This window comes from Haliotis asinina, chromosome 3 (assembly GCF_037392515.1).
Source record: "Haliotis asinina isolate JCU_RB_2024 chromosome 3, JCU_Hal_asi_v2, whole genome shotgun sequence".
NCBI lineage: Eukaryota > Metazoa > Mollusca > Gastropoda > Lepetellida > Haliotidae > Haliotis > Haliotis asinina.
In genome coordinates, this window is record NC_090282.1 from 78,944,316 (window position 1) to 78,996,662 (window position 52,347).

General features: G+C 39.7%; 2 protein-coding genes across 2 annotated transcripts; one reads left to right on the plus strand and one right to left on the minus strand.

Annotated features, from left to right (window-relative positions):
- Positions 1-378: 378 nt before the first annotated feature.
- Positions 379-8,709, plus strand: LOC137278528 (MFS-type transporter SLC18B1-like). The gene is made up of 13 exons (XM_067810913.1): positions 379-625; positions 1,019-1,114; positions 1,245-1,318; positions 1,681-1,828; positions 2,635-2,703; positions 2,802-2,892; positions 3,384-3,517; positions 5,284-5,382; positions 6,473-6,564; positions 7,293-7,388; positions 7,536-7,610; positions 8,046-8,139; positions 8,343-8,709. The coding sequence occupies exons 1-13, from the start codon at positions 392-394 to the stop codon at positions 8,463-8,465; spliced, it is 1,425 nt and encodes a 474-aa protein (XP_067667014.1). The 5' UTR covers positions 379-391; the 3' UTR covers positions 8,466-8,709.
- A 10,581-nt stretch (positions 8,710-19,290) lies between these two features.
- On the minus strand, positions 19,291-38,412 carry LOC137279065 (MFS-type transporter SLC18B1-like). Its single transcript, XM_067811543.1, has 14 exons — positions 38,378-38,412; positions 33,804-33,962; positions 32,078-32,173; positions 31,671-31,744; positions 29,945-30,092; positions 28,902-28,970; positions 28,453-28,549; positions 27,749-27,885; positions 27,127-27,225; positions 26,675-26,769; positions 24,118-24,213; positions 20,625-20,699; positions 20,344-20,437; positions 19,291-19,452 (listed from the first exon to the last, which is right to left on the minus strand). The coding sequence occupies exons 2-14, from the start codon at positions 33,942-33,944 to the stop codon at positions 19,291-19,293; spliced, it is 1,383 nt and encodes a 460-aa protein (XP_067667644.1). The 5' UTR covers positions 33,945-33,962; positions 38,378-38,412.
- Positions 38,413-52,347: the final 13,935 nt, after the last annotated feature.

A 52,347-nucleotide genomic window follows, 5' to 3' on the forward strand; every position in this document is an offset into this window, starting at 1 on the left:
TCCTTATTAGGAATGAGCATGTTTGGTGAAAGGGTTGTTACAAATGGTCTCCAAGGTAGTTTGGGAAATATAATGAAACAGGGTGACTAAACTGAATGAAAAAAAAACGTATTAATTAACAGAAACCACATTAGCTCAGACATGCCAAGCAACAGTACTGATGAAACAGCAACATGCACAATCTGTTACACAGTTTACAATGTGCGTGACATGTTTATTTAGTGAAACCTGTCGTGTAGTTCCATATGCAACATTTGACTATTCATTCTCTGTTATTTATGAAGTAACTTTTTCCTTGGATATATATCCAAAATAAGATAATCAGGAAATATTTATGCATGACGTGTCATTTATTCCCCATAAACTGGATATCATTTTAGAACTTTCATAGATGTTGCACCTTGTCATTTATTCGCTGCTGGCAAAAGCGTGGCACGCCGTAGGTTTGGTCAGTAACTGCTGTTTATTTATTTCTCTGGAGTACCTAGCAATGGCAATGGAAGATAAACCTGGACTAACCAGTAGCAAAACGGCAAAGAAAAAGCTTCTTTTGGTAGTGATTGCTACGTCGAATTTCTGTGTCCTGTGCTGTGTGTCCCTTATTGCCCCGTTCTACGCAATAGAGGTATGTCCGATGGTACTGCTTTTATGTCCTCTGTTTTAAATTGTAAAATAATTCGCTATTCAACAGCAGTAACCGAAAAATCCTAACGACAAAACTTAACTCAACATATGAAACTGGGACATTGGGTATATCCAGAAAATATAATAAATGTTAGAGGAAAATATGTCCACGGTGGTACCGCTTTTATGTCAACTGTTTTAAATTGTAAAACACTGCACTACTCAACATAAATAACTTAAGAACCATAACGACAATACTTACCTCAACAGATGAAACTGGGACATCAAAATGCCTAGTACTTCATGTTAGTGACAAAAAGACTTTGACTGGACGTCTGTGACTTACTGACCTGGAGCAGATACAAGTTACATTCTGTACATCTTCTTTTCCCAGGCAGCCAAAAAGGACGTGGGTGAAACTGTCACGGGGATAATCTATGGCAGCTCTGAATTTGTCATTTTTCTGACTTCGCCTATTATTGGATACCTGGTAGGTTATAGATTACACGACGTCATGCACAATACTCTAAATTATTGTAATATTTCTGTATTCGGAAACATCGTCATCGTTCGCTTGTACTGCTATTTTGTTGAATGAATATTTTCATTGTTTTCTTCAGCTGTCCAAGTTCAGTCCACGCTCCTTCTACATTGCTGGTCTCTGGATGTTTGGTGTTTGTGAAGTACTGTTCGGGTAAAATTGGTACAATATTATGCTGGGTGTCAATTTAGTTGTTGTTGATTATCATACGGTTTATAATGTGATCAGTGGAAAGCTTCCAAAGCGGGGAAACCGTCATATCTCACGGAGAGATTCAAAATTAAATGGGCCCTCTTGCTGGTAGGACGACTGATGAGGTGTTCACTTGGATTCAGTAAACAAATGTCATGCAATCATGTAATATCAATGCATGAATGTCAGGTATATCGGGGGTAAATCTCAGTCAACAGAAATGGACACTGTTGACTCTGCGTCTATAAGTTAAAAATGGAATGGAAATAATTCTTTAAATAAGTACATGTACGTTAACCCATGAACAATTTTGCATTTTGCAGATGGATGAACCGGCTTCCTGCAGGTCCCTTGTTTGTGGTTCCTTGTCTAGTTCTCAGAACAGTAGAAGCCTTGGGAACAGCAGCAGTTCTGACATCGAGTTTTGCAATTGTTGGACAAACGTTTCAGGAAACTGTCGTCTCTGTATATGTAAGTTGCTGTTCCACCGAGAAGCCACACACTGGTTAATCCATTTTTGTCATCCGATACCCAACTAGCCATCAATCTCGGATACATTTATGTCTAAGACGCTCAAAATGACCTTTTTTATTTTGATTGCCCCACATACATACGTTTCTCTTTTGATACAACAGACACGCCATTCACACCAATGTGAACGCCACGTGGATAAGCTGTGTCTATCATATGTCCGTTTTGATTTCGGAGTTTGGATGAACTTGTGTTTATCTTATGTTATTATCATATTTTGTTTTTGAAGACAGGATGAGGTTATTTGCGAGAATGTCACCACTGATAATCGATTCACTCCTAAAGCGGTGCCTAAATGTATAAAAGCTTAAATTATAAACAGTATACCAAAACATTTCACCACCGTAAGCAGGCATATGAAAGAAGATGGTTCACTGTTATGCATATTGTTGTTTTGAGTTTTATTTTGAATCTGTAAAGGGTGGCATTATAACTGCTATTCCATAAGGTTTATTTTTCTGCTATACATTTGATATGTCAGCATCAGATTTATCGGAATCTGTTTCCTGACACGTTAACGGGAACATTATCAAATAGTCCAAAATGATTGTATAATACAAATAAATATTTAAGTTCACGAGGTTTGTGTATTACTGATACTCTGTGTAGGAGGATCATTCACGTCCGCAGGATTTATTAGGCATTTTCTTTTTTCTTAAAAAAGTCTATCTTATCTTTTGCGCTTGTTCTTGACTATATACCAGTTCAGCTACGTTTTGAACTTTTGCCTGTCTTAATCTCCTCAGGGAATACTGGAGACGGTGATTAGCCTGGGGTTTATGGCTGGACCGGCAATTGGAGGAGGACTCTATCAGGTATCAGTTTGGAGATAAATCGACAAACCCTTTCTGTGAATAAGACTGCATTTTTCAGCAAAGAAAGAAAGTCTTAGTAATGCGCTTTCATCTTACAGTTAGGAGGTTATGGAGTTCCCTTCTGGGCCCTTGGAACATGTACAGTTCTCTTTGGATGTGTCTCCTACGCACTTCTCCCTACTCTGGACCGTATGTAACACAAATACATTGTGCAAGAAATATGTGTTGCTAAAGGTATTATTCCGGTTCAATTTCGGGGAAACAATGCAATAAAATTAATTAACATACACACGAAACATGTGAAACGTTAAAAATCTATCTTGCTTTTTTTCAGTGATAATGACATAGATCATACTACCGTGAAAAATATAAATCTTTCGTTCACCGCTGTGTAATGTAACTTTTATTCTTCTATCTTTTCCCATAGAAACGTTTTAGACTTGTAGCGTCATGCTGTGTGCACTAATGTGTATCATATACAAAATTAATCATAATACTTGCTGCAAGTAAGCGAGAAAATTATCCCACTGACAAAAACATACTTGTGTAACTGTGTGTGGTCATGACACTGTCATATGCTTGGGCTGCTCCCATAGCTACACCAAGAGCATCATTATTTTCAAACGTATATCTGTTCCCATTTGACTTGATCATTGACTTATACGTCCCTGTATTTGCAGACATGCAGTCAACGAAGAACTCAAGTTTACCGCTTCTACGTTCCCCCGAAGTTTGGTTTGGTATATGCAGTATATCTGTGGCTCTCTTTGCCACTGTTCTCATGCATCCCGTGTATGCGAAGCACCTTGGGCAGGTAAACGTAAAGGTCACATGCAATGCAAAACACATCTTTGCAGATTCTGATACCTTTCAGGATGGGGTTACAGAAACAAGTCAAAAATGAAAATTCAACTTGAAAGTTGAAAATTACTGCGATGAAAAAAACAATGTCCGCGAAGTCGCAGTTCAAACGATTCACTATATGTCCCCCAGCGCTTGGGGGGAAGGGTGGTTTCACAGGTTTATTCGGCTTCGACATTTGCGCAACAGGTTCATCACAGCATCCTCCACAACATCGGTAGTGCCTGGACGCAGTGCCATTTCTGATCAGACTGTGAGAAACCGCTTACATGAGGCTGCTGATCTTAACCCTATCGAACATTTGTGGAGCGGATTGGGTCGTCGTGTGCGACAGCGTGACCCTCAGCAACAGACGTTACCTGCTCTGGTTGTGGCCTTGGGGGAAGAGTGCCAACTCATTCCCAGGCACTTCATCCGGAATCACTACGAAAATAAGCTGGTTTCCGGAACACTGAAACTGAGAAGAAACCAACTTTTCCAGTTGGTATTCGGGGAGTTTCCTGTAGTTTCATCGTGGTTTCCATGCAACTGAAACTGCACCATGTCAGCATGGTTTCCAGTAACCCACTCCTCCAAGCGGGATCCAGTTGGTTTCCGTGTTTTTAATTTACTGTAGGTCTCCATGAAAACTGAAACTGAATTTTGCACCATTTCCACCTGGTTTCCAGTGCGATTCATTACCAAACCCTCCAAGCAGGATCCATCTGGTTTCCATGTATAGGTTTATTGAAGGTTTCAGCCTGGTTTCCATGTATAAGTTTATTGAAGGTTTCAGTCTGGTTTCCATGTATAAGTTTATTGAAGGTTTCAGCCTGGTTTCCATGTATAAGTTTATTGAAGGTTTCAGTCTGGTTTCCATGTATAGGTTTATTGAAGGTTTCAGCCTGGTTTCCATGTTGTAGTTTCCAACTTAGTTTCCAATCTAATTTCCAACTAAGTTTCCATGAACTGTCTCACATATAGCAAATCAGATATTTTATACAAATGCATAGTGGTAAAAAGCTTAAGGATGACAAATAACAGAATAAAACACAAATTCATAAAAGTTTATATATATTCAAGAATCTGTTTATAAACAAATAATGTTTGAAACATTCAAATTAGTAATTGGAATAAAAACATGGGAATAAATAGCAGTGAGTATGCAATGTGTCTTAAACACATCAATGTAGATCAGCCCATATCACTTGACTTCCCACTTCGAGAAATGTTAGCTCATTCCCCAAGAGAGGAAGAACTTTCTGCTTCTTCTCCTCCGGCCAGTCAATCGTTTCACAGCCTTCCTGCTTTCCAGCTATTGAAATTTAGAAAACAAACTATCACTATAAACAAGCATTCGTCAGCAATACCCATGGCAAGAGAAAAGAAAACTGTTCAGTATGGCTTGAGGTGAAATAAACTGAACCCCCCCCGTCCAACAAGCGATAAGCGAGGAGCTCAGGGAGCATTTGACCTCAAAAGTGACAAATGTTTCAATCACAGAACAGCTTATTGATATTTGATAGAGTGCAGAGACACAACAAAATTCTCCTTTGAAAGCCATAATGTATTTATTATTTTTGAAGCTTTGTCATGAGTTGTAATATTTTTCCTCGATGTTATAGTACATTTTCTGTGGACACTGATGAAGTACATGTATACTGATTTTCATTTTAAAGCATTCGTTGAAGTCCGATGTTGATCAGTTTACGCAACAAATTACTGCTCATTTGTTTTCAGTTCAACCTTACCCAGAGTGAGATTGGCTTTGCTTTTGTGGCATGCCCGAGTGCCTTTTCAGTCGCGTCAGTGACCTGGGGATACCTTCTGGAAAATTGTGTGGGTAACTATAGACCATCGCACTGTATATCCATAGTCATATACAAATTCGTTAGAATACCATGAGAAACAGCTAACGTTCTCTTCTGAGGTCCAACCGTTTACTGCAAGGATTTTATAAGAAGCTTTAGTTCCCAGGTTTAGTCGCTTATATTTGTAACTATGAAGGGCAGACATTTCGCGTCATTTGTGTAACAACAATCAATATACTTCAGTCATTTCATGAAATTTCGCTTAATACCTTAATTTGCAGAAGTGGATCGCAATTTCAACATCACTTATTGTCATTTACAGTTAAAGCTTTTGTAGCAGCGACTGTTGCACTTCAGCATGGCTTTGCAGCATTTACACCTGTTTGTTTGAACGCTTAATGTGTCCACAGCCGCCACACCCCACCACCCCCTGTCCACCACACACAGATGAAGTGAAATGTCATGAAATGTAATTTGATTGTTAACAAAATGACGTGACATCCTGACCTTTTCAGTTAGTTCATGAAATGATTGGAATTTTAAGTCATTTCACAGTCTGACTGTAACATATGTATGTATATTATTTATAAACTCTAAAATGTGTTCAGCAGAATCATGGCGAGAGACTTAAAACTAATATGTATTTATGAAAAGGCATCTCTATGTCGACTTGGATTACTAGATTCGGACCTATTTTATCACCCATTTGTCGATCGAAGACTTGGCCACGCGGCCGCGTTGGCCCACGTCATCGTATCTGATTTGCGTAGATAGATGATCATGCTGTTGATGACTGGATTGTCTGATTTTGACCCCAACATTTACAGACCGCCGCCGTATACCTGGAATATCGCTGGGTGCGGTGTTACACAGCCAACAAACCACAAACCTTTAAGATTCAAGATTGAACACAAAATACAGTCTCTTAACAGTCGTACATGAACCACTTTCAGACCGCAGACATATTCAGAAATTTGGTTAACGTTTGAAGTCTTTCTAAATTCTGTTTCTGTTGTAACTGGAATAATTTCATAACTGACATTAAACTGGCTTATGTGTTGAACAGGTTAGCTGGCATCTTCAATATTAACTACAGAATAATGTTATTCCCCTTTCAGGCATCTGCCGTTCCAGTGTTAGTTGCTGGTATGACTTGTGGAGCAATTGTCTATTTGTTTCTTGGACCAGCTCCCTTCATCTGTGTATCAAAGTAGGTTGCTTGAATGTACTAGTATGTGATCGAAAGCCGACATTCTGATGTCTAGGTGTGCGCATGGGAGTTACGATCACTAAGGTTGGGCAAGGGGACCCAGAACGTGTAAGTTAAAATTGCATCAATGGCATTTGAACGGTCATAGTAGTCTCTTAAGATGACCCCCATCGCCAGAGTTAAGTAGCTGGGGCAATTCCTGCAGTATCATATGAATAATATTTATATTGCACGAGGCATCTCGATCAGTGGGCGTCGAAGGCGTTTGCACGTTGATAGCCTGAACAAATTTGGTTAACCCTAACGTGGAACAGTTTTGGGTGGAATTGAAATATTGTCAGTGAGCTGAAGGCCGACCTCACTGTGTAGATACATTGAGCACGATTTAATTTTTCTCTGTTTCACTAACAAGCGTATTTCTGCAATGATGCTTGCCTTCTTTCGCATGAACACTTGAGTGTTTGGAAGGCCAGAGTCATTCAGTCAGGAGTGCACCTCATGGTTATTGGTTCGGGTTACAGGTGGACTCCAGCAACCTCATGCTGTCAGTCACTAGATTGCTTGGTTCAGATATGTGTGCGCGTGTATGTGTGTGTGGTCTGATGTAATCCGCTCTGGGAATATTGATAGAGGAGTATACTGAATAGTGGCTGAAGTGGTTGATTTTCTAAAAGTGATAAAAACCAAAAGAATTGTGTGGATTGATATGAACTTGTCTACTTGCACAGCACATTGTGGTTAAGCGTACTGACTGTAGGGCTGGTTGGATTCTGTTCGGCTCCAATCGTTGTCGGTTCCATCAAATACATCTTCGAACAAGCAAGGTGAGACACAGCAATACCAGATAAATGAATATCATGATTTTATTTTATGGTTTCCTGAATCATTGTGTCACTGATTTTATACCAAACTTTAACATATCAAGAAGATTTATTTTTACCTCACTTTAAAAGACATTTTTCACGTTTTAGCCGACTAGGATACAGTGAAAGCAATGCCACTCTCGGTATGATTTCGGGCACCATTCATGCCGCTAACTACCTAGGGTACGTAAAATATATTTTGTTCTGGGAAAATCAAAAATGGTTTAAATTGCGATTACAATTAAACTGAATGACGTGCACGATCTTGACATATGTAAATGAAGAAGTGTAATCCTAAATATTTCCATTTTATAAATGACACTGAGTATTCATAGATCTTGACTAATATTGTGAGTACTAATGTATAAGATAGTACACCTGTTAGACCATGAAAAACTGGGTGATGCTTCCGCCATCCTTGAAGCAGTATTGATCGAAGTTTCATTACAGTAAGGAATGCTAATTTTGGGATTCTACAATGCAACTACAGAAGTTTGCTCTTTGATGGAATACACGCACATATTCAGATCCATTTCCCGTAATGTTAATATAAATACGAAAATTGTTTCAGGTGCTGTCCCTGTTTGTACTCTTTGACCAATCGTTTCTCCTTTGCAGAACTTTTATTGGGCCTCTAGTCGGCGGTGTTCTAACGGAACACTTCGGGTTCGCTTGGGCAATGACATCTTGTGTTCCTGTACTCATGCTTCCGGTACGGATGTCGACATGAGCCTTGGCTCATCGATATATTTAAGTTGAACCATTTCATAGTTTTGGAACGTAAGGACAAACGTGACTCTAAAACCAAGAAAATACATGAACGAGTCAGAAATGTCTAGGTTAATAATAAACTTTGAGGGCAGATTCACATGGTTTACAATTTACTGGTATCCTCATATTCACTCATTCTTTCAGTTGCTCTTGTTTGGACCATTGCTGATCTTCAGAAGTAGGAATCTGCCCACACAACCAGCTCCATCTAACAAGAATTACACAACAATAGAAGGTCTAAACACAGCGAACAGTGACATCCGATGATAACATCATGCCTGCGGTCCATAACTAGCCGTGGTGTCCGGAGTCCATATCTAACCGAGATGCACCATTTTCGTCCACTGAGAAGCCAACACAAGTGTCCGTATTGTTCCATTGTTACATTACACCTCTGTATTGTTTCATAATAAGTCATTGATTCAGTTATTTGATCATATTTGAAGATCTTTGTTAAACGATTGATTTTTTGACAATTTCAATTATGAAATAAAAATATCCTCAAGTTTGATGTTGGTTCGGTTGTTAACTAACCAGTTTGCATTATATAAGTAGGGAATGATATTGACAGGATTTACCAAATACGTTTTAATTTAATTGAATCTGAATGCATTGATTCCGATATACAGTATGTGCCGAATTTTAATGGCAAGGGACCCACATTTGGTTTTCATATGTGGCTAAACCTTCACGTGAGTAATGACATAATACAGGTCATGTGGCATCTTTCAGCATTTAACTGTTGAGAGCTATATTTGAAGGAATGTGCGACAATGGAGTCAGTTGAGTACCGAGAAGTGATCAAGTTTTTATACTTGAAAGGTCGCACACTAAGAGAAACCTTTGATGAAATGGAAGCGACTTCTGGGAGGATGCCCCATCGTACGATGTAGTCAAACACTGGCATAGCCAGTTTAAATTTGTTCAGAAATCTTTGGAGACTGCTCCCATTCCTGGTTGACCTCCCTCAGCCCTAAATGAAGACCCTGTCCATCACGTGGAGACTGCCAGTTTGGAAGATCACCGCTTCACTGTTTGCCATCTAGGCCATGATGATAGTTGCGTAAAACGATGGGAGAAGTGTGTAACGCCATGATGATAGTTGCGTAAAACGATGGGAGAAGTGTGTAACGCCATGATGATAGTTGCGTAAAACGATGGGAGAAGTGTGTAACGCCATGATGATAGTTGCGTAAAACGATGGGAGAAGTGTGTAACGTTTAGTGGTTGATATTCATAATGAGTATGTCAAGTTGTGTTCCCTTAAATCCACTACAAGTGGAGCAGGGGAAATCTTTAATGAACGCTCCTCGTACGATTAAATTTTTGTAACTGCCCATTGCGTGCATTGGGCAGGCCATACTCCCAAAGCGTGCACCTATTGCATGAAATGGGTAATATTTGAGTATGAAAGTAAATCTCCAAATATTCTCAATGTAGCCAGCCAGCTAGCTCATTTCACTCAATGCGCAACACATTGCTCTGCGCAATGCATGCAATTGAAATTAGTATTGCTTATATGACTTGTCTTTAATAACGTAAATTATAATATCTAATGAACAGACTGTAATATTAGGCAGAGTGAGAGTAAATTGAAGGCGTGGAACATGGAATGCAAGCCCTACAATGGTCTGCACGATACCCAGGGTAGCCACACACGATACTGACTTTGATGTATCCTAATCGTACCAGTTTTGGTGATTTTGTTTTGACCATATATGTCAAGTTTGAACTCAGTCCTCTGATTTGGTTGTTTACTAGAACGAATTCAAGTGTGTGCTTTACGAAACCTTTACCGGTGTTGTTTCTTTTGAGGTTCAGTATATATTGAAATGTTATTAGTCTGGGACTATTTTAAACTGTAACGGTTGTCACAGTGGCCAAAATAGCCAAGACAAGAATGGTGTACTTTTGGGGAAAAGGCAAGACGCAGATTACAGACTGTTTGGGCGGTTGAGCTGGGACGATTATGTAGGTAGGTAGGTATGGATGGATGGATGGATGCATGCATGCATGAACCCTGTTAGCCTCTCATTCATATTTGCATATTTATTGAAGATAAGTGTATACATTTTTTTAATTAGATGTGTTTTCATTAACTCAACATCTATCGCATGCCAATGAAATTTTGGGAACAGTATCGTATACATGACAGCACCTGTTCAATGACATTAATGTGACATTTCATTGAAACATGTGTCTGATTATTATGACAAAAGTCCATTTGTGCTGACTACGAGGCTATTCCATCCATGATTGGCGTTAAATATCAATATTTTAGGGTAAAAGGAAAAGGAGCCCTCATATGCTTTTCAAATATGTATTTGTAGGTTACTTACCTTGATTTTGCCTGTCTTGATTAAAACAAACTCGCAAAACTGCGCAGCATATATTTAACTTACTATCTGGATGAATTAATTAAAGTGAAAATCTAAAAGCGAACATAATAAAAGACTGATTCATTCTGCAGTGCGGATACCTTTGGCCGTTAATTTGTTTCGGACAAAAGAAACTACACCCCTGACCCATCTCCTCATTGACCACGCGTTAAGTACCGGGTTACAACTGGTCTCTAGTAACCCATGCTTGTCGCAAGAGGTGACTAAGGGCATCGGGTGGTCGGGCTCATACTTGGTTGATACATGCCAACGTATCCCAGTTGCTTCAAGCGATGATCATGATGTTGATCACCGGATTGTCTGGTCCCGATTCGAATATTTACGGTTCAACCAACCAACAATCTCTTTGTGTCTGACGTTGAAGCTGACATTGAGGTATTGCCGTCCATTCCCGAAAGAAGACTTGTTCCACTGCATAACAAGTAAATGGGTTGTCTGGCGTCTTCTGTAAGCCATAATGTTCCAAACATGAGACCTGCTAGCGACTTGTGACGTACGAAATCACGCCAACGGCACTGGAACAATGTATTCTAGCATTATCGTCCGTTAAGACTGGTCTCAAAGTCCGAGAATGGTCATCGAAATAATATACAACAAACCTGTTCAGTGGCAGTGGTGAACTGTTGTTCATTCTCATTTTGTGTGATCGTCACAAGGTCGGGTTAGCAGTAACGTGAACGACACCGTGCGCGCGAAGTTACTTGTTTTAAGATATTCTGTTGTACTGGGCAGTGTTCGCTTATCAACAACGAAAGCAAGTTATCGAGCTGTAAGCACAGTTTAATACACATGAGCATTAATTAAGCACCACCCATTTTCATGCTATAAGATTGTGTTTAACACAACATACTGGTCATTTATGATATGGAAACCAAACACATGGTTATAAATTCGTTAACTAAACCATCTAAAGTGTCAATCCGTCAACTACCAACACCGCGGCTACTTTCGGCTGTAATTCAAGGTCTGTGGTCCATCGTAAGCCAACAGTAAAGGCGACATCAGTATTTAGTGTATCCTCCCCTCGCACGGATAATTGCTGCAACCACCCTCCTCCTGCTGGGAATCAAAGGCCGAATGCGCATCATTGGAATCCTCTGCAATTCCTCATGAGGAGCCTGGGCTAATCCCTGTAGATTTTGAACAGGTGGATCCCATACTTGAACTTGACGTTCCAGATGGTCGCATAAATGCTCAATTGGGTTGAGATCAGGGCTTCTCGCAGGCCAAGGTAATCTGTCAACTGCGTTGCTTTGCAAGTATCCAGTACTTCCTGTTGGTATCTCTGACCATTGAGTGTCCCTTGAACGATGATAAGATTCAGCTTACGGTCATGGGAGATACACCTCCACACCATTACAGAGCCATCGCCAAAGAGTTCAGCTGCATGAATCATCCGCTGTGAATAAGCCTCATTACTGATCCAAACTCGTCAACGGCCATGAAGAAGAAAGCGACTGTCATCGGACCAATGGATCCTGCGCCAGGTCCTCAAATTTTGGTTTTGCCGATTATTAAAACCACGCCAAACGTTGAGCCTTGTGTCTAACAGTGAGTAAGAGACGTTTGATTAGACGTCGTGCACGGCGTCAAGCCGACCTAAGCCTCCTTCAGATGGTGCTGGTTGAGAGACGAACACCCACTCTCCATTGTACTCTGACATCTTTGGCATTGGTCAAGGGCCTGCGTCTCACTAGGCGAACTAGGGCACGGTCATCATAGGGAGTGGTCTCTCTCGGCCTTCCTGATCGTGGACGATCCTTGACGCAACCAGTGGTCGCATGTTTCCTTACAAGGCAACTAATGACAGTGTGATTGATATTTAGTCTGAACTCAATGCTTTTCATCAATATAATAACAAATCCGTACCCACTATGAAACATTTCTAGCGGCCAAGCCTCGGCCACTGTTATTAGCTCTGTCAGATATCCAGTTGAATGAGCTAGTACAATAACCAGTCCAGAACTTTGTTACCAAGTTGTGCAAAAGGACAGAAACTAGTCAGCACGAAACGAAAGTGAACACTGTGTAATCAATGTTTTGATTTGTCTGACTACACATGACGTGCTCTCAGCATCTACGGAAATATTTTGGAGACTAAAACAACAAATCATGAAACCCGTTCCACATTCACTAATCGACAATTGTACGATTGCGATTGTATCATAATCTTGCGGTTAATGAATCACAACCAAATAGTGCGACTCGTGAAAACGTGAGTCTTTGATGTCCTGGGATCCGTCACAAAGACATGGAAAATCATTTGTACATGAACTGTGTGGTCAAAAGCAAAGGATCACACAAGCAAATTTCACCCTGAGCGCGTAGTTGCACAGTGGAGATGCACCCCTCCACCGGGACGATTTTAAAAGCGTCTATCAAGCGTCTGTCACTCTATGAGCGTGGGCTATTAGATCACACTGTAAAGTGGTTCAAATGCTGTGATTGCTCAGGCACAAACAACTCCCATTCCGGTAATGACTCAGTTGAGAGTCACACAATGGTTAGTATGTGTGTGTTCTGGATTTTGAAAAGTCTTCACTATTCCCATGTCACTGTTAATTATATCAGGAAAAGTTTTCTATATTATGTTTAAATGGGATGATTGCTTTCTTTGTTGTTTAACGCTGCACTCAGCAATATTCCAGCAATATGGCGACCGTCTGAAAATAATCGGGTCTGCACCAGACAATCCACTGATCAACAGAACGACCATTGATGTACACAGGTTGGGATACTATGGCATGTGTCAACCAAGTCAGCGAGCCTGACAACCAGACATGGTTTGCTCTAACCAAATTGTAACCCGGAACTATACAGGTGTTAAATAGGCGATAGTCCAGTCGGTCCACCATGCACAATTTTGCTTTGGGATCTCTTGTAATAAATTTGGGTCTAGGAAATGATTTTTCTTGTTTACTTGTTGATTAAAGTCGTACGCACGAACTTTCAAAGGGATGCGATTATCGTTATACAGATCATGGGGCGGGGGAAATACTACAGTACATGTGCACTACAATCGAAATGATTAAGCAATGCTGACAAACATGCAGGCTGCTGGGACTATGAACCTTGCTGACATGTTATGGCTGGGTTTAGCAACATATCTCAGTTAAAGGTAAGTATGTGAGTGAGATTCATTTTGGTAAATTACCTCGATTCCGGCTGAATGAAAGAAAGTTCACATACAAAATGTTTCAAATGACCACCCGTTAAGAGCTATGCGTACGTTTTGCCATGTTTGCTTTATTATAATTAACACAGGTGGGAGAATGTTGTCCTTATACTGACATTTTAAGTTCCGAAAAGTCCTTTCACCAACGACAGGCTGTGGTTCATTGCATACATTTGGAAGTTCTGAAATGGTGATTTCTTCTTTTTTCTCACAAATCAATTTATGTATATTTGCCATTGCTATGAAAACACCGAGATTCGAGAGTAGACAAAAGAACAGTTGACGTTCTCATCAAGGGAAACGCTACTTACATGTATGTAATATTTCCAGCCAAGATATATTGTTACTTGACACTGATTTTATTATTACAACAGTGAACGAGTTAGTTTAGGTTTACGCCGCACTCAGCAATATTTCACCTATATGGTGACGGTTTGTAAATGATCAAGTCTAGACCAGACAATCCAGTGATCACAGCATTAGCATCGATCTGCGCAACAGCTATCTGTCACCATATGACTTAGTTCTAGTTCGTAGTATTTCAAGGAGAGACTGGTCAGAGCTTGTGCAGATTTCACGTCCAGGTATCGACGAATCATGCCGATGTTAAGCAGATGGAAATAAGATTATTATTATTATTTGAAATAACATGGGGTTCCATGCTGGGGGAAGAGTCCAAGGTTGCACCAAGATTGCGAACATGTGGGCGCGCTGTTACTGCAGATTCACCGATGCACAACTGTGGAAGCAGAATCTTTTTTTGAGTGAGTGAGTGAGTGAGTTAATATTTAACGTCACATCGGCGATATCTCAGCCAAATCGTGACGAGAACATTTAATGCTGAAATGAAGTATATATATCTATTATAAAACCTGTCAACGAAGGACAGTAAAACAACTAGAATATCACAGATGAGAACTAGTAACTATACCTAAAACAATTTATCTATAGAGGACAATGCAAGATAAAAATGGGCTATAGATTGCTAACAACTGAAAGTAGATCACCATACTAGGGACCATGGGGACTTACGGTACCTTTGCTACCTGCATGGACCCTAGTTGGATTTACATCATCCCCTCAGCCATCAGCAATTTGGGAAATCTAGCCATGCAAATAAAACGACACTTATGCTACGATTAAAAACGTGAAAGTTTGAATTTACTTTGAATGTTTGTGGACTTACGTACCCTCTCAGGGGGACAATAGTTTTACAGTACTTCAACCCCCTTTGAGGATACAGCCACTAACAAGCACAGTTACCAATTTAAACTTCCAATAATAAAATATTTATCTATTTACAATTCTGTCAATAAATCTAATTCTTTTAAAAATGCAATGATTAAATGAGAGCTTGTGTTATTAAAATGATCCTTCAGAGTTCGTGAATGAAAATACTGATCCCTTGTGATGGAATACTCAACACAGTCAAGCAGGATATGCTTGACTGTGATTCTTCCATCACAAGGGATAGAAAACGGAGGATCCTCACCTTTAAGCAAATATTTATGTGTATATCTTGTGTGGCCAATACGACATCGTCGCATGATGACCTCCTCAAATCTGGACTGACAACCCAAGTAGGTGTAGCCAATATACGGTTTTATTTCGTGTAATTTATTGATACCTACTTGAGTGTCCCACTTTTTCTGCATCAGATCACGGATATACGTTCTAATGCAAGCTTTGTAATCTGAATATGGAAGAAGAAGTGGTGTCACAGATTTGTTGAGTGCTGCCTTGACAGCAAGATCAGCCATCACATTCCCAGAAATACCTACGTGACTGGGTAACCAACAAAAGACGATGTCGTATTGGCCAGTAGCAAGAGTATTATACAGTTCAATAATTTCAATTAAAAGTGGATGTTTACAAGAAATATTTTTAATAGCCTGAAGGCAAGAAAGAGAGTCGGAATATATTATATACTGTTTACGTTTCGGGTGTCTTTGAATATATTTGAGAGCTTTTAATATGGCGTTAGCTTCTGCTGTAAAAATAGAACTATTATCTGGTAATCTAGAAGATATTGTTCTGGATGGAATGACAGTAACGCAAGCAACTGCACCACCGTCCTTGGACCAATCTGTAAATAAGGATTTGTAATTGTTATATGTATGTTTCAATTGATTATATTCTTGTTTATACTGTAATTCATTCGTTTCTGATTTTTTAAATGTGGTTAATGTTAGGTCAACATGTGGTCTAACCAACTGCCAAGGGGGAGAGGAAAGAAGACGGAAAGGAGCTATATTGTCCAGCTCAATACCAACAGCAGCAATAAACGGCTTTATTCTGAGCCCAAGAGGTGGAACAAGAGAAGACCTTTTGCTATACAAATCCTCATAAAGAGGATTGAAGACACAGTTATATGCAGGGTTAGATTCGTTAGAGTATAGTTTTGTGATATATTGTAAAGATAATTTAATACGGCGTTGTGCAAGAGATGGTTCATCGGCCTCAACGTAAAGACTGTCAATGGGTGAAGTTCTGAAGGATCCAAGGCAAAGTTTTAGACCTTGGTGATGGACAGGATCAAGAAGTTTAAGATTGCTTTTGCAGGCTCCACCATAGACGATGGAGCCATAATCAAGTTTAGAACGAACGAGTGATCGCTATAGATGGAGAAGGGTAGCTTGATCCCCTCCCCATTTTGAATTTGAAACCACTTTCAACAAGTCAAGTGCTTTCAGGCATTTAGTTCTAAGAGATTTAATATGTGGTAAAAAGTTAAATGTGAATCAAAGATTAGACCCAAGAATTTGGCTTGCTTCACAACTTTAATGGGCGACAGTTCAGTGTCTTTATGGGGTTTGTATTTACGACAAAAATGTATGCAGTTAAGTCTTTGAAGGAGTAAGCATTAACTCCGAAACGTTGTGTTCTCATATAAAGAAGTTGATATCCATAAAATCTTCATCCTGTATGCAGTTAGTTTTCGATTTAGAAAATTTAAAGCCGTTTTCAAGACACCATTTATTTATTTTGTTTAAACACAACTGCAATTGCCGTTCAATGGTATGCATATTTTTACCACGACAAGAAATATTAAAATCATCCACAAATAACGATCCATCAATTGAATCGTTTAAAACTTTTGATAAACTGTTGATCTTGATGCTAAAGAGAGTGACAGATAAAATACTGCCTTGTGGAACACCCTGATCCTGATTGTAATGATCAGACAGGGTAGAACCCACACGGACCTGGAATTGTCTGTCATTTAAAAAGTTTGCAATAAATTGAGGCAAACGGCCTCGCAAACCAAAGTCATGTAAATCCCTCAAAATACCATGTTTCCAGGTTGTGTCATATGCTTTTTCAAGATAAAAAAAGATAGACACAGCATGTTGTTTATTAATTAGTGCGTTTTTCACAAATGATTCCAGTCGCACTAAGTGATCGACAGTACTTCTGTTTTTACGGAAACCACACTGTATATCTGTGATAAGATTATTTGTTTCCAACTACCAAACAAGTCGATTATTTACCATGCGTTCCATGGTCTTGCAAACACAGCTAGTTAGTGAAATAGGTCGATAATTGGACGGATCCGTATGATCACGTCCAGGTTTAGGTATTGGTACTACTATGGCGTCACGCCATGATGGAGGAAAGTTACCCGATGTCCAAATATCATCAAAATTATTGAGAAGAGTTTCTAGGCAGGATTCCGGTAATGTATGTTATCAGCTCCAGTAGCAGTGTCATGAGCGTGATCAAGAGCAGTATGGAGTTCATGAATAGAAAACGTTTCATTATAATCTTCCCCATTATCAGAATTGAAATTAATAGTTTTCTTTTCTTGTTGTTTTTGATATTGCTGGAACTTTGGAACATAATTTGAAGAGGAAGAGTGTTTAGCAAGGGTTTCACCTAGTTTATTAGCAATATCTGATTTATCAGTAAGCAATTGATCTCCATGTTTAAGATGATGGACAGTAGATTTAGTACCTTTACCTTTGATTTTCTGGCCCATGTTCCATACCTTGGACATGGGTGTCCGAGAATTTATTTTGGACACATAATTTTGCCAAGATTGGCGTTTGTTTTGTTTAAAAGTACGCCGTGCTTTAGCATTTAAAAGTCTAAATTTATTTAAATTATGCACCATAGGATGGCGACGGAAATAATGTTCTGCTTTTTTCCTTGCCTTCCTAGCTTGTTTGCACTCATCGTTGAACCATGGTTTTCTTATGTGTGGAACTACAGAGGAATTTGGTATACGCTCATCAGCTATGGAATTCAGTTCATCGGAAAAAGATTTAATAGCATCAGGAACGTCAATAAAACGGTCGGGTTTAACTTTTTCAGCACACAGTGTTTCATATAAAGCCCAGTTAGCCTTTTTAAAATTCCGTCTTGATGATGGAGGAACATCAGATGGAGTCTTTTTTTGAAGCTGAAGAAGATGGAACACAATGAGTTCAGTTTTATCATCATTTAACTTGAGATAATTTGATAACATCCATCTCTTGATGCAATCAGCAAATTTTTTTCTACTTTTGAAAAGGAGAACTTGGCTGAAGATGCGTTAGATGGCTTGAAGGATAGATGGACTTGGGTATCATCGTCATAGAGATGCATACTTAAGTTGTAGGACCTCACAATATCACCAAGGGGAGATGTGTAACATGTGAAAAGTAGGGGGCCTAGGACGGAGCCCTGAGGCACTCCATGACTGAATGACAACTGCCTGCTTCCGGTCACTCACGTAGGAGACAAACTACCTTAAAGATCTTTGGCACTAAATTTGTTTTCAAGGGTAGAGAGTAGCACAGAATTGTCAACAGTGTGAAAAGCTGCAGATAACTCCAGCAATACAAGAATGACCGCTCCATTGGTGTCTATGCGTCTTAAGATGTCGTTCTGAACCTTCAACAACGCAGTTTCCGTGCTGTGGAAGGATCGATAGGCAGATTGGCGCTCCTCATAGAAGTTATTTCTGGTTATATGGTCTCTGAATTGGGAAGCAACCATGCGCTCAAATAGCTTAGAGATGAATGTCAAATTCGATATTGGTCTGTATTTTTTTAACAATTCATGATCGCGATTCTTCCTCATTGTGAGGGGAGTGATAATTGCTGTCTTAAGTTGATCAGGCATTACACCTTGGCTTAGGGAGCTGTTGATGATATACGTCCAGACAGGAAGAAGAGATTGAATGGTTTGTTTCAAGAGCCACGTTGGCAATGGCTCAAGCAAACATGATTTCGCTTGACATTTGGAGACACGTTTAGAGACTTCATGTTGTGTCACAGATCTGAACGATGACAAAGAGAGGGAGTTCGTGGTTACAGGAATTTGCGCAGAGTCATGTGATCTTTGAAAGTTTGACGTATGATGACGTATGACGTATGAAGAAACCGGAAAACGATTAGCCAGTTCAACAACAGATGTGTGAGATGGGAGAACAAGAGAGTTCCGTTTAAACAACACTTCCTACTGTCCATTACCTGATTTAATGGCATCTATATAGAACTTTGATTTTGCTCTCAATCAGTGACGCTAATGCATTTCATTGTTCGCTGTGCATCTGTATGTGGATGGTCAGTTTGTTCTGTAGGACGTTCCAGCTTCCGCCTCGGTCTCTTTGCAGCACGGATGCTACCCTTATACCATGGAGACTCAGGATGGGCTGTGATGGTACAGGTTTTGACAGGTGCATATGGTCCGCTAGCTGTCGGAGCAATGAATCATACATATCCACAGCGTCAGAAACAGACATGGCTTGGTAACTGACACATGCTGTTGATATATCTTCACCGAGAGACTTCATGTCAACTTTTTTTCCCATTCCCGATATGTGACAACATTCCTCGGTCTCCTTTTGACTCTGATTTTTACAGTAAAGATAACACATATGTGGTCAGACTTGACTGAGTGATCAACGGTCATGTGCTTTACGTCCACCTCCTTCTCACGGAAGATCACCAGATCCAGAATATGACCCCTAGAATCGGTTGGTTCACTGATAACTTGTATGAGACCATGAGTATCCAGGATATAGAGGAGCTGTTTCGCTTTGTTATCTTCGGGATTGTCAGTGTGAAAATTGAAAACCCCACACAGTAGAAGTTTTCGACTAACTGTGTTCAATGTATCCAAACGTGCCGAGAAATCATCTAAGAACGTTTCCAGAATTTGGTGGCCTATAAAGCACTATAACATTTACACAATGATTTTCAGTTACGAACTGAATCGGCGATAACTCGAATGAATCAAAGTGTCTGACATCAGTCAGACAGCACAATATTAATCTACCATCGTACACAACACCGACGCCGCCGTAATAGATACAAGGAGATGGGCAGTTGTGTCCTGTGTCCAGCAGTATCTTCAGATATCATTTCCATCACTTGTGTAATCCAAATACCTTCATAATAAGACTCATCATTTTAATACGAAATATTCGTGCTTGTTCACATTCTTGGATGTGGTCCTGTTGCACACTCCGACCAGTAGGTACATCCCAAACGACAGTAACTGGCAAACAGAAGAAAGTAAGTGTCACATGAAAATCAAATATAGCATCAAATCTGTTTTGTCCTTAAAGCTTCATGATATTTACCATGATCACAGCTGGAATGGAACTTATAGTCATCGCCCATGGAAATCCGAAATGTTCAACCAGCGCTCCTCCCACTATCGGTCCGATGAAGTTTCTGTGAAACAAATAATTATTTAATCAGCTAAAAGAGTCTCTAGAATTGGTTTGTTTTGTTTTCTAAATTTTTTTTGCAATTCTATATGTTTCCTCATATTTTGTCGGTCTAAAAGACGTCCGTCTCCTTTTTCTCTTAAAATGAAGCCTGTGGTAGATCAAGTGTTATCCACAGATGAAATACTCACCCTGAAGACACTGCACACTGAACAATAGCTGATAGAGGTCCAATCAAACCTCCATCATCCATAAATCCCATATTTCTGCAAAGGAATACGTATGAAGTAGTTAAAGGAAGCATGCATGTAGCATAGCATTGTAGAAACATGAAGAAGTTCAGATGGGTCTGACGAAAGTTGGCACTGCGTGGCCCTTGCGCATCACTTCAGGCCGTCCTCTAAATATGCATGGTTAACACACTTTGAAAACACTGGAATGTATTTAACTCACAGTTGCAAGTAAACAATATTTGAACCTTAAGTAACACGTCTATTAGTAACGACAAAGGAGTATTGCAGACCCCTAACAGTCTGCATGGTTGTGTTAATGCCAACATGCATTGTCAACATAGAGGTGAAAAGTCGATAAATGTGAAAACATCTGGCTGAAAAACCTGTGCTCCATATGAAAATGATTTTCTGCGAAATTGTCAAAATCGAAAGGAGGTAATACGGCCAAGATGCGTTACTTAAGGTTCAACTACTGTTTAGTTCCAACTGAGAGTTAAGCACACTCCACTGTTTTCAAAGTGACCAGCCATATTAGAAGGACGGCCTGTGTGTGTGTGTGTGTGAGAGAGAGAGAAAGAGAGAGAGAGAGAGAGAGAATAATTTCATTTTTCATCTTCATACTAGTATTCATAACAGCTGCATGTATATTTTTGTCAAATCCCTTGTGAAAGAGTGACCACAGTGCGGAGAGTTTCTGTAATTTGTGAGTCCATTTTAGAAGGTTTTTGGCGATAGTTTAAGAGCAATTATTTCATGTAATTTTATTGGTACAACGTTCAAAGTCCACGGTCTGTTGACAAAGACGTCGCGTAAATAGCAACTGTCTATATTGCTAAGTTTGTATTTACTTGAGTCCACAGAATGGTGTCAAAGTCAGTTACTTGGAATTTCCACCACTGGCAGCCATTTCGGCTTAGCACCGTCTCACCACTGACTGGATAAGTCGACGAAGTCGCAATTGTGGACTTTTTTCACCTCCCTCCCTTCAGTGCGATGACCAGTCGTGGAAGTGTTTGGGGTGTGTTTTGACGCTCACGCACACGTCGATCAAGTTCATCCCACAGGTGTTCTATCGAGTTTAAATCTGGTGATCGGCATGGCCACACCAAGACACTGACGATGTCAATAAGTTTTGAGCCTTGCATAGAAAAACCCAAAATATCGGCATGAACCATATTTATTTTTCAACACAGTCCCATTGTGAGTCAAGACACTTGTCCCATCTTTCCTGCCAGGCGCTGATGCCATCTCTGTAGAAGGCGCCATTTTGGTCCTCAAACAAAGCCTCAGTAGCAGCAATAAGCTCATTATCATCCTGAAATTTACGACCACACAAGTGTTTCTTGAGATTTGGGAACAGATGGTCATCACTTGGTGCCAGGTCTGGAGAGAAGGGGGGATGCGGCAAGATTTCGTACCCGCATTCCTGGACAGCAGCGGCTGGAGTGTTGTCTTGATGTAGAAGAATACCACGTCTGATCTTGCCCCAGCGCTTCTCCTTGATAGACTGTCGCACTTGCCTCAACAAGTTAGCGTAATATTCCCCATTCATTGTTCTTCCTTTTGGTAAGTAATCTATGTGGATGACGCCTTTGCTATCCCAGAAGACTGTCGCAATTACCTTCTGCACTGTCCTGGAGGCTTTGAACTTTTTGGTCCTGGGAGAAGTGACATGTTTCCATTCCATGGATTCTTGTTTGCTCTCAGGATCATAGTGGTGGATTCAGGTTTCATCACAGGTTACTAACCTAAAGTGAAAATCTTCCGGATTCTTGTTGTATCTGGTTAGCATGGAGTTGCCTATGGTGACCCTTGTTTGCTTCATTTCATCTGTAAGCATACTTGGCACCCATCTTGCGCACACCTTAGACATGACGAGATGTTCATGAAGAATTGTCTCGATGGATCCGTGTGAAATGCCTGTGGTCTCCTCTAACTCAGGGAGTGTGATTCAACGATTTTCCAGCAGACGTCTATGCACTCTGTCAATGTTTTCCTGACCAGTGTTTGTTGTTGGGCGACCTGGACGGGGGTCATCTTCAAGACTCTCTCTACCATGCTTAAAATTATTGACCCATCGTTTGATGGTGGCAGATGAAGGGGACGACTTCCCATAAACTGCTGAAAGCCTTTCTTCAATGTTCTTCGCCGGGTTTCCTTCAAGAACTACAAACTTAATTACTGCTCTATACTCAATTTTATTCATTTTCACTGCCGTGAGGGGGGTCTCTTTTTGTCAATGTGAGCTGTTCAATAACGTCTGAGAGTAGGATACCAAAACTTATATATCACATCAGCTACACCCGAAGGTTCAATGTCGTACCATAGGCTGTGACACCTGGGTATGAAAAATGCTCAAGACTCAAAACTTATTGACATCCCCTCGTACAACTGGATAGGTAGCGGGCCGTGATATGTGTTGTATGTGAAGTAGCGTTGTCAAGCTGGAGCAATTCACTCTATCGGTCTGTAATCGGAACCATGTAACGTGCAATTAATTTGCTGATGTTCCGATGTGCTTGCAAATTCCACGTAACAACCATTAAATTACATCTCTGTGTGCTGGACATCCCACTAGACACCATGGCACTGTCTACACCAAATCTGACGACATGTCGAGTTCAAATTAGGAACAAAACGTTCTTTTCTCCGACGGTAAACACACTGTCTCCCATCTAGCCGGTGAAGGAGAAATCACTCATTCGTGGTCGAATCCCCATTTTACGCAATCGATCATGGACACTTTGGTCCGAGATTCTTCTCAAACCAGGAATGCGTCGGCACGACGATGGCTCAGGAAGGATGTAACGGTCCTGGACTTGGATGGTAACTCTTGGGTGGAATTGGTCTGTAGGAAAGATCTCAAAAGCGAGATATGGTGCTCTGAGAAGCGTTGAAATGTCGGGCAACTGCAGATTTCTATTCCGTAGATACAGGGTCACATATGGCGACATTTTCTATTGGCGGCATTTGGTCTTGGCATGATGACTTCCTCTTTTCCAGGGAAAACGAATGACGTTGTTTGGGTTTTTTTTGTATATATGCATTTTGCTATATGTGTTTTCTTGGTGACATTTTCGCAAATATTTCATCAGACGGTTTTAAAACAGCGAGGAAAGCAAAACATAATCATCTTTTGGCAGTGAAGCTGTTTTCAGTCACACAACGATGTAGTTTTGGAAGACAAGAGTATACTTGTGTTGTTATTGCCGTAGCTAGTATTCCAGTATTCTACAAATCCCCAATGTCGTTCGTTTTTCCCTTTTTCTTTTCCTTGTATTTCTGAGACGTGGTACAATTAGTAAAGTGCCTTATGACAATATCAAAACAAACCTGTGTTTCGTTGGGGCCTTTACGAAAGGTATATGGATGGAACAACCAGTCGTTTCTCAAAAAAGTTGATTACCACATGAAACGTTTTATTCATGTTATAGCATCCACAGAAACTCACCTGGCCTCCTCAAATATATACTTCATGGAACCGACAAGGATCGGGGCTATGGACAATCCTATGAAGAAAGTTACCAGTATTGTCAGCCACAACATGCTGGAAAGGACAAAAGAAATAGAATACAAATTGATAATTGTGTAACTGTGTGACGATAGCTAATTACATAGCATATGGGCCACAACAGGTACATTATCCAAGTTTGTTTATCCCAAAAGCTAATGGCTTGGCACGTTATAGCTGTCTGACCTTGTGCGTGTTTCACTGAAAGTTAAGCAACGTTGGTCACGAACCGTCTTGGATTGGTCACCCGTTGACTCCTGAGCGTTTCAAAGACTTCTGCCCTTCCCCACTATGAAGCAAACGTGACACATATGGTCTGACCTTAGGCACGTTTTTTACAGATTGCCTCGGCTCAGCCAACTAAAAATGGGTATTCGATGGGATAAATCATGTGACTATTAACCTTCTACCGCCTCACAGGCAACTTGGGTTATCCGTAGCAACAATGTCCATTCCACCATCCGGTCACGTGATTACGGGGTTCCGACAGTGCGACATCGTGGCGTAGACGAGACGACACGCTTTTCTTGACGGAGAGAGCGTTTTGGAGTTTTCTCCTCCTCAACATTTTATTCAACGTAAATTTTATCTATATATGTTGTCAGGATCCTGCGGCGATCCTACAGTGTGATGATTTGTGTTTGCAAACTGCGGAGTATTTTCACCTCGTGCAGGGACAACTACGTGTTTTGTCAGCTATTATTTCGGATGTTCCTGTGAACACCGTGACTGTCCCTGCGGAGGACAAATCTAAGGGGAAGGGAAACAGTAAAGTCGAACATTCCAGCTCGAAACCTTCCACTAGTCATGGAGATAATCGGGATCTTACTAACCCATGGCAAATGTCACTTATGCTGACATTTAAAGAAAATGTCCGATGAATTTTCTCAGCTTCAAATCAGTTGAACAAAAAAATGATAGTCAGCATGACGAGGAAGGGTGTCTCCCGAAATATGAGTATGGGAATGAATAACTTGTTCACAAATACCTCGTGGCTTAGACGGGGTTATGTTCTCTGATCCATTTGAGAAAATGAATCCTGAATCACAGGATGTTACCAATTCATTCCCGAGAGGCATTCAGAACCTGTTGACCCTAAATTGACTGATATTATTACGGATGTGTTTAGATTGAAAACTCGATTGCGACAAGGTGAATGAAGAACGCATAAAATCGTACCGAAGGCCAGAGAATTATGACATGCTGAATGTTCCCGAACTTAACAAGATTATATGGAGTAAATCTTAGGTCATGCGAGGAATGCCAATAAAGCGCTTTAGCAAATAGGTACATGTGCAGTCATACGTCCAACACCAGCGTGTCGAGAGACAGAAATCCTATTTCGCAACAAGTCGGAACTGGATAAACAAACTTTCAGTGACATCCGGAAGTGAATGCGCTATTCACCTGGTATGCTCGCTGCAGCTAATGGCGACTTCTTAGTGTTAAGACGCAAAGAAGATTTACGAGGTGAGCAAGGCATGTCTTCAGAACTATGTTTTCAATCATCGGAATCTAAGGATGGGCATTCACTGAAAAGGTGTTGGGCAGTAATTGCCCAATTGACATTTCATATTAACATTTTGTGTAAGTATCACATTTTGGCGATTGTGAGTGGGAAGTGACTGGTCCTGAGCAGCAAAACCGAAGCCCACAATTTCACTGCTAAGGCGTGCCAGCTTCAAACAGGAAAAGAAGTCAGTTGGATTGATATTCCGATCCACACACTGCATGTACACACGATGCAGTAGATTCTCAGAAAGCCTCTCCCGACAATACAATACCATAAAATTTTATCACAAAGAATCTCCACATTTGTCAAACCTCGACCTCTCGAAGTGATGGTATATATAACAATTTAAAGAGGAATAGGGGTGGTGAGGTCTGTTATGGAAAATGATCTCACTAACCAGGGAGTCATGACCGTGGATGGTTTGTTCAGTCCAATATCTACTCTAAAGGAATAGGAAAAGAATGTGACAGGCAAAGTATTACCTTTGATCTTCTTTCGAGGATTTAGCTCCGAACTCGAGAGTTTCTTTAAGTGGGTTTTAATCTCGGCCCGAAGTTAAGCTTACTTGAATGTGTCTCGAATTTGCATTCCAAGATTAGTGTTGGTATGATCATCTATAAGACGCTCAAAAGCTCCTCCCACTTGACACTTGACCGAGCGATCATTGATTGCCTTTCACGTTTCAAATTCATGTGAACGAGACGAGTAAGGGGTGCTGGAAATCTATGCAGAGTGGGTCTGAGATGGTAACTCTCCCCTTCTGAGCATAAAATTCAAAGGGCTTAACTAAAACGCATAGGACTAAAGAAGTGCCCATGGAATATTGTCATTATCATCTTCATCAGATGATTCTGTGGAGAGATCTATAACGATTTAAATATGCATCCAGGATTAATTCATCGTCAGACCAGTGTGAATCAGTGCAGAACCTATTCTTGTAACTAGAGGAAGTGACCTCGTAAAAGATCCAATTCAATAACTTACGTGGGAACAAAACTCAAAAATGGCGCTGGTCCAATCAAAATAAAGCTGATCGACAGAGAGCACAGCCCAGCGCATATTGATGGGGCGGCAGGTACCTATAATAAGGAAGAATCCGGACTTCATTAAAAGGAAACTTACACATTTGCCGTGCAATGTGCACTGTGACAATAAGCTTTGATAGATAACGGTATGATTATTGTTATGTACACGGTGCAGAATTGCTATTGTACTGTTCCTGGGATTTCCAGTGGGAGAATAATTAAGGGAATAATATTCTTTAAAGTGTTACAAACCACTTAGACGTGTACTTGCAAACTTTGCCAGTCAAATATCAGTTGCTTTTGAAAACATAGCATATACTTAAAATTATTGTAGTTCTATATGACACATAATGGACAAGGCAAACATCTACTAGAGGGCTATCTATAAAACATATTTATCTATTCCATTACTTTGTGATCAAAGAGATATCCGCAAACAAGCGTGGAAATTGTGTATGCTCCTGGAAGGACCATGAAGACAAGTCCAATGGTACCCTGGTTAAGGTTAAACTGAAACAAAAGATTGTCACCCATGTCACGCAGAGAAGGTTGGTATTGTTTGAATGTATAATAGAATGGTGTCCTAACAAGCATTTCCTACTACACCCTTTAATGTGTATATACTCTCATATCGCCGGATTCTTCAGGAATGGCATTATGAAAGGACATTTACCTAACGTTATGTCAAGCAATATTTCAGAATTTCAACTCTCGAGTATTTCACAACTTTTAGCTATGATCGAGCATCTTCTTTGCACAAAGACCTTTAGAGAGTTGTATGTGTGGCATCGTGTGATGACATATTTCATCTATGACCTAAGTTAAGGTCTTTATAAGTCTAAATGACGGACATATGATGCAAACTACCCAACATCACATGAGTGACGAAAATGATATCTGACGCATATACCTACGTTTATCTAAAATCATTTTCCTAACGATATAGCAGGAATGGTGTAATGGACAAACACTGTTTGATTTCAATATTCCATGATTATGGAAAATGGTGTTTGTCGCATTTTATCATACGTACCTGCAGCAGGTGTGCAGCATAGAAAGGGACGAAGCAGCCGATGGCAAATTTAGAAGCGAAATTCGAGAAGAATGCAAACCACACTGAGACACTCCGTAAAAGCTTATGGCATGATGGACTTTCCACAGAAGGAGCAACTGCAACACGTTATTGAAACGAAAATGTCCTGGAAGACATGTTGTTGTTGCCGATCGTATTCAAGCAGATAAACAGCAAACTTCTATTGTTGAGACACATTTTCCTGTGATTTTCTTGTGGTCGTTTTCCATTATTATGCACTGTGTTCTGGTTTAGTTTCATAGATGTAAAAGACGAACAATGACAATGTTGTGAATTGATCGCTGATGATAAGTGATGGGTACTGATTTCACATTTGTACTATTTTACAATATTTTCCTTCAAATGCAGTGAGTGTACTGAAGTAATGATGACAATGACCACAAAACATATGTTCATCCATGTGTCAAATGCCCTTCATCTATGTTCAACCTTCTTCGACATGTGTACACTTAAATACGTTCAATACGTTTCCTTATTTCAGGTTTGCTTATCTTTTCTTGAACAGGTTATAGCATAACTGCTGGTTATGGGGATTATACAAGAGTCCTTCTGTTGCGTCACCGCCATGTGTTTGCAATCACGTTCGGATCTTCACATGTTAGGAGATAATGAACCTTGAAAGGAAATAATGCCACGATACTCACACTCTTGTTCTTGGCGAGGAAGCAGGAGACATGAGGCACATCCACATACAAACGTACAGCTCCCAAGCACCCAGAAGGGGAGCCCATACCCGCCTAACTGAGGTAAGAAACATGGATGGCTTGACAGCAATACAACATTAATATTTATGGGTACATAAATAAGAAAGAGTTAACTCTTTAACATGCAAAAAATACCAGAGACGCATCCAGAGGGGCAAAGCACCGCCTTCCGCCTCCTCCAAAATCCTAGGTCCACCTCTGACACACGGTGAACTACTATGAATCACGCGAATGGTCCATCCAAATGTGTCCGTTGTATTTGATTGCTTGCAATATACAGCATATTAAAACTTCATTAACTCTTTAAGTATGCACTTTCTGTTGCCCATTCTAACATACTCAAACACGGAATATATGTAAAACTGGTATGACAAAATTGACTATTATACCTGATATAGAATACCTCCTATTGCTGGTCCGAACATTAATGCTGTTCCTGAAGCTGTCTTCAACATGCCCTGAAACACACGCAAAGACGTCTACGTAAAATGCAGGAACTTCAGTGTGGCTCACGGAATATGCGCTATTATCCTTATTTGGACACCAGAAAATGTCAGGTGAATCAACAAAGATATTGCAACATGTTTAAAGGTTTAATTTACTAAACTGCTATACGCATTATCAACTTGGGAGGAGGAAAGATGAACTGATACGTGATGAAATTTTGTTTTGTGATGTCTGCAAGTGTAAGTATTTAAAACAAACTGAAACGGACACGGACATTTTATGGTAAGGAGTCCTTTTGGTGTGGTTTCTGGATAGACATATACTCTTCAAAACTGACAGTCACTTTAAATGCGGTTGTGGAGTTTACTTTCTGAGTGTGTATAACTGATTCAAACATGACATCATTGTTCAATAACAGTAAAACCATCGCTTCACAAATTTCCAAAACGTGATTATCGAGTAGGTGTTTGGTAAGCCCACAAAAGGGTTATTAAAACCACTCGGTTAGAGTAAAGTGTCCGTATCTGATTTGATCAACATTAGCATCGGTAACAGCTTGGCAGCGGTGATCCACAGAAGAAAGGATATTCCGAATGCTGCTGTCATGAGGAATGTTTTCAAATTGATACCTTTTCTGAAATGCAGTTTTTATAGTGTCTGAGGTGGCGTAAGCGTAAGCGTTGATACAGAGTATTCCATAGCTGTTTAATGGGCTGTTTAAACCATAGCATAGTTAGGTTTGAGCCAAATATGTTCTTAAAATTAAATTTTTCCCGCTTTTCAAATTTATTTATTTAGTCATTTTGAAAAGTATATGTTACATTATGGTCTGGATGTCAGATACTGAATATCACAACTGATTCATTACAAATATTTACGTTGTTTTCCTAACACAAACCGATATGACTAATGACGTTTAAGGCAGGAACCACAGTTTGACCAGATCTGGTGATGTTCAAAACCATAGGAACTACGTTTCACGTACAAATACTGTTGCGATTCTTTCTGGGAAAAACAGCCCAGCAATTGTAAAGCTCGCGTTCAAAACGGATGACGTTCCTATTGCCTCGAGACTCCTCACGCTAAAACAAGCGACAATATATGGTGTCCCCGATGGTACCAGGTCTAAGCATCTGAAAAGAAAAAAAAAAAGAATACCATGCACCCTTTACAATTTTCAGTCGATATAAAACAGGCAGTAATTACCAAATGAGGAAATGGTGACTGTTTAGCGAAGAATGACGTTAAAATGATGTCCAATATATCTCTCTTTTTCAAAATACCTGAAGCCATAATATTATAAGCCTCGAAGAGTAAGAAAATTAATGTCGTTGCTAGCAGACACTTAACCATTGTTGCTGCAAAATCTGGCATTGTACATCTATTTCGTTAGGAGTTGAGAGACAAAAAACTTGTTTTGAAAAAAAACGAATTTATGAATGCCTACAAACTGCTCATGTAAACTTGAAATGTACAAAAGGCCTGTGGCCATTTTAAGTACTGAATAAAGATTCGCTTACTTTACTGAAAATAGTAGAGGATATTCCTGTTTGGTATGACGTGAAAACCACGTTGCATGATTACAAATGGATTTAGGATTTTAGATTATTCGTATCACGAAGTGTCAGGAAACGCCATTTTCGTATAAGCCTTTATCACCACATGCAGAAGAAGGTTGGTTTTAATTTACCTAAAAACGTGTCAGTGTGTTTGTGTTTCAGAAATGAAGCGAACCAAATTTTGATAACACATGGAAATCAAACAGTTGTCAACATGCGACATCTGTCACGTAAGAAACGACTGCGATAAATGACGTGATGTCCGAACGAGCACTCTGACCAATCACGGCAGACAGTATGTTATAATACGTATAGCCCGTGAATTGATCTTCAGCAACCCATAATTGTCGTAAGAGGTGACTAACGGGATCTGGTGGTCAGACTCGCTGACTTGGTTGACGCGTTATCGCATCCCAATTTCATAGATTGATGTTCATGTTTGTCGTCATTGGACTGTCTAGCCAAGACTGGAGTATTTCCATACCCCTGCCATATAGCTGGTACAGTGCTGAGTAAACTCACAGCTCACTATAATAAATAACACAACTGAGACATGTTCCTGGCATGGTTTTACCCGTGAAGATCCGGGGTAGAACTGGCCTTCAGAAACCCATGCTTGCCATAAAAGGCAACTCTGCTTGTCGTAACAGGCGACCGCATCGGGTGATCAGGCTCGCTGACTTGGTTGACACATCGGTTCTCACTTGCGCAGATCGATGCTCATGGTGTTGGTCACTGGATTGTCTGGTCCAGGCTCGATTATTTACAGACCGCCATATAGCTGGAATATTGTTGAGTGCGGAGTAAAACTAAACTCACTCACTCACTTCTGGTATAGTTTTGTGAGTGCAAAAACGTCTTTATAATCAGTGTATTGAGAGGTAATATAGTCAACTATAATCAACTAATACAGTCAACTAAATTCATTCTTCTGGTATGCAATCTGCTCCTTTCTCGCCGATTAAGATTAATCCTTTATGAGGGTAACATTATGGAATTCTTATTGATGTGAATTCATAAAGACAGCAGTGATGGTATGCTATGCACACTGATTGTAACATAATATACTCGAAATAACCTGGTATAGATGATTACGTTACTCTTACTATCCCATTGTGAACAATCTCATCAAATTCGTAAGAAACACGTTACCCGAAAATGACATCACAGCCGCCAAACAGACATAGTCCGACGATATAGAAAGTCCGTGGATTGTACTTGGATAACTGAAAATAAAGTTTTAGTATTGTGACAAAACTAGTCCATCCCGTTATTTCGAATTAGATTGAGAGAGAGTGAGTGGCGGCAATCAATCCTGGTTGATGATCTGAATAGAATGTAAATCACCGGATTATCGGTGCAGATCGCCGGCAAAGAGTTGGACAACCTTTTAATGCAAAAGTGCTGAAGACACAAATCTTAATCTGTTATAATGTTATGTTCTCCATTACATTGCACATGTTCCATTGATCGGGTTTAAAAGTTCATAATTCATACAATTAAACAGTCAAGAATTGCAGGACGCTGATGTATTGAAAAAATATAGTGTAAGCACATACCAGATATCCAAATATTGGAGATGTAGCGAGAGTGATGAACTCTGATGAACTGTAAATGATGCCAACGAGAGTCAGACTTACACCCTTTTTACCTGCCTGAAACAATCATGAAGTGCATATCAAGCGAGACAGATGGTTGTAATAGTTTGTTGTCTTCAAATGTGCACGGTCATCCACACAAACTGATTCACACTGGCAGTTTTCTGAAGTCCAGATTGTACTGACCACATTGAAGACCACTTACCAGATATGCCTTCTCTCTGACCCCTTTAATCGTGTTAGTGTACAAGGTCTTCGTCCCAAACTTCCAGCCCAAGGTACCACATAGTGTTGACTACATAGGTTTAAACTTGCATCATTTCTGAGCTTCAATGAATGAGTTTTGGTTCTAATCCGATTTTAGTATAATATATTCCAGCAATAACATGGGATCGAACCCGGTATTTTGCGTGACGAGCTAACGATTTAACCTACGCGGATTCTGTGGGCTCTTGCGTTATGGACGCTTCCCTCATTTTCTTTCTCATTTTGACATTCCAGCTAACGTTTCAGTTTGAAACTGCATGCGAATGTATTCATTCCGCTAGATGAATAAAATGAACGAAATGAATTTCAGGTGACATATAAAAGATGCTTTGGAAATGGAAACTGGATCCTCAGTTACATATATATTGTCTTGGGGGGAAAATATTTTCAGCCATTTCATAACTGTGACAATAATCATTCATTATTAGATACATTTTTTAATAATCTTAAGCAAGACGTTTTTGTTTAAAACTCAAGCGTTGTAAAGAAAGTATAAACCTTCGGTCTCATTTAACCTAGTCGCACAATTGCCTAAAAATCTGAGTAAATATTTTTGCCATGTGACTTACACCTATGAACAAAGCAGGTGACTTCAATGTTAATGAGAAACGATAACATCTATTTTCTGAATTTAATTATAGTTTACGATATACTTGTACTTTATTGACTGAACCTTTATTTACCAGATGTTTCTGGGAGATTGGGAAATGTATGTTAGAACTGTATAAATTTTGTTCACGTATCTGATGTACTTAGCGGATTAACATATGCCGTAGTTTGTAGCAGGGTACAAGTAAACTAGTGGGCAGAAGAAAATGATCACTGTTGTTTGAACTTTTGGAAAAGTTGCTCGAGTTTGTGAAATCCTTTTAGGCCGAAAATGTGGGCCCACACACTGCGTAATCATGCTCCCAAACGCAGTGTGGTGGCTGTGTAGAATCACGTATATTTGATTTGCGAAAAATGGCAAAACGTCCATCTCGGAGATTTTGCAAAATGCGGCTAACAGCGCATGAGAGATAGAGCGGTGTGTGTGTGTGTGTATGTGTGTGTGTGTGTGTGTGTGTGTGTGTGTGTGTGTGTGTGTAGGGGTGGGGGTGGGGGGTGGAGAGGTGGTGCATAGGTCAGCAGCGAGTGATTTTTTCAGACGAAAGTCTATTCACAATGTTCCATAATGATTCTATGTTTTGCTTTGATTTTATCGATCATTAATAAGAGTGTTCTCTTTCTTTTGCCCACTAGTTTATATCTTAGTAAGATACATAAGAACATGGTTGTGTCGAAGTTGAAGGAAATACTTTGTGTTAGCCGAACTTATCTGCACAAATGCAGAGTGAAAAGACATACGTCCGGACCAGCCTTTACTTCGCGAAAACCGAAACTTCGACACAACGTTATTTGACTGTATATCATCGGTTACCTCGACTGTGTAAAAAGGTGCAATAAGTGATATGCAGCACATGGCGCAGAAGTTCGACATGACAACGACAGCCAGTGCAAGTTTCTTCCTCGTGCTGCCCATCGCCTTTGGCGAGTCTTCGGTTTTCACTGAATCTGTCATGGTGACATACACTCAATTCTGAAAGAAATGATGTGTTTCTTCTTTCAGAAAAGGTAATATGCTGTATCTATATCACAGCAAACGTTACCCCTTTCGTGTGAGTAAAGTTGATGTTCCTCTAAACAACTGGTAGTAGCTTCCTGAGTTTAACGGATGGGTTTATATCGTCGGATACGTATACAGAATCAGTTAATGCCTTCCCCAGGATTGTCATTCCGAACATTAGTATTAAATCAAGCAAATGTATTCACCGTTTACTTATGTGGGATTACAGTACAATTGTTAAGCATCGTTACTGAATAACATTTAAAAACTGCGAACGTGGCGTACAGCAGGAAAGGTTAGCCGTCTGAACGAAAGGTTAGTAAAGCGACTGTTTTTCATTCCAAGGCTTATCGTCATGTTTCTGACAAATCTAACCACGACAGGATGAACGACCATTCCATACAGAGAGTCAGTTCACACACAGTGTATTTTTGGTTATTACGTACCATTCCATCTGTTACCAATACCAAAACAGTTCCATTTCAGGAACCAAACAGTCCAGTAATTAACATCATGAGCATCGACTTGCGCCCCCTACAACAAGCATAGTCGCCTTTTGAGGCAAGCATGAGTGGCTGAAGATCTATTCTACCCCGGACCTTCACGGTTCTCCCGATTGTTGCATCGGAGTGCGTGAGTGAGTGAGTGAGGTAAAATTTAACGTCACATCGGCCATATTGCAGTCATAATGTGACGAGAAATGCTGTAGATGCACAAAACAATACAAGTAATTAATAGTTCAGCGGATAATGGCATGATTTGTATGCAATTGTGCATTTTCATGTTACAAGTGAACATTTAGTTAAAATACTAAGAAACTAATATTCTAACATGTTTCAGACAGGGAGGCACTCAAAAATATGATTAATTATTTTTGTATTAAGCTAAAAAAAATATTGTGACAGATTGAGCCACTGTTATTTGTTGTGTGGAAAGTACTAGAAATGAGGTTAAATGAGAGTGATCTCCCCTTTGTTGTGACTGTGCTAGTTATGTCATCAGTCAAGGTTACAATGAGGTAATCAGTCAAATAGACCTATTTAACTGGAAAATGTTATTCTGATGTTACACACATGGCAGGAAGAATGTTCACTGCTTGTGAGGAGACATGGATGGTGAGTATAACTCCTTTTATTGTGTTAGCTGTGTGCAAGGGGCATCTGGGGATTTCATCACAAGTTATTAATGTCCCATACAGGGACATTAATACTTGATAAGACAAATAATATATGTCTCCTTCACTGGTGTATACTTTCACAATTGTCTAAAACAAAAATTGTCCATGATACATTGTACAGATTACTTAGCATTTTTTAAAATAATGGTATCACAGGCTGTGTAGAATTAATTTGTAATAATACTTTCCTCTCACTGATTTTATGTTTTTAGATGGAGGGGGACTTCTGTTGAAACTATTTGTTGAATTACAGTTTTGATGGCACGTCACTACCAGTTAACTAAAAGTCATATGCAGTTTATTTTCTAAAGACAAAATGGTTTATAAACAAAATAATGTCACTGATATTTTGAACCTCTCAGCTTTAGATTTCAAAATCATCTGGGTGTACAAGTTTGATGTCCATGATAATTACTAATATCAATATAAATACAGCAGGTTCACAGGTTATTCATATTTCTCAAAATATCAATCACAAGAATTATCCTATGACAATGACAGTTACAAATAGACAGATCATAGTATTATGTCCTGAAAATAATTTTATTTTTGTCTGCTCTCCAGAAGATAATAGTTTTGTTTTTTTCCATCTCCCATGGATGATAACTAGTCAAACACAGTCCACAGATGCAGCTTAGATGGACTGGAGTTTGCCAGAAATGCAAAAAGGATGCTGTTATCTGCCCAGTCAGGAAATGGTTAATGACTTGGAACATACTCCACAATCGCAAGTGCAAGCCTTTTCTGAACATGGACAGCTGACAAATGATATAAATTTGAGTTGTTTTGGGGATGTTCAGACCTGATAAATCTCAGTCATATTCAACCAAACACAACTGAAGAGTTCAAGAAAGGGAAGTCCTTTTCTTGAGCATGGACATGATCTTCTTCTAATATCAACATGGGACACTGCTGCATCAGCTATTGTAGAAACTTTGGATAATATTGAACACCTTGGGAATGATCGACTTTGTCAAGGAAAGATTCATCAGAACCTATCAAGAAGAACAAACTGTCACTTTTGTCATCACCTCAAACAAACTTGACAGTCATCCTCAAAGAAACAAATCAGAGTAAAGAATGACTGTAGTCATACATACAATGTCAAACTAGAGAAGGCAATTTAGATGGATTTTTCAAGCATGTCAATCAAATTCATATTGATATGCTTTGACCATCTGTTAAATCACAGCTTCTTCAGTGTCTGGAAGATGTTTTCTGTCTTACCATGAATAGACCAGACGTTGGGCTAACAATACTAGATGGATCAACAGGTGTGATTATGATGGAACATTGAGAATATAAGATATTTTCATCGTTCAGTGAGGGAGTGTTTACCAAGTATCTAGAAAACCAACTGGAAAACACAAACACAACAAGACTTGATATTTTCTGGGATATGTACAAGACGGCGTGTAAGAATAGGCGAGTCCATGGACAGAGAAAGCGAGTTGAAACTCATTTCTTCAATATTCACAATATTGATGTATCTTAGAACAAGTGACGATGTGAATCTGAACAAAGCAAGAAAGTTTACAGAGAAGACAACAGTTTATCAGGGAGGACATATATGGGAACAGTCAACTATCGCAATGCATCCAACATGTGGGAGTCCTCATGGTCAACAATACCAGACGTGTCAAAGACCTGTCAACAACTGTTGAAGGATGTTGTGATAGATGCTAGTGTCTTAAAGCTGCCCTAAAGTGCACTGTCTTTATGGTGGAGACTGTCCAGTAATTTGGTCATGTTACTCTGAGTAGGTAAGCGAGGAAATCCCCAGACAAGTATTGTTTATGGGAATCTTGATTAGGTTTAAGATGATTCCCAATATCACGGCAAATGGTCGGTAATTAAGGTTTTCAGTATTCCGACATATGTTAAATGGTACAAGCAACATACATGTGTTTGCCAAGTTTGATGCACATTACATGAAAATTGTGGAAAGTCTCTGACGGTGGAATTTTGAGTGGACATCGGTGGCCATCTTGAAAATGAATATTCAAAGCGTCTCTTTTTCTATCTCATTTTCATAGTATAAGCATCATATCAGCCATGCAGGTTCTATGAACATTGTGGAATCTAAGTCTCTAACGGTGTAATTTTGAGTGGAAATTGGCGGCCATCTTGAAAAATGGTGGCCATCTTGAATATTCAATGCCTCGCTTTTTGTATCTCATTTTGATAGTATAAGCAACATATCTGCCAATTTTCATGCATGTTGTATGAAAATTGTGGAATTAACATGGAATCTAAGTCTCTAACGGTGTAATATTGAGTGGAAATTGGCGGCCATCTTGAAAAATGGCGGCCATCTTGAATTTTCAGTGCCTCTCTATCTGTATTACATTTTTATCGTATAAGCAGCATACCTGCCGATTTTCATGCTTGTAACACGTAAATGCATAATTATACCACTATCCGCTGGACTATAAAGAACCAGTCATCGGCGGACTGTAAAATAACTAGAGTATCGCAAAAAGAGTTAAAACTAGCTAGAATGTATATATGAAAGCAGAAAACTAATGTTAGACAATACCACGTAAAAAATGTTCACAAACAACTGAAGGTAGATCACCATACTAGGGGCCATGGGGGTTGTATTAGAGGAATGACTACAAGCAGGTTGTACCCGATCACCGACTGCATGTGTGAACTGTAGAACACATTCATTTTGGCATGTTTTTTCTGAGGGTGTTTGTATTCTGATGATGTTATCAATGTTATCAGATTAATCAATTTAACAGTCCCTAAAGGTTATGTATTCTCTGAATGTTTACCTTTCAGTAACATGCCGGCAAAAATGGCTATCGAGACTGATAAAGATATTACACTAACAATACGTCTTGCTTATTTTTGCCAAGAGTATATATATATAAGCAAATAGAGTTACCTTCAATACAAATGCTGTGATACTCCGCAGTGAGAATGAGAAACGCAACAGTGAGGGAGGAAGCGAACAGTTATCGCCGTCAGTTTTATTTCAGTTGTATTGCTACGAGACAAGTCCTTTAAAACAAATATACTGAGGGGAAAAAGTAAGGGATCATATGGAAGGGCAAGTGTTCCTTTATTTTTTCCAAGGCTTTTCTCAAGCTTGTATTGCATAGCTTGTGAATAAACTTGGTAAAAAGTAAGGGAACATTTGCGCATTCATGTGATCCCTCATGTTTTGCCTTAGTATATAACAGATATGTATTGTTATACTTACATATTTATATATATTCACTCACTGTACATTGTTCCTGTAGATTTGGTAGTTTACACTATGAACAGCTTCAAGCTGGAAAAATCCATAAAATACAGACACTGGTGCTAGAATGTCCTCTGGCCTGGAATACGTTGCACAGACGAATGCCAGTAGCATGTACCAACGCTATAGGCATCCCTATTCAGTGCTAACTAGTTAATTTACATGTAAAGAGATCGGTGATGCGATTGACGCTATTTATTGTTTATTACTAAATAACATGACATCTGCTACAAATAATTGAAATAATGCGGCATTGTGGAACAGAAAACCCATTGCCATATTATTTGGAATGCTTAGATATTACAATACCATTTTATGTGATAATATGAATTGTCATTGGAATTATTCTCCCACTTTCAGAACAACAGGATTTGAAGCAGTGTTCAGTCTTGCAGGGGAAAACATTTGTGGATCGTAAGTTCGTAAAAACACAGTTTGTCAAACATGGTCAATGAGATGTATATTAATTATTTCGGTAAGACTATCAGTTACTCACGGCTAATTGCACAAAATGGAGTTCGTTTTTTAAGCGTGATGCAACCCACGCCACAACCGCCATCCAGCGCAGAATCGGTGTGACGGCGTGACGTTTATGCCAACGTCACCAGATACGACCTCGCATTCCAAGAAAGTATCCAGAGATTCAAGACTCACCTGAGGGCCGAACTCGTCACCAACGACGATTGAGGCATTGTCGTACTTGTGAATACCGCTGACGCCTGTGGGCAATATATAAGGTCCGACAGAATGCGAGAATCGAGGATGTAGACTAGCGCCCCATGGACGATTTCAGAAACTCGTACACCGGTAGCCTGATCGAAGTGTTCTGATTCGCCATAGTACGACCGATTTCGTAGAGCGTGTTATCGGATGAATCGATCCTGTGTGAGTGAGTGAGTGAGTGAGTGAGTGAGTGAGTGAGTGAGTTTAGTTTTTCTTAGCAATATTTCAACAATATCACGTCGGGGGACGCAGGAAAGACGCTTCACACACACAGTGCCCATTTGGGGAATCGAACCCTGGTCTTCGGCGCGACGAGCGAATGTTTTAACCCCTAGGCTATCCCATCAACCCTATATTTCTGACGGTGAGTGGAGTATAGACTGATGGCCAACATCTGAAGTTTATTCGTACTTGATTTACACATATTTATTTCCAATGAAACGAACCAGATTGGTAAACAAGCATGAGATTATATAAATACCGCTCCAGGTTTCTTCGTACTTGTTCCGTACTGAACTTGGACAGACTTGGAAACTTTGAACGCACCAGGAAACAAATGATGCGTGGTAAACCAGCCAGTCAGCTTTGAAGTTCAGTGTTTCATCAGATACAAACGTTCATGCATGGTTCGTCTGCCTCAACCGAGTGACATGAGCTTCAGATCACAGTGTCTGATAGTTACAATGCTTACAATGTTAATTATTGCATGAGCCAGTAGGTAGTGAGTCGGTTGAGGGTTTTCACACATGGTTGGGCTGTTCCCCTAACGTATATACGAGTATGTTCGATTCAATGAAAAGCCATTTTTACAATTTTCAGCGGTTTTTATATCCAGAATGTAACGAAACACATGTCACCACAACAGTGTGGTGTTTCGTGAAATCCCCAATCATGGTAAACTGAGACCCAGATGTGCTGGTGTGAAACCAGGTAATGGTAAACTAAATCAAACAAAAATCATGTGCAAATACAAGCCTAGTGATTGGTCTATGGAAGTACAATGTATATGTATAAAATAACAAAACATTTTAACAGCAACCTTGTTGTTTCAGTATAGGCACTCACAGCGCTAGCGCTTGTGGAAAAGTTCGTTAACGGTGTTCGCTTTGCTGGCGAACAAAGATGTAGTGCTTGTTACGTGCAGTGGAACTGCACTGTTCTGCAGCGTTTGATCTACCATCCATCTGAACTTTGTTTAACATATTGTTATAAAAGGCAAGCACATGTCTGTGGGTTGCAAACAAACTACATCAATTTTTCTCGGATGACTGGATCTGACGGAAAGTGGTGCAAACTCTTGTCAGTTTCAAGTCCTGCTTTGTACTTGAACCACAGGCAAACTGTAGTGCAAATGGGTTGCGAAGCATAGAGAAAACGACCTGTTTCTTACATACAAGCGAAGCGAGCAGAGGTTGGCAACGAAGCAACGAACTTTTCTTGCTCCAGTTCGAAAAATAATTTTCATATCAAAATATAATATCACCACCATCAAACGTATTCACCCATTTCTTCAATGGGTTGTGCATTCAAATGTTAAACAATTGAACAATTACTCACGTGGAATATTTGTATTCGACATTTAAAGCGTGGTATAATCAGACCGTATTTATAAAACATATTTCACGAGAGTAATTATTAAACATGGGGTAGGAAATGTGTGAGCACACCCAAGTGAGGATATAGGAATGTACCTTTGATGGTGGCGAAATTTTACGCTTTTCGATCCGAAGCGAGGAAAGTACGTTGTCAACCTTTGCTCGCTTCGCTCGCATATATGAAGACTTGTCATATTCTCTATGCTGCGCAATCCCATTTGCGCTACAGTTTGCCTGTGCTTGAACGAATGGCAGTTTCCAGTCACGCAGTAGTTCACCATCTCTACTGAGATATTTTTGATTGGATTGAACGCAATTTCAGAGAACATGTATTTACAAAACCCAGCATCTCTATATACATTCTTTATGGACAACAACGTCTTCTAGTGTATATGATTTTTTTACAACGGTATATGAATCCATACTGAAACGACGTATCAAATACAATAAAAGTTGTTATCCATAAACAATCTTTCTTTCTTGTGACTCGCCATACTTCTAATAAAACGCCCATCAAACAGATCATCTTTCTGTAGACACATTAAGCCCTCAGCGCATCAGCAAATGAGCCAGCCAATCGGAAGCCGTCATTACACTTGAATGCACACCCACCCGCTATGACTGAGTTCGGTCTCCTGAGTGCTTCGTTTTGAGGGAAGTGAGCACAAGTACAAAATATTGCACTTTTGAATCGCGATTGTACGCTTATAATTTTGTTTATTTGGTTTTTTTACAAGCAGCAACGTACGCTATATATCATGAATAAGTGATAATTGTGTTTTAATTATGTTTGATTTTTTGGGGTTGCATGTGACCTTGAATGATTTCCCCTACTTGTGGTCCATTGGCTGATTTGTAACATATATAATTACACTACATCATTCAGTCTTATAGTCTTGGTTGGTGTCACTGTAACGGTCCTTTCGTTTAAGCCTTTGGTTCATTACACTCATGAGAAAAAGACGGCTGGAGATCTTGGTGTTTAAAGCGGGTTCGATCCATTCCAACGGTACACTGCATTGGCGGATGCAGAAGAAGTTTACACCCCTTATAGTGAACACTGAAGAAGTTTGATTACACTCTCACCTTTGATTTTTTAAGAAAACACGTTACTTTCAACCCGAACTGCCTGGTCCTCATGCCACGGCTTACAGAAAATCAGCGTTTCCGCATCTATACTTGACGCTGAAATCTCCCCAAATAAGGAGATCAGACATCTCTCTCTCTCTCTCTCTCTCTCTCTCTCTCTCTCTCACACACACACACACACACACACACACACACACAAACACACATGGGAGAGAATAAGTTACAATTTATAGCCACGTCGGCAGAGAGAGAGGGAGCGATCTTAACGTTAAGACGTTATCTGTTGAGGTAACAATTTACTGTGCTGTGCGTTTCAGAGAGAAGCCAAAGTTACACCTGTCGGAAAATGAATCAATGCAAAGGCTGTACTGTGGAAGTACAAATGAGACAGACAGTACGAATTTATAGGTTAACCAGAACAATTCGGGTGTCTACAGCGAGAAAGACAGGGATGGTAATATTCATCCCCAAGCAGCATTACTTCATCCTGCTCAGACAGTGTTCCCAGAGTATTCCATCCTTGATATCTCCAGGGTCTACGTTCCGATAAGCCCCCACTATACCCTGGCCACATCTACGGCTCAGCCCCATAAATTCATTAACTCCCTTGGCTGGCTTTTTATCCAATCAGGGGTCTACGGTGGGAAGTTGAACGAACCAGTGACAACTCACTTTCGCTTTCCAAATTATCTAACCGATTATTCACGGCAACACAAACTATGCAGAGGTTCTCTGAAAGAATTAGAAGTTCTTGCATATATTTTTTTAAAGTTTCGGACCTATAAATTAGTCTGTAACATTTCCCCAAAATCTGAATCGCAGTGCACCTTCGCAGTTTCGACCGCAACCTTTGTTAACAGTGGCAAGCTCAGTTATAACTGTGGCCCAGCTGATTTGCTACGGTGAGAATGCGGAGCCAGCAAAGGGAGGTAATAAAATTATCGGGACGACCCGTAGATGTGTCCTGGGTATGGTGGAGACTTATGGGAATGTATACCCTGGAGATATCGAGGATGAGAGTATTCATCATCACATTCAATCGTGATCTTCTGGTAACTGTAGATGTCTTGTAACTCCACTTACACAATTAAAGGACCCGTAAAGCTCCCAGGGTAGAATAGGCCTTCAGCAGCCCATGCTTGCCATAAAGGGCGACTATGCTTGTCGTAACAGGCGACTAACGGGATCGGGTGGTCAAGCTCGCTGACTTGGTTGACACATGTCATCGGTTCCCCATTGCGCAGATCGATGCTCATGTTGTTGATCACTGGATTGTCTGGTCCAGACTCGATTATGTACAGATCGCCGCCATATAGCTGGAATATTGCTGAGTGCGGCGTAAAACTAAACTCACTCACTCACTCACTCACTCACTCAAACAATTAAAGCATCTTCAAACAGGTTAATCATTATGACTTTCATTACATAATGACATTCATGACTACAAACCGCATCTGCAACGTGCATCTGTGACTAAAATCGTATTTTTTCAAATGCACACTTTAGCCCCACCCTCGCTTATGCATTGTTATATTGTTAGCGGCCGGTCGTCTGTGGCTGTGACGTCATAGAAGATTGTCCGCTTCGTGTGTGGACTTTTTTTCTATGCATACGCCGACATAATCCAGAAGTGAATGACTACTTGGTTTGGCCTATTCAGAAATTTGATCTTGTTTGGCCCATGTAAATGGCATCCTTATCAGCATAAAGACTTTGCACGGAAAATTAAAACGACTGAATCTGTTTAGGGGAAGACATAATGGTGATATTTTCAAAGCTTCAGTGTTCGTAGTTGAAGAATCAGGACAACGTGGTAACACGTTTATGCATCTAAAATGCATACAAGAGGGATTCGTTGTCAGTCAAGACGGTGCGTTATTTGCTGCATTTAGTTGAGGTCCAGCCATTACTCTGAGAGTGAAATACAGAATACTTACACATACCGTTTTAAGCTATTGGCTTAATTTTATGTGCCATGTTGACAGTCATGACCAACTTAAATCTTATGGTATATAATGGTGAAACTACGAAAATAAATATATCAATTATCAACACTGCTTCTGTTGATTTTGATTCAACGATACCAACTGTCTTGCTCAATCCATAATAGCTGGTCAAAAGATATTAAGTCCTAATTAGGAGATAATCTATTTTTCTATGTGACCCTAATACGCTTCAATGAAAATGTGTTTGTTACACTGTTAAAACTGAGGAATTTATTCATGTATTCTCATTTGTCCGTGAGTGCATCCAGTTAATATACACGCAGGTACACCCTTCGTGGTGTTGGTGTACACACTGCATTTATTATTTTGTAATATACATTTTATATGCAATTAAATAATTTGTCCAGGTGTCATTGTGGAAGTTGTAATACAAATGCCATAACAGTATTTCCTAGAAAAGAATGTCACCATACTAAACTCTTTATGGATATATTTATCACGAGACGTGTTCTATCGCATTTTATGACGTGGCCTTTTAGCCTTTAGTGTGGCCTTGTAGCTTTTGGTGTGGCCTTGTAGCCGTTAGTGTGGCCTTGTAGCCTTTGGTGTCGCCTTGTAGCTTTTGGTGTGGCCTTGTAGCCTTTAGTGTGGCCTTTTCCGCAAGTCCATGCCACAGTGAGGAAAAACTTGCAACACATTCTTTCTAATTACCGTGTCGTCAACTCTGTAGAGATATTTGACATGCTTGATCTAATCCATGATTTATTCTTGAGCTATGTTGCCGACCTGCTTAGACTGGGCATACGTTAGCCTTTACAAGTCACCTGATAGTAGGCTGATCTGCAAGAAATGTCAAAATGTCAGGGTTTCCCAGTGTCTAGGCGCAAGTATGGTATTAATTCTGTTCGAGGAAAACATGAAGTGGTAAGAGGAAAACATGAAGGGGTAAGAGGAAAACATGAAGGGGTAAGAGGAAAACATGAAGGGGTAAGAGGAAAACATGAAGGGGTAAGAGAAGAGTTTACTCTTTCTGGTGGCATTGATTACGTCTTTTTCATATTCAGCTTTCTGATATTTCAGTTCTGGAACATTATGCGTGTACAATGTTTGAAATGTAAACAAGACACAATTCAATGTGTCCATTGTCTAGGATTTCCCTCGATTCGGATTTTATCGGATACTGAATAAAAATATAGATAGATTGGAAAATGAATTCATCGCAAATAGACTGAAACAGATTAAAATTAAACCCAACCACTCGCGTTACTAACCAATGTGTAACACTGCGGCTCTATACAACCAACCAACCAAGAATGCAACAGTAGCTCTTTTATATGTTTTAGATTTAAATCATGAACATACGTTTTTGTAGATATGTATAACGATAGTCAAACAAATATTATGTCTCCTACAGGTAAACCAATAACGAACGTGAAAATGAACGCTTTCTGAATTGTATACGCACGTATATACCCTTTGTTCTCCCCAATGAACCGAATCAAATATAGCTGTACTGAAATTCGAGGACGTAAATGCGTCATATATATCAGATAACAATGAAAGTACTGATAGAAACAAAGTAACAGACACAGTCTGTCAACAAGACCAGCATCAGTTACGATTCATACAAAGGAACAGCATTTGTGAGGACTAAGATGCAAATTCGCTACAAATTCTTGCGCAGAGCAGAAAGGAAAGTCCCCCGACCGTAACTACAATTCAGCATTGTGTTGCGGTAAGTGGCTACATTCATTTATAAATCATTATACTGGCATGTAAGCATCAAGAAACGAAAAAATGACTTCGATTTTGGTTGTGTCTGTGTCAAGGATATAGCATCGGCAGTATCAGGATATTTGCTACATTACGTATTCTGTGAGCTGTGTCTCCTCTGTGATGACGACGCTGTACACGTTTTACTCATCTATTTTTAACTATAGCACATCTAATAATCCTTACATAATCCCGCTTGGTATATTGTACGGGCAAATTGGGTAGCCAGTGGTCAAACAGTTGACTCATAACACCCGGAAAATACGCCATAATTCACAATTAGTATATTATTCAGAATCCACAACAATCAGGATCAAAACATTCTCCTTCACAACAAATACCTCTAGAATAGCATTTGATGACATGGCGGTTTAAAGTACAAGCTCCATAGACAGTAAACTCAAAACGCAGTGGACAGTCCGTACAAAATGTACAGATTGATACTTCGACGATAAGTGAAGATTTACTGGCGCATTAAAGTCTACACTGTGAATGAAGATCTGAAATACCTATATTTAAGAACTGACAGCTAAAAAAGGCACGTCTACTGATGAGGATGGCATGTTTTGCTTTGAAACGATCATTTTTCGCGACACTGTTTCGACAGGGTGCCCTCGCTTATCGCAAATATGTTTACAAAATAAGAAAAATGCGAGGGAAAACTTGCCTTTACTCTTGTGAAATGTGTTCTTCTTTAACTGTTCATCGGGGACACGGAGTTGCTTTGGGGGCAACTCCAGATTTCGAGTGGACAGCGCTTCCACCCGGGGAATTTTACAATTTTCACGTTTGGAAATTTTCAATAACAAAATATATCTGATCTGGTTTTACCATTAAATTCCTATTATGATGAGCATGTTTATCAGGCCACAATCATGCATGATTTAAAAGTGTCATGACTTAAAGTCGGAGAGACTCAAATATTTACAAAATGGCCCCATGGAAATCCACTAGTCAGTCGGGCTAGTGACTGTGGAGATTTACTGGATTTTTACTAGCCATGGGCTTGCAGTCCAGTGCTTATTTCGCACATTGATCGGAAATCTTCTAAATGTTAACAAAATGAAAGTAAAAGTTGATGAAGTCAAACATACTTTTCATAGGCAGTTTTCATAGCGTCCAGAATGGCTACCTGAGATCTGCATTCTTAACGTTGTCAACGTTTTCAACCTTTTATATCCAGGTTTTTAATTCTTTCTTCATAATAGTTTAACAAACACACAATATCAAACAGTTAGTGCGTTGTGCGTTGATTTCTTAGGTTTCGTCGGTCCGGAAAGGAAACGTTTCTAAAGCTCTTTATAATTTATATCCACAGATGATTTGATATTGTTAAAGCTCAGCTTAGTATATAATTCCCGAATCAGCTTTTCAGTTGTGGTGACATGCTAATGTTCAATGTATCAAGGACCCTGGTTTTACGCGTGTTTTTCGTTAAAATATACACGAAATATTGCAAATTATGTAACACCATGTAGTAGTATGGTGACACATTGCATCAGTTCAAGCATCAGTATTTCTCTGTTCATGTAAGTTTGTGTTAAAACGTAGTTGGGATTGAACAAACGTTGACACAATCTACTGAATGTTACACTGAATGATAAACTGGAAAAGATCTACATACTCCCTGATAATTGATTCAAATAGATCATACTTATCTTCTACTAAATTATTTCATCAATAATAGCAACTGTAATGACAATGGGTACTGTGGCAAGAATAATGTTCGATCTTAAGGATGTGATTGTTCATGCCTGAGGGAGACATTCGAAGCAGCTTGGGAATGGACGCGCAGTATGTCCCACAAAATCTCTCTTAAATACGGAATTAAGTCCTAACAGGACGACAGTGTCCCCCACCGCTTAAGAAGAATGAAATGTAACATAATCTCTAGTTTTCATCTTTAGGTCATATAGAAGATTACCTTTTGTGTGACGTAGTTTGTAGTCATGGTCACTTCCCTGAATCTTTTTCCGAACTCTAAACATATTTCAGGAATATCGTAAATTTGAATGTATGGATGCAGATGCATATATCCACTGTCTTTATCTTTTTGTATGTGGGGTGTAACCTAATGTTAAATTCCGTGTACCACACATCTTATTACCGTTCCCTACCCCGATACACGTTATGTTAATTCCCAAAATTGTAAAAATGGTAACATATACAAGACGCTATTATGGATGGCAACTTCTTTAATTCTTTTAACACGACGTTTCAAGGCTAATTCTTGCCCCTTCGTCAGGTGGATGAAGAAGTTGTCATCCATAATAGCGTCTTGTATTACCTCACCAACTTCTAAATGCCTTTGAAGAATTTCAAACATATGTTTCAGCTTGGATGCAACACTTGGATCCAACATTTCATAAGAAATCGCTTTAATTTTGAAAAGTAGTCCAAGGAGTGGTGACCTTGGTAATAAGGTCAAGGTCATCCAAATGGACTGGTGTTGCTTATTCACCAAATATGAATATATCATGAAGTATCGCATTAACAAGACTCGGGTCGTACATACAGTGTTGCTGCGGGAGATAACTAAACCACTGGAAAAGCTGGAAACAGTCTCTGAGATCATCGAGGCATGTATATTTGAATCACAGCCATATGATGAATCAGCAAAATATTTGTGTCTTTTCATTTAGTCAGGGGTTATGGTTTATATTGTACATCGTATGAACCTAATGTATCATGGTTAATTTGTATTGCAAGAGTTCCATGTGTAGTATTGTATTCCTTCCTTCGGTTTCGCGATGTACGTCATCTGAAATACGTCCAACAGATAGGACAGTGCCACGAAGAGAACAAAATAAAAGCCTACTAACAGATCGATAAGGACACGTTCACAAAACAGGTCGACGTTGTCACAAGCACTAAAACACACATTGTAAACATCTCAGCATTCATGGATGAAGATTGTCTCAGTAAAAAACCAACACCAACACCAATATCAATTGCATTCATTGTTTTTGGTACACGCGTTCCACAAGATTTCATACAGTCATCTCTGTGCAGTCATTGTCAGTGTGTTCACGAGAATACATATCAACCATGGGTGGATCCAGGAATTTTGGAAAGGGGAGTTCAGGGGGTTCCAAAAAGAAAATCTGCAATGTGGTCATAAGTGATTTTCAAAGGGGGTTAGGGGAGGTTGGAGTGTGTCCGAACCCGCTGAACCCCACCCCTGAATCCGCCCATGTTAATCAATATTTGTCTATCGAGGCCATTACAAAGAGAACAGGCTTGTCATGTGTGTATCAGGATTAATATCATCGTGAGGAGAGAATCGGTGTCGGCGAATAAGAGGCAATAGTGTTCGTTTCTATACAAGAGCGAGCTATAACCGGTTTTATGTACAGCTCGGAATGTGATGAAGAACGCAGAATTGTCGTAGGACTTGTTTTATGATTGTTTTTTTCCTACAATTCGATTACGATAATTTACACACTTTATTAACTCAGTGATAATACAGAATGAAATGAGCAATATTGCTAAATATTATAGAAACATGTAAATAACGCCTTGTTTATATTCCTTTCCTCTGTTCACACACATGATGTCATGCAATATAGCAGCTGTTGCTGTACAGTCGTAACGGTTCCTCTGGTGTGTATGCCTATTGGTGCAGATGGGTGGATACGTAAATTATGTGCGGGTAAATTGACGAAAACACTGGTGCGGAATTGTACTAATACAAAACAATATTGTGGAATCACATATTTATTAAAATGCAAATACGTTTGCTTTACAGCATTATTACTTGTTTCAATAGTATCGTCGTGAACAATCAAAACTGATGTCACCGAATAATGCTAACACTCGAACCGTGTTGGCGATTATACTTGCTTGTCTCTGCTTTGCCATTCACGGGTGGCAAAGAGAATCACAAATCTTGACGTTATTGCATGAACAAAATATCTTTTTCCAAGATGCTAAGAAGAAGGCTGCACGTTTAAAATCTTATCTTAAAATCGCTGAGAAACTCCAAATGTCTAAACAAAAAGAGACATTTTTTGTCATGAGTGAGTAACGTAAAAATGTTACAAGGTCTCATATTATAAATCTAAAAATATACTAGTCCGTTAATTTCATGCTTTGGAAGATTTTTAATATTTTGAGAAGCACCGTTCAGCACTGTACCAGACAAACTGTGGTTGAACCAAGCACATAAAAGTGAACTGGCTTTGGCCAAGACAGCAAGGGAAGTGTTCATACAAACATGAAATAGATATCAGGTACTGAGAACGGAAAAGAAACAATTCATATTATAATTGAAAGTAGAAACGCAATGCATCTGAACAAGATTTCTTCACCCTGTTAATTGGTGTCACCCGCCGTGATATTGCTGGATATTGGTAGAAACGACTTAAACCTAAACCCCCTCACTCTATCCACTTTAAAACATGGCGTAGAGTAGCCTACATTGCATATAATTACCTTTCATTTTGTACGCAGCCTTGCAGATCGTACATTTAGATCTGTCTGGTCTGGTCACATTCAGGTTGACATTAACACTAAGCGACGGCTGTTGCAGTCATAAACAAACTGATAATAAACATTAATCCTTCTTCATATGGCACGAAAAGTGCAAACCCTGTTCTATTTGGATAACTGTTCATAAATAAAACCGTACCTTACAGGGAGCACAATACTGCACAGAATCTTTTGAAGATATATCATGTCAAACAAGCCTTGATATATTCTGAGATTTCTTTTATTCGCTCTAATTAATAATCAAAACGGAGGATTCAGTTCATAGTTGATAATTATGGTAAACACATTTTCGAAAATTAAGAGTTTACACAAAAATATCACCAAAAATGGTACCAATAAGATACCTCGAAGTGCTGGCGTCCATAAGCATCGATGACCGCGTTGCGTGGTCGGTACGTGAAATGAAAGCCAGTTGATGAAGGCCACAGGCACTAGGTCCATACTCTGCAAAATGCCCGGTCCAGTCCAGCCGTAGTTGTCGGCCTTGGTTGGGGCTCATTCAGTCCTCTTTGAATGTCGTCCCAAAGGTGTTCTGTTGGAGCTAAATCGGAACTGCTGCGGGTCATTGCCGGGTTTGGTTGCCATGTTCTCTTAGGAAGTACAATGTTTTGGCAGTCTGGGCATGAGCGTTGTTTTTCCGGAAGATGTGATTTCTGTGACGTTAAAATGTGGGGTCAAATCACCTGGTCAATATAGTGAGCAGCTGTCACATTTCTTCGTCCTGGACAGCGATTCTGGAACACCATGAGGTCAGCTCTCTAGTTCAGACCCATTGCACCCAAAACCACGATGTTCGGACCACATCCACGAGTCTCTTTCAACAAATTTAATTTCGATGCCGATTTTCCCATTGCAGTGGGTTTGAACGGAAACGAGCGGTGAGGGTTGGACCACGATATGATCTGTGCCAGCAGGGGCTTGTTTCGCGTAAACGTGAACGCACTGCACGGGCACTGATGGGTCTCTTGTGAGTCTTGCGACCTGTTTCCGTGACTTTGGTGAAGCGATCCTGCAGATGGTTGCGCAGAGACTCTCGGTCTTGACGTTGTGATGTTGACTGCAGTTCGTCCAGTACGTTGACGGTCTCGGATGCTGTTTGTAGCCTCATACTGCTCCTGCAGTTGGTAGATTGTCCTAACATGAATACTGTCTATCCTCCGTGCACGCAGGCCAACTTGCAATCATTTCTCTACATTTGGAAAACAAAAGGGCCCAAGTATTTTTCTCTTTCTCAAAAGTGTCAACAGATGGCACTTTGAGTGATCTATTCCTAACTGGGTTACCTGAATTTACTTGATGCTACCGCATAAAATGAAATACACTGAAAATCATATCTGTATTCGTTTAAACCATGTTCCTGTCATATGTAGTTTGACCAAAATCGTTCATACAGCCTTACATCATGAATTCCAGCGATGGAATGGCGGTGGCTACCCTGGCAACCTACCCCAGCAGAAAGTGGTCATTTTTTTTCTTTGGAGCGTCAGATGCTGCAAAATAACCCACAAATGGAGTTAAATCACCAATCAAACATTCATTATCTGGACTAATTATACAAGCTAACAATCAGTTTTTCACTGAGACTATTTGATTGATGCAATCAGCATGGTGCTACACTGTATAGGTAAACGGTTGAAAGTGTCTCATTGGCGAGGTTGTCTTGATTCTGGAATTTTCATATCCTTAACTTTAAAATTTCTCACTAGCCGATCAAACTGACAGAAATTAAACCTTATGTTCTTTTGAAATGAAAACAATCTCAAAGACAGTCTCAAAGATATGCACAATATATTTGAATTAGAAGGGTACCTCGTCGTAAGGTTTCGTTTGCATATCAGAAAATACTTCAATTTAATGTTTGTAATAACATTATTCAATATCCATTAACTGAACATGCGGTGGAGGTCTAGAAACAGAGGGCATCTTGCCTTTGGCTGTTTTGAAATCGCTTGTGTGATAAAAAAGCTGAATAAAATGTGTTCAGATGTTCACAGTAAGTATTATCAATATATTCAATCAGGATTCCGGCATTCCATAGTATTAGCCAGTGAACAACTGACAACAATGAGCTGGCTCGGAAAAAAAATTATGATTGCTACATTTAATCAAAGAAGGAATTACAGGGTAAATATTTAACGATACGGGAACGTCATGGTCAAGCATCACTCTACGTTCACATCTTCGCCATCCACATAACGAAGACGTCTATTGAATTATTGATACTCATTATTAATAATGAGGATTCGACAACATGAAAAGTTATGCAACACATACATATAAACCTCATATAATCAGCCAACAGAATATACGG

Coding starts and splice junctions, on each gene's coding strand:
- LOC137278528 (XM_067810913.1), top strand. CDS start 392: ATGTTGCACCTTGTCATTTATTCGCTGCTGGCAAAAGCGTGGCACGCC. Junction 2,893..3,383: donor ACTTCTCCCTACTCTGGACC/GTATGTAACACA, acceptor CTGTATTTGCAG/ACATGCAGTCAACGAAGAAC. Junction 7,611..8,045: donor CATGCCGCTAACTACCTAGG/GTACGTAAAATA, acceptor TCTCCTTTGCAG/AACTTTTATTGGGCCTCTAG.
- LOC137279065 (XM_067811543.1), bottom strand. CDS start 33,944: ATGACAGATTCAGTGAAAACCGAAGACTCGCCAAAGGCGATGGGCAGC. Junction 27,886..28,452: donor TCCTCGCCAAGAACAAGAGT/GTGAGTATCGTG, acceptor AACGTGTTGCAG/TTGCTCCTTCTGTGGAAAGT. Junction 20,700..24,117: donor TATATATTTGAGGAGGCCAG/GTGAGTTTCTGT, acceptor ATTCCTTTGCAG/AAATATGGGATTTATGGATG.